The 72,089-nt window shown below is 35.4% G+C and overlaps 4 protein-coding genes across 5 annotated transcripts; 2 read left to right on the top strand and 2 right to left on the bottom strand.

Moving 5' to 3' along the window:
* Window positions 1-3,327: 3,327 nt before the first annotated feature.
* LOC132629908 (heat stress transcription factor A-3) lies at window positions 3,328-5,681 on the bottom strand. Its single transcript, XM_060345322.1, has 2 exons — window positions 5,127-5,681; window positions 3,328-4,357 (listed from the first exon to the last, which is right to left on the bottom strand). The coding sequence occupies exons 1-2, from the start codon at window positions 5,616-5,618 to the stop codon at window positions 3,422-3,424; spliced, it is 1,428 nt and encodes a 475-aa protein (XP_060201305.1). The 5' UTR covers window positions 5,619-5,681; the 3' UTR covers window positions 3,328-3,421.
* A 29,876-nt stretch (window positions 5,682-35,557) lies between these two features.
* LOC132634390 (uncharacterized) lies at window positions 35,558-36,076 on the top strand. Its single transcript, XM_060350648.1, has one exon. The coding sequence runs from the start codon at window positions 35,558-35,560 to the stop codon at window positions 36,074-36,076; it is 519 nt and encodes a 172-aa protein (XP_060206631.1).
* A 7,430-nt stretch (window positions 36,077-43,506) lies between these two features.
* LOC132629906 (polyadenylation and cleavage factor homolog 4-like) lies at window positions 43,507-51,755 on the top strand. 2 transcript variants are annotated; one of them, XM_060345317.1, is made up of 7 exons: window positions 43,507-44,317; window positions 46,060-46,161; window positions 46,544-46,798; window positions 47,482-47,601; window positions 47,705-48,109; window positions 48,523-50,393; window positions 50,994-51,755. In XM_060345317.1, exons 1-6 carry the CDS (start codon window positions 43,967-43,969, stop codon window positions 50,380-50,382), a joined length of 3,093 nt encoding a protein of 1,030 aa, XP_060201300.1. In that variant the 5' UTR covers window positions 43,507-43,966; the 3' UTR covers window positions 50,383-50,393; window positions 50,994-51,755. The 2 variants fall into 2 exon arrangements, with proteins under 2 accessions (XP_060201300.1, XP_060201301.1); XM_060345318.1 differs by having other exon boundaries at window positions 43,508-44,317; window positions 47,482-47,598.
* Window positions 51,756-58,936: 7,181 nt separating this feature from the next.
* Window positions 58,937-60,180, bottom strand: LOC132633650 (putative phytosulfokines 6). Its single transcript, XM_060350180.1, has 3 exons — window positions 59,988-60,180; window positions 59,804-59,874; window positions 58,937-59,247 (listed from the first exon to the last, which is right to left on the bottom strand). The coding sequence occupies exons 1-3, from the start codon at window positions 60,082-60,084 to the stop codon at window positions 59,137-59,139; spliced, it is 279 nt and encodes a 92-aa protein (XP_060206163.1). The 5' UTR covers window positions 60,085-60,180; the 3' UTR covers window positions 58,937-59,136.
* Window positions 60,181-72,089: the final 11,909 nt, after the last annotated feature.

Raw genomic sequence — 72,089 nt, 5'->3', positions numbered from 1 at the left:
ATTGACTCGACCACTTCATCATTTTCCTAGAAGAATCAACCACTTAATATCTTTACAAGGTACCAAAGAAGACCGAAAACTACTAAGAAAAATCTTTCTTCTAATGTTATTTACAACACAAAAAATAAATAAACAGTATTTACATTTACATCCCTAACAACATTGTCACCATTACAAATCATTACAACAGAAACAATAACTACCCCTCAGTCTCGAACATGTAGGAGTCTGTTAAACTATTACAACAAAATTAAAGAAAACTAAGAAAAAACAAAAATACATGAAAATCTCCAAACAACAATTACATACAAGGAAAAAAATCACAAAAAAAGAGGGAGAGAAACACAATAGCCACATTTTTATTTTATTTTTGGGCTATGTGTTAAAGTGATATGATACCCACATAAGTATTAAGCTGTCTGACAAAGCTGGAAAAATTGCTATGCTGGAAATTCCTTGGAAGAACCAATCTTGAAAACTCCACTGAATCCCGTACAACAAAGCTTTCTCCATTATTACCCCAATAAATAATAGAATCCAATAAAGGGTCATCAACTAAATCATAAGTCTTTGATAAAAATGGTGGAATTTGTGTTCCATGTAACAATTCCATAGGCTGTGGTACACCCAATCCTTCCCCACCTGAAAAAGGTTCAAAATTGATAAAAGGTGAAGATGAAATTGGTGAAAAAACAGCAAATTCAGGGTCCATTTCAGTAGTATTATGAGATTCTTGATTTTTATCTGATGGGTTCATATGATTTTTTGTTTTTTAAAGTAAAACACCAAGATTTGTAGTTTTATGTATCAAAGATGGAAATTTTCGAAAAGGGTGTGATATAAAATGGTGATTTTTCTAATTGTTCTCCAGACTCCCGCCCCATAAGGGTTTGAACTAACATTACTGCACCATGGATTTAATTCCCCATATTTGCTTTTGATCACCTCCTTCCATAGGGCTCGTCCTTCTTCATTGTATCTCCACAACCACTTCATTAGGAGGCTGTTGTTCTGCTTTCACTCGACTCATTTCCTCTGAGTCTCCCCTTATAATTAATCTCCAAGAGTTGCACTCCATTGCCTATTTTCAAGCACCTCATATAAGCATTATTGTTTAAATGGAGGTAACTTATCAAAATGATAGTGCCACAAAGCACGAATTCATCTTCCAGATGATTAGAAAGTCATCAGATCAGCCTGGCTGAATCTGACAATTGAGGGTGCTGGATTTTTTTCTTTCTTATATACTCCAACGACGGCTCGAAGTTATACCGGGCCATGTCAAAGAAATTCACACCCACCCACAATTCCTATAGCAGCACCTTAGGGAAAACAAACTTATTGACTCGACCAACACCGCTAGAGTCCCCCATCCCTCCCCCTCGTCTTTCTTATAATCCTTTATTAAACTACTTAGGACAGTATGAACACAGTCCCTAAAGAGTTTTTCAGTAGGTTATGGTTGGAAAATGGGGAGGAAGCCTGAAGGAGAGATGCTAATTCACCTCCCCATTCTCTCATTTCACTCAGAGAAAGAGAAATTTCAGCAACCAGCGGAGCTTGATGAGACAAAATACATAAAGCTAGTGCACTAACGTAAGTGTGAAATAATCTGAACATCCAATTCAGAACCTCAAGGGGTCGTTTGGTAGATGGTTAAAACATCCAATTCAGAACCTCAAGGGGTCGTTTGGTAGATGGTTAAAACATCCAATTCAGAAGAGCTAAGTTATTCATGTACTAAATCCTGCGTAAAGTAATACCATGTTTGGTAGCATTCTTTTGCTATGTATAAAATTTAACACACCTAATACGGTGTTTAGTTTGCAATTTAGAAACCCACATAACAAACACATGTATAAGTTATGAGGAAATGTATGTATTATTTTATGTAGGATAGAATATGGAAATACTAATACATGAATGATTAAATTCTGCATAAATAATACAATAGATTCCCTCATAACTGATCTTTGTATTACTAATACCTGCACAACTCTTAACTAGCTACCGAAGGGGTCATTTGGTGGCTGGTTAGAGTTATGCAGGTATTAGTAATACAGGGATTAGTTATGAGGGAATCTATGTATTGGGTTTAGTTAATCATGAAGCCTGAAGGAGATACGCTCATTCACCTCCCCATTTTCCCTCATTTCACTCAGAGAAAGAGAAACTTCAGCAACCAACAGAGCCTTGTGAGACAAAATACAGAAAGCTAATGCACTAATCTAAGAGTGAAATAATCTGAGCATCCAATTCAGAACCTTAAGGTAATGGTAGCAGTGTGCCAGACATTACATTACATAACCTTTTGGAAATTCTTACACAACCGACAAGAGATGAGCGCTCTAACACCCTCCTGCACGTGTAACCGAGTTCTGGTGTTTACATGTGGACTGATTATCTTTTTTAACTTTCCTTCAGGAGATTGAAGAGTAGACATGATATTGGGAGACAACAATCAAGCTCAACTGGCTGAAGAGTGGGCCTGGAACTGAGGAGAGTAGGCTCAACTGGCTAAGGAGTGGGCCTAGAGCAAATTTTATGGCTGGTTAAGCTGAACTGAGAGAGAAGAGGCTCATAGCGGTTCAATGGACTGAGTTGAGAGAAAGACAGCATTACAGTAGGTAGAGAGAAGATGATCGTACAAACGGGCTTGCCAAAGTTCAAGTTTGATACCATATTAAGAAAATGGACCTCGGGTATGACTCAACCCCAAAAGCTATCAGCTCATGAGATGAGAATTCCCCGAATACAAGGAGATCAATTAAGAATCACTACCGGCGTTGGACTTTTAACACCTCTCCCCCCTCCTGGCATGCCCGTGACTGGACATTTAAAGCGTGGACAAAATATAACATGGGGTCGAACATAGGATAAACCAAGAATTGAAATAGGTCCGACTCTAATACTATCTCCACATTGGTTGAAGAAATGGGTTGTGATCTTGGAAAATCCTCCCCCCCCCCCCCCCCCCCCCCCTTTTGAGATTAAATAAGGCCCAAGATAAGAATAAAAAATTGTACACCATGTACGCTTGTTATTCAGCTTCATGTCAAAGAATTATGGTGAAGTAACAATTCATCAAGCAATCATATCATAAGTCACCACAAGGTCTCCTTACCCGGAAAAACTTGAGTGAGCAATGTCATACCAGTCCCGAATTCTCAGAAGAAATCACATACTTCCCTCCAGCGCAGCAAACCTGCACATTTCACAACTTAAAAGAGTATATGTTAGCAGGAAATATCTGCAAATTATGCCATCAAATCTTCACAGTCAACACAATTAGCAGAGAAAATTGCAGACCAAGGACGGGGGAAAATAGAAGAAAAGAATCAGTCGAAAGTAATTATCAACTAAAAAATTTATAATTAATCATTCAGCATTATGTCCCATCAACTAAACTATGGCTAGTATCCTAAAAACTATCATTCTTGGGCTGGTTGGCTTGGTTCTGAGACTGACCAAAAGGAGACTCATCATCTGGCCACTTATCGACACCAGAACTTCCAGCTGCCTGCAAGGGATCTATATCCCACAAATCTGACAAACCAGAACTAACTCCGAAGTCCGGGACATAGTTACTATAACTACCCCATAACTCAGTGCCAATATTTTCCATGCTCCATAATTCCTCTTCTTTCACCATACTTTCAATACCTGAAATGTTCTTCTCCTTCCCCAACTCCTCTGGGAAAGCGACAAAGTACTCAGGCATGTCTTCTAATTGAGGACTAGCTACATTCTTCCCTTCAAAATGAGAGCCATCAGGGTTAACGTTTGAAGCTCCTTCTATAAACCGTTCTGGACTTTTGAGAAGTTCAAGTTCCATCATCAGTCCCTCAGCTTCCATTCCTACACCAGTTTCTGGAAGGTCTTGAAATTCAGGCCTGTACTTGACTATCTGCCCTTCCATGGAAGACCCGACTCTACCGGGATCATGTGGCTGATGTTTGACGAATTTCCTCGTTGTTCTTGGAGAAGTAATTTTTCCTTGCTCCTTCATTTGTTGAATGCGAGCCAAGAACGTGGGATTCTGAAACATCTTGGCCAAGAATGAAACCATCTGCTTCTGTCTTTGTTCTGCAGCCTGAAGCTTATCATTAACGGCTTCCATTTGTTGAACCGTCCCACGCTGCTGCTGCTGCAATTCAACTACTTCTTGCATCATCAAACTCTTCTCCTTCCTGAGTTTCTCAATCTCATCTACTGCAGCGGATGATCCAGAAGAACTAGAACTCCCAGCCTGATGTGTTGACTTTCGCCTTTGTATGTTCTTCAACAAATGTCTTTTTCCTCTCAAGAACCCTTCATTCGCAAACTCCCACCTGTCAGCTTCGATTTTGCGAAATCCCTGAACAACGTTAACCAAAAGTGATTCAAAATGAATTCGGAGATACCATGAATACGTCATATTTCATATAAAAATGAAACTTTTTACATAAAAACCAGATGCTAGCTGACAATTTTTCATGAGTTCCAAGAGCTGCATTTTACATAAAAACCAGATGCTAGCTGACAATTTTTCATGAGTTCCAGGAGCTGCATTTTACACTAGAAGTACACAATCAGCAGATCATTTGCAGTAAAACCATATATGCATTACAGAAAAGCTTAAACAAGTTATTTAATTCGGAACCTTAAAATTCTACCTGCAGAATTAGATGAACCTCCAGCAGAGAGATGCTTTATCAACAAGCCCAAATCACGAACAGCGCACCTCTTTATCATTTTCCTTAAGAATCAACCACTTATTATCTTTACAAGGTCCCAAAGAAAACCGAAAACTACTAAGAAAAATCGTTCCTCTAGTGTTATTTACAACACAAAAAAAAACACTATTTACATTTACATCCCTAACAACATTGTCACCATTACAAATCATTACAACAGAAACAATAACTACCCCTCAGTCTCAAACAAGTTGGAATCGCCTACACGAATACTGACCATGTTATTCTATTACAACATCAAACATAAAATAAAAACAAAAATACATGAAAATCTCCAAACAACAATTACATACAAGTAAAAAAAAATCACAAAAAAAAAAGAGGGAGAGATAAACACAATATCCACTTCTTCTTTTTTGTGGCTATGTGTTAAAGTGATATGATACCCACATAAGTATTAAGCTGTCTGACAAAGCTGGAAAAATTGCTATGCTTGAAATTCCTTGGAAGAACCAATCTTGAAAACTCCAATGGATCCCATACAACAAAGCTTTCTCCATTTTTACCCCAAGAAACAATAGAATCCAATAAAGGGTCATCAACTAAATCATAAGTCTTTGATAAAAATGGTGGAATTTGTGTCCCATGTAAACATTCCATAGGCTGTGGCACACTTAACTGTTCAAAAGATTCAAAATTGATCAAAGGAGAAGAAATTGGTGACATAACTGCAAATTCAGGTTCCATTTCAGTAGTATTATGAGATTCTTGGTTTTTATCTGATGGTTTCATGTTTTTTTTCAGTAGAATTTGCCAGGATGTGTAATGGTCAGTGAAGGGGGTTAAGGGAGGTATATATAGGTAACGCCGACATAGACACAGGAAAATATCTACTGAAAAGAACTGTGTTAAGTCGGTTGAGTTGTTTCCTTGAAGCTCCATTTTTTTTGTTTATTTTATTGTATGGTTGTCTGAAAATGGCAAAGATATATGAGGAACCGACCAGGTTATTTCTGGTTGTCTGAAAATGACAAAGATATATGAGGAACCAACCAGGTTGTTTCTGAGGGATTTAGCAGTGAGCAGAACAGGTGGGGTCCATTTGTTTTTAGTAAAGAAAATAACTAAAATAAGAAGATATTCTTTTTTTTTTTTTTAAGAAATTGAACTTTTTTGTGACAGTTTGAAACTTTGAATTAATATGCCGTAATACATAAACAAACTCTCAAACTTGACGTTAGCGGTCAAGTATGCCTTTTGGTAGCGTGCATTAGTAGGTACCTTAACTTGTCTTCACTTTGTCAGTTGAAGACTCCAACTTACAAATTGATCATTTAGACACTTTTAAACTTATGCATCACATCAGTATTTGTGTTTATATATTCAACTTTATACAAATTGAGTTGTCTATCCAAAGTTAAAGCATAATAGAATCTGTTTATGTATTATGCCAATTACTATTGAATTCAACTATGGTGATGAGTTGGTCCAATGGAAATGGAGATTTCTACTGTACAGATGAATATATAGCATGGAAGACCAAGGGCAATTTTGTAATTTGACAGGAATGGCTGGTTGGTAAATTTAACCTCTTGACCTGAATCCACATGTCTAGAAACATCGGGACCGTTCTTCATTCTCTCTTTTTCCTTTGTCACAAGATTACAGTAGCAGTTCTTCTCATCTGGTTATACAATTTCAGGTCATATTGTTTTGTCAAGAGTGCACCTCTTAGCTACTCTTCCAATTTTTTTTAAATCTGTTTTCTTTAATTGGTATTAACTTTTCAAGTGCTATACTTTAGTTGATGATTAAGTGGATTAGCCAAAAGAAAGTATTTGTTGAGTTGAGAATGAAGAACATATATATATATATATCCTACCAGTGATTAGGAGCCCGTTTGGATTGGCTTATAAGTTGCTTATAAGCTGTTTTTAGCTTTTTTGAGTGTTTGGCTGGCCAGCTTAAAGTCATTTTGTGCTTAAAATAAACTTCAAAAAATAATTAGGCCTATTTGACTTAATTTATCTAAAACAGCTTATAAGCCAAAAAAAAATAAGTTAGACTATTCAACTTATTTTTTTAACTTATAAGTTGTTTGGAGCTTATAGGCATAAGTCCATTCAAACAGGCTCTAGAAAGACAACGGAAGGATAATAATGACCAAGATAATCAAAAATGACAAAAGAGTTGGTCAGAAATCAAACTTGACTTTTTAAGTACAAAAGAAAAGCATCCTAAAAGAAAAAAAAATGAACATTATAAAGCTAAGTTCAATTTGGAAAGCATTTTCTATTTGGTTCTTTGAAACAGCAATAAGACAAGAGTTCTATTAATTTAAATAGAAGAGAGAAGAGATTTTATTAATTTAAGGGGTATTAGTTATTTGTGTATTAATTATTTCATTTTTTCTACTATGTATAAATAAAATAAAATAATATGCAAATTGACTCATAATTTATTTTGTTTCAGTTATGCGAGATTATAAACTGATAATACTTAGTGTACTATAAATTTTATACATAACAACTAAAATGCTACCTGTTTGAGAGTACTAGTTATGCTGATTCTAATACCTGAATAATTTACTTTCGAACCTACAACCAAACGACCCCTAAAGGTGTTTGTGGAGTGCCACTATTTGTTCTTCTTCCAACCCACTGTCTGGTGCTCGTATTAGGGCAATATGAATTTGCACCGAAAAATCTCATGGAATAAAATGTTCCTTACAAAGACGATTTCATAATGAGCTCGAGCTCTATTTTTTTTTATTAAGGATGAAAAAAGATACTTATTGTTACACTATAATCTGATTGGTGCCAATATTTGCCTTCTGCATTAAGTAACATTTGTTTCTGGAGGATTAATAATAGGACCAAGTTGTTTCTTGATGTTGTGGAGGAGGAAGAACAGGTAGGGTCCATTTATGCAAGAAAAGAACTAAAGAAGCAGATATTTTTGTGAAGAGTTTGAACCTATTTTGAGCAAGTGAATGATTACTGTTGAATTCAACAATGGCGGTGAGTTGGTCCACTGGAAATGGAGATACTGAAGGCAAGAGATTTATTAATGGAGTTTGTGTGGTGCAGTACTTGTCTTCTGCATTAAGTAACATTTATTGAGGATCTTATCTTATTATAAAGAAAATGACTAAAATAGTTATTTATGTTTGGGAGCAAGTTTAAAGTATTTCTTTAAATATATATTTTGAGCAATTTTAGTTTTTTAAATTTGTCGAGAATGAATATTTTTTGTATTCGTCAGATATTTCGTTTGTTAGATTTGACGGATATTATGAAAAAAGAAGATTTAGTGGGAACTTACATTTTGAAGTATAATTTGTCATTTTTATCTATTTTTGGAGTGTAATGGAGCTTTTTTGAGATGCTATTTTTTATAACTTTATTTATTTATAAATATTTGATATTTGATCGATAAGTATTCACTTTTGACAAATTTAATTCACTTTTGACAAATTTAAACAAGCAAAACTGCTCAAAATATATTTTAAGACTATATTAAAGGACCATTTTTATCATTTTCTTGGATCTTACATTGCCAACATAAGATGGTTCAGTGGCCAATGAAAATAGAGAGGAGTCCATTAACTTTGATGCACGTGCACTTTATAACATCTGACCTGCAAGCTGTGGCTTCATTTCATTGGTTGAATCAGATTCTTTCTTATTTTGGCTGCTTTAGGATGCAAATTCTCAATTTACGCGTTTCAATTTCTTTCTTATTTTTTTTTTTTTTAGGAAAATATATGTTTTGCCCATTAAACTTATCTTTTTTACATCTAAACATTACGAGGAATCTCTTATTTTTTCTATTTTTATTTATATTGAAAGTAATACCTCATTAAATACCGACGTAACAGATTAATAGACTGTTTGGTCAAATTTTTAATATTAGCTTAATTTAAAAATAATTTGTGTTTGGTAAATTAATTTAAAAAGCACATTTTAGCAATAATTAGTATCTGGCCAAGTTTTTAAACAGTGTTTCTAAGTGTATTTTTCTCAAAAGTACTTTTCAAAAAAGTATTTTTGGACAAAAACTATTTTTTTAGCTTCTGAAAAACTATTTTTGTTGCTCCTCAGAAGCACTTATTTTCTTCTAAAAGCTTGGTCAAATACCTCATAAAAGTTATTCATCCGTATAAAGTGTGTGGAAAGCAAAAACTCACAAAAAAAGAGGAGTTAAATCGGTAGTAGCTTCCAACCACTTCAACATAAGATATTGAACATTTCATGCATTCTTTGAACAATCTATGCAAATTATCTTCAATATTCTTTACCTTTTCACACAACTACCCTCCTGCTCTCTCTTTCTCTCTCTCTCTAGGAAAACTAGCGGTCTTCTCCCCATCCCCAACTACCTCACCTACCCCCACCCCTACCCCCCAACTCCGGCCACCCCCAACTCCGGCCACCCCAAACTACGGCCAGCAACCTCCCGGTGGCCTCTCCAGGTAAGTTTTCTCTTTCTCTCTCCTAGGGTTTGTGACAGCCCTATACCCACCCCCACCCCCACTCCTCTTCTTCTCTTATCTTCCTTTTCTTCTTTTCTCTTCTCTCCTCTCCTTCTCTCTGGTCCGACAGATTCAAGCTTCCCGCCGTGAACAGTGTTTCCGGCGTGAACAGTGTTTTCGGCGTGAACAGTGATTCCGGCGTCAGCAGGTTCTATCTAACTGGAGATGGTACCTCTGGTTTTTAAATTTTATTTGTTAATTCTCTGTACTTTATCCTTGATGCTAATTTGCATTCTTGCATTACTTGTTTCGTTCTTGTCGTAGTAGTTACACTTTCATCTAGATTAGTACTAACTTGTGTTTTAGTATTGATTACTGCTTGGTCGAGTAGTTTATACTTGCTTTACTGGCTTTGGTAGACGATGGTGGACTAGGGTCATGTTCTCGGATAGGGGTGAGGGTTAGAGGGGGTAGGTGGGTTAAGGGAGTCTCTAGTCTACGAGTAGGGTCTTGGAATATTGGGACTCTAACGGGGAAGTCCATCGAACTAGTTAAGATTCTTAAGAAGAGGAGGATTAATATAGCTTGTGTCCAGGAGACTAAATGGGTAGGATCCAGGGCTGAAGATGTGGATGAGTATAAGTTATGGTTCTCAGGTAGGTCGAGGGATAGGAATGGGGTAGGCATTTTAGTAGATAACGACTTACGAGAACAGACGGTAGGGGTTAAGAGAGTCAGCGATAGGTTGATGATGATTGATGATTAAGCTGGTTGTTGAAGGGTTTATTTTGCACATTATTAGTGCTTACGCGCCGCAAGTGGGCTTGGGCGAGGAGGAGAAAAGACATTTTTGGGAGGATTTGGACGAGATGATGGGAAGTATACCGTCCACTGAGAAGCTATTCATCGGAGGAGATTTCAATGGGCACATTGGGTCAATTTCAGGGAGATATGACGATGTGCATGGAGATTGGGGTTTCGGGGACAGGAACGGAGGAGGAGTTGCACTGTTGGATTTTGCAAAAGCCATTGGGCTGATGGTGGCCAATTCGAGTTTCCCGAAGAAGGAGGAGCACTTGGTAACCTTTCGTAGTTCGGTAGCTAAGACGCAGATAGACTTTTTACTCCTTAGGAAGGATGATAAAGGTCTTTGTAAAGACTGCAAGATGATCCCGAGTGAGAATCTAATGACTCAGCATAAGCTCTTGGTGATGGATTTGGAAATCAGGATGAGGAAGAGAAAGTGGGTCGTGGACGACAGGCCTAGGATCAAATGGGGGAGTTTGACCATGACGGGTGCCCTGGAGATGGGGGAGAAGCTGAGATCTATGGGAGCCTGGGAGAGTAGTGGGGAGGCGACCAATATGTGGGATAGGACGGCCAGTTGCATTAGGGAAGTAGCTAGAGATGTGCTGGGGGTCTCGAAGGGTAGCCGTGGTCGGCACCGAGGGGACTGGTGGTGGAATGGAGGAGTTCAAGAGAATGTGGAAGCAAAAAAGGTGGCGTATGCGAAGTTGGTAGACAGCAAGGATGATGAAGAGAGGAGAACGAATAGGGAATTGTATAAGATGGCGAGGAGGGAGGCAAAGTTAGCGGTTACGGCGGCAAAGACAGCAGCTTTTGAACGTCTGTATGCAGAACTAGAGGACAAAGGCGGGGATAAGAAGTTGTACAGACTAGCCAAGGCGAGGGAGATGAAGGCGCGTGACTTGGATCAGGTGAAGTGCATCAAGGACAAGGATGGTAGGGTACTAGTGGAGGACGCCCTCATTAGACGGAGATGGCAGTCATACTTCCACAAACTCTTGAACGATGAAGGGAACAGAGATATTGTGTTGGGAGATTTGGAGTACTCCGAAAGGTGTCGTGATTTTGGATATTGTAGGAATATAAAGGTTGAAGAAGTTAAGGGTGTTGTTCGTAGAATGAGTAGGGGAAGAGCGACCGGGCCCGATGAGATTCCGAGGGAATTTTGGAAGACTGCAGGCAGGGCAGGTTTAGAATGGTTGACGCGACTCTTTAATGTCATCTTTAAGACGACTAAGATGCCCGAAGAATGGCGATACAGTACAATGATTCCATTGTACAAGAACAAGGGCGACATTCAAAGTTGCAACAACTACAGAGGGATCAAGCTGCTAAGCCACACTATGAAAGTGTGGGAAAGGGTGGTGGAGATGAGGGTGAGGAGAGGCGTGTCTATCTCAGAGAACCAGTTCGGATTCATGTCGGGGCGCTCAACTATAGAAGCTATTAATCTTGTACAGAGACTGGTGGAGCAATATAGGGAGAGGAAAAGTGACTTGCACATGGTATTCATCGATCTAGAAAAAGCATACGACAAAGTGCCGAGAGAGGTTCTATGGAGATGCTTGGAGGCTAGAGGTGTACCTGTGGCATACATTAGGACGATCAAGGACATGTATGATGGGGCCAAGACTAGGGTAAGGACTTTGGGAGGAGACTTAGAGCACTTCCCAGTGGTGATGGGGCTGCATCAGGGATCAGCTCTTAGCCCATTTTTATTCTCCTTGGTGATCGATGGATTGACGCGGCAAATTCAAGGTGAGGTGTCATGGTGTGTTATTTGCGGATGACATAGTCCTGATTGACGAGTCTCGCAGCGGGGTTAACGCTAAGATGGAGGTTTGGAGACAAACTCTGGAGTCTAAAGGGTTCAAGTTGAGTAGGACCAAGACAGAGTACTTGGAGTGCAAGTTCAGTGATATAGTACATGAGGCTGACGTGGAAGTGAAGCTTGGCACCTAGGTCATACAGAAGAAAGTTAGTTTCAAGTATCTTGGGTCTATTATACAAAGAAATGGGGAGATTGATGATGGTGTCACCCATCGTATTGGTGCAGGATGGATGAAATGAAGGCTTGCCTCCGGAGTGTTGTGTGACAAGAAGGTGCCACCGAAACTTAAAGGTAAGTTCTACAAAGTGGTGCTTAGACCAGCTATGTTGTATGAGGCGGAGTGTTGGCCAGTCAAGAAATCTCATGTTCAGAAGATGAAAGTGGCGGAAATGCGAATGCTGCGATGGATGTGTGGGCACACTAGGAGTGATAGGATTAGGAATGAAGTCATCCGAGACAAGGTTGGAATAGCCTCAGTGGAAGACAAGATGCGGGAAGCGAGACTGAGATGGTTTGGGCATGTGATGCGGAGAGATGAAGATGCCCCGGTGCGGAGGTGCGAGAGGTTGGCCAGCGACGGTTTCAGAAGAGGTAGAGGTAGGCCGAAGAAGTATTGGGGGGAAGTGATTAGACAGGACATGTCGCATTTCCTGCTTACGGAGGACATGGCTTTAGACAGGAGGGTATGGATGACTCATATTAGGGTAGAAGGATAGTAGGTAGTCGCGTCTATCCTCCCTTAAGAGTAGTTATGTTGTTCTATAGTTTCTTGTCTCTTGATTTCTGCGAGTATCTGTTGGTTTATAATAACTTATTTACTTTCATTGTTTTCATTTTCATAGTTATCTATAGCAGTTAATTCTCCTTTTACCATGACTTTCTTTCTTTGTTATTCCTTGCTTTCATATTGTTTTCGATACGCTTGATCATATCTAATCTTTTGTCTTTTCCTCTCTTTGTCTCCTCTCTTGAGCCGAGGGTCTCTCGGAAATAGCCGCCCTACCTTTCAAGGTGGGGGTTAGATCTGCGTACTCTCTATCCTCCCCAGACCCCACATAGTGGGATTATACTGGGCTTGTTGTTGTTGTATTCTTTACCTTTTCATTGCAAGTCAAAAGACCAAGTTTTGAAAAGCAAAATCTTACCAGTTTTAATTTGAACCTGGGATAAAGGTGAATGCCGCAAAAGCAACCAAACAGATTATTATTGGGGAAATAATCCATATATAAAGTCCATGCATCTAGTTTGTCTTATGCAGCTCATTGTATCATCGATGTATAGATATTATATTTATTCTATATCGCTATATATAAACATTCATATACTCTCTCTCTCTCTCTCTCTCTCTCTCTCTCTCTCTATATATATATATATATATATATATATATATATATATATATATATATATATAATGTTGAGGATCTTATTATAAAGAAAATGACTAAAATAGTTCTTTATTTTTGGGAGTAAGTTTAAAGTTTTTTTCTTAAATATATTTTGAGCAATTTTAGTTTTTTAAATTTGTCAAGAATGAATTTTTTCTTATTCGTCACATATTTCGTTTGTTAGACTTGACGGATATTATGAAAAAAAAGATTTAGTGGGAACTTGCATTTTGAAGTATAAATTGTGATTTTTGTCTATTTTTGGAGCGTAATGCAACTTTTTTGAGATGCTATTTTTTTATAACTTTATTTTTATTTATTTTTTGTGTTTAGTGTAATTTTAAGTATTGTAATTTCTAAAATTTGATGAGATTTTTTTGTAAACCTCATTAAATACTTAATTGACAAGTATTCACTTTTGACAAATCTAAACGAGCAAAACTGCTCAAACTATATTTTAAGACTTTATTAAAGGACCATTTTTATCATTTTCTTGGATCTTACATTGCCAACATAAGATGGTTCTCAGTGGCCAATGAAAATAGAGAGGAGTCCATTAACTTCAATGCACGTGCACTTTATAACATCACCTGCAAGCTGTGGCTTCATTTCGTTGGTTGAATCAGATTCTTTCTTATTTTGGCTGCTTTAGGATGCAAATTCTCAATTTTACGTGTTTCAATTTCTTTCTATTTTCTTTTAGAAAAATATATATTCCCTCCGTTCACTTTTACTTATTCATTTTGGAGTTTTCACACTGTTTAACAAATAACAAATGAAGTGCATAATTTATCAATGTACCCATATTAATTGGTGTATATTTTTTATTAAATTTAAAAAATGTTTTGAAGTAAGTAATTAATACCATAGGTAAAACAGAAAAAAATAAATTGTCTTCTCTTAATATGTTAAAAATGACAAATAAAAGTGAAAATCTACATAAAGCAGGGATCAGTGTGGGATGCTCAAAGCAAACAAGCATCCTGGATGATAAATAAGATCGTCAATACAAAAAAATACTTGGATGCTATCTCATGGGATGAAGAATTTTTGATGCAACAGACCAAGTTTTCTATAAAAAAAGTGTACACTTTGATGGGGGGTCAGTTCCCTAAAGTTGACTGGAGGAGACTCACGTGCAACAACCTCAGCTGCCCAAAATGGACTTTCATTTTGCAGTTGGCGTTAATGGAAAGGCTGGCCACAAAGGACCGACTATTGAAATGGGGAATAATAGATTCAGCTACCTACCCTCTATGTGATAACATGGACGAGAGCCATAATCATTTATTTTTTGAGTGCTCCTATTCAATGAGAGTATGGACTAAACTCCTGAAATGGCAAAGCATAACTAGGACTGTAAGACGATGGCAAGAAGAGAAATCGTGGGCAACTAGCAACGCATCTGGTCGAAGTGTGCAGGCAGATATCTATAAGATGTGTCTATTTGGGGCTGTTTATCATATATGGCTCGAAAGAAATGTTCGGGTGTTCTCACAAGGACAGAAGGAAGACAAGGCTTTGGTCAAACAAATTATCCAGGAAGTTTTTGTTCGTGCATCCATGAATAGGAAGATTGCTGCCAAGTTAGCCCAAATGAATTACTATCCTTGAAAGTAGCTATGTATAGGAGGATAGAGTGTACTGGTTGAATGAGATAGATTTGAGACTAGTAGTTCAATTTGTCTGGGAGTTTGTACTGAATTGTTCACTTGGTAAATAATACATTTAGTTTAGTTACCAAAAAAAAGTGAAAATCTATTTTTAACATGCATCATAAGTAAAAGTGAACGGAGGAAGTTCATGTTTTGCCAATTAAACTTATTTTTCTATTTCTAGTCTAGTAGAATGTGGAAGAGTGAAGCTCTTAGACGACAAAGGCAATATTGTCTTTTTACTCAGTCATAAAGTGCTTTACAGGTTGCTATAGTGTAGCTGCTTAATAAAGTTTCACTTGATTTGACTATTATATCCTTTTACACTGAGAATTAATTGTATGGCTAAAAAAACGTCTGAAAAGGACACATGCTGTCCATTTTGTCAGCTTTGACAAGTAGAAGTATCTGGATTTTTTCTTTGCTACACATTTGGATCTCTTATACTAGAGAACATGAAAGAAATTATACTGACTTAATAAATGTCAGAAAATAATTATACAACTTTAGTATAATTATCTTAGTATTTTTAGCTTGAGCATACCTTTTAAGAAACTCAATCATCCCTAACAAGTAATATGCGTTTTTACGACATTTTCTATAATTAAATAATACATATTTAATACTATGATTTTTTGGTTACATAAAAACACACTTACTAAATAGGAAATTTTGAAAGAAAAAAATCAATACTTCATTCATTTATTATGTAAAACAGTATTTATTTTGTATTAAAGTATAAAAGCTACAAGCTTTGTAATGTTTATACTAGTAATTAATGGAAATGGTTAATTACCAAAAAAGAAAGTATAAAAGCAAAAATATCGTATAATATGAATTGGACAAGTATAAGAATGATCATATAACTTTAAAATGGAGTAATTTAGCATTGTTTTATCTAAAAAAAATTAAACAAATTTTACTATGATAAATGATTAGAAAATTTAATAAATAGTGCTTGAAAGATATTTAATGATTAGGAATGAAATTTAACTTCAAATGGCACTATTGATTCTATCAGGTAGTATCACATCACCACTTTGAATGCTAAACGGTAGGGAAAATGGCCAAAAATGCCTCTCAACCGTAGGAAATAAAATTACTTAATTGGCCCTCCGTTTGAATTTCATCCTAAATGTACCCTTCTTATTGCTGGACGTACTTAGATTTGTCCCTCAACTATGAGAAATAGAACACATTTACCCTCAATTTAAAGTTGGTCCTAAATATGCGCTTATCGTTGAAGAAATTGCTCAAATTTGCCTCTCAAGACTAACAAAATTTACCCTTTTTTTTTTTTTCAATCATCCCTTTTATTTTAGGGTTAAAGGTTTATTTGACTTATATTTTGTAAAACAATGAGAGGAAGAAAAAGGGATAGAATTTTTTTCCCAAAACATTCAATTCAACATATCACTACTTAGACTTTTCTCTTTCAGTTCCTTAAAGATCAATGTTTCTTTGTCTATGTAACTGTCATTTTATGCTTAAATTTACTTTAACAGAAATAAACTTAATATTCTTCTTTTTGATGACAACAATCACAATATCTTCGATCAATATTCCTTTTTTAAGTTTACATAATAACTCCTTCCAATTTCTTCATTTACTTTCAATTATTTTCACATATTTGATAATTTCACTTTGATATTACGTTCTCAAATATTATTTATTTTCTCTTGAAAAATAATTTTCTGAAATATGTGTTCTATATATTTGTTGCTAAACTTAAAAAGAGTAAAATTTCCTTTAATGGAGAAAAAACATAAATATGATGAGAAATTAGATATAACCTAATTCTTTTAACCATCTTGGATCTATATAAATTCTTTTTAACATTTTTTTACAAGAATATGATTGGGTTTACATAATTGTCTTTCAAAGTGACACTCCTTTTCAATAATAAAATATATTATTAATAGGGAAACCTAAAACATTAATATGAATGACTCTAATTTCAACCACATCAATTTTCGTTACTACATTCTCTCTTTTACATTAACTTTTCTTGTTAATAAATATACTAACAAATCATTTCCAAATGTGTCAATCCATAACAAATACAATCCAATATAAGAGAGAGCAAGATGCCACGCGCAAGTACGAAAGGAGACGAAATTATTCTTCATTCTCATATTTAAAGTTGAACTTTAAGAAAGAAATTCTATTTTTCCCACTTTGTAAATACCAAAACAAAAATAAAAGTTAATTGTTGGGCCCGTTATAGGGCCTTACATTATTAGGGGAAAGGGTCAAATATATCCCTCTATTTTAGTTTATTAGTTAACTTTGCTTCAGTTAGCTAAAGTAGTCAAATATACCCCTCATTTTACAAGTTGGGGCCAAATATACCCAACTGTTACCAAAGTTTCAAAAATACCCCTCATTTCTAACATATCTCCACATAAACAAGTCTAGTCATTGGAATTGGGTGACAATGGACGCCACATGGCATTTAACTTATACAATGTGGTGCCTACGTGGCAATTTTTTTTAAAAAAAATCTGGAAAATTGGATTTTTTTATTAAAAAATCTGGAAAATATTTTTTTTAAATCAGTTTGTCAGATATTAATCTAGATTTAAAAAAAAATCATTTTCCAAATTTTTTAAATAAAGTATCCAATTTTCGAGAATATATTTTAAAAAACACGTTTTATTAAAATAAAAAAGTTTCAGATTTTTAATAAAAGCCATTTTTATTCAGATTTGTTTTAAAAAAAAAATCAATTTTCTAGATTTTTTTTTTTAAAATTGTCACATACGCACCACATAGAATAAGTTAAACGCCGTGTAGCGTCCATGTCATCCAATTCCAATGACTAGACTTGCTTATGTGGGAATATGTTAGAAATAAAAGGTATTTTTGAAACTTTGCTAATGGTAGGGGTATATTTGGCCCAACTTGTCTTCTGCATTAAGTAACATTTGTTGAAGATCTTATAAAGAAAATGACTGAAATAGTTCTTTATTTTTGAGAGCAAGTTTAAAGTATTTCTTTAAATATATTTTGAGCAATTTTAGTTTTTTAAATTTGTCTAGAATGAATATTTTTTGCATTCGTCAAATATTTCGTTTGTTAGACTTGACTGATATTATGAAAAAGAAGATTTAGTGGGAACTTGCATTTTGAAGTATAAATTGTGATTTTTGTCTATTTTGAAGTCTGGTGCTCGTATTAGGGCAATATGAATTTGCACCGAAAAATCTCATGGAATAAAATGTTCCTTACAAAGACGATTTCATAATGAGCTCGAGCTCTATTTTTTTTTATTAAGGATGAAAAAAGATACTTATTGTTACACTATAATCTGATTGGTGCCAATATTTGCCTTCTGCATTAAGTAACATTTGTTTCTGGAGGATTAATAATAGGACCAAGTTGTTTCTTGATGTTGTGGAGGAGGAAGAACAGGTAGGGTCCATTTATGCAAGAAAAGAACTAAAGAAGCAGATATTTTTGTGAAGAGTTTGAACCTATTTTGAGCAAGTGAATGATTACTGTTGAATTCAACAATGGCGGTGAGTTGGTCCACTGGAAATGGAGATACTGAAGGCAAGAGATTTATTAATGGAGTTTGTGTGGTGCAGTACTTGTCTTCTGCATTAAGTAACATTTATTGAGGATCTTATCTTATTATAAAGAAAATGACTAAAATAGTTATTTATGTTTGGGAGCAAGTTTAAAGTATTTCTTTAAATATATATTTTGAGCAATTTTAGTTTTTTAAATTTGTCGAGAATGAATATTTTTTGTATTCGTCAGATATTTCGTTTGTTAGATTTGACGGATATTATGAAAAAAGAAGATTTAGTGGGAACTTACATTTTGAAGTATAATTTGTCATTTTTATCTATTTTTGGAGTGTAATGGAGCTTTTTTGAGATGCTATTTTTTATAACTTTATTTATTTATAAATATTTGATATTTGATCGATAAGTATTCACTTTTGACAAATTTAATTCACTTTTGACAAATTTAAACAAGCAAAACTGCTCAAAATATATTTTAAGACTATATTAAAGGACCATTTTTATCATTTTCTTGGATCTTACATTGCCAACATAAGATGGTTCAGTGGCCAATGAAAATAGAGAGGAGTCCATTAACTTTGATGCACGTGCACTTTATAACATCTGACCTGCAAGCTGTGGCTTCATTTCATTGGTTGAATCAGATTCTTTCTTATTTTGGCTGCTTTAGGATGCAAATTCTCAATTTACGCGTTTCAATTTCTTTCTTATTTTTTTTTTTTTTAGGAAAATATATGTTTTGCCCATTAAACTTATCTTTTTTACATCTAAACATTACGAGGAATCTCTTATTTTTTCTATTTTTATTTATATTGAAAGTAATACCTCATTAAATACCGACGTAACAGATTAATAGACTGTTTGGTCAAATTTTTAATATTAGCTTAATTTAAAAATAATTTGTGTTTGGTAAATTAATTTAAAAAGCACATTTTAGCAATAATTAGTATCTGGCCAAGTTTTTAAACAGTGTTTCTAAGTGTATTTTTCTCAAAAGTACTTTTCAAAAAAGTATTTTTGGACAAAAACTATTTTTTTAGCTTCTGAAAAACTATTTTTGTTGCTCCTCAGAAGCACTTATTTTCTTCTAAAAGCTTGGTCAAATACCTCATAAAAGTTATTCATCCGTATAAAGTGTGTGGAAAGCAAAAACTCACAAAAAAAGAGGAGTTAAATCGGTAGTAGCTTCCAACCACTTCAACATAAGATATTGAACATTTCATGCATTCTTTGAACAATCTATGCAAATTATCTTCAATATTCTTTACCTTTTCACACAACTACCCTCCTGCTCTCTCTTTCTCTCTCTCTCTAGGAAAACTAGCGGTCTTCTCCCCATCCCCAACTACCTCACCTACCCCCACCCCTACCCCCCAACTCCGGCCACCCCCAACTCCGGCCACCCCAAACTACGGCCAGCAACCTCCCGGTGGCCTCTCCAGGTAAGTTTTCTCTTTCTCTCTCCTAGGGTTTGTGACAGCCCTATACCCACCCCCCCCCCCACTCCTCTTCTTCTCTTATCTTCCTTTTCTTCTTTTCTCTTCTCTCCTCTCCTTCTCTCTGGTCCGACAGATTCAAGCTTCCCGCCGTGAACAGTGTTTCCGGCGTGAACATTGTTTTCGGCGTGAACAGTGATTCCGGCGTCAGCAGGTTCTATCTAACTGGAGATGGTACCTCTGGTTTTTAAATTTTATTTGTTAATTCTCTGTACTTTATCCTTGATGCTAATTTGCATTCTTGCATTACTTGTTTCGTTCTTGTCGTAGTAGTTACACTTTCATCTAGATTAGTACTAACTTGTGTTTTAGTATTGATTACTGCTTGGTCGAGTAGTTTATACTTGCTTTACTGGCTTTGGTAGACGATGGTGGACTAGGGTCATGTTCTCGGATAGGGGTGAGGGTTAGAGGGGGTAGGTGGGTTAAGGGAGTCTCTAGTCTACGAGTAGGGTCTTGGAATATTGGGACTCTAACGGGGAAGTCCATCGAACTAGTTAAGATTCTTAAGAAGAGGAGGATTAATATAGCTTGTGTCCAGGAGACTAAATGGGTAGGATCCAGGGCTGAAGATGTGGATGAGTATAAGTTATGGTTCTCAGGTAGGTCGAGGGATAGGAATGGGGTAGGCATTTTAGTAGATAACGACTTACGAGAACAGACGGTAGGGGTTAAGAGAGTCAGCGATAGGTTGATGATGATTGATGATTAAGCTGGTTGTTGAAGGGTTTATTTTGCACATTATTAGTGCTTACGCGCCGCAAGTGGGCTTGGGCGAGGAGGAGAAAAGACATTTTTGGGAGGATTTGGACGAGATGATGGGAAGTATACCGTCCACTGAGAAGCTATTCATCGGAGGAGATTTCAATGGGCACATTGGGTCAATTTCAGGGAGATATGACGATGTGCATGGAGATTGGGGTTTCGGGGACAGGAACGGAGGAGGAGTTGCACTGTTGGATTTTGCAAAAGCCATTGGGCTGATGGTGGCCAATTCGAGTTTCCCGAAGAAGGAGGAGCACTTGGTAACCTTTCGTAGTTCGGTAGCTAAGACGCAGATAGACTTTTTACTCCTTAGGAAGGATGATAAAGGTCTTTGTAAAGACTGCAAGATGATCCCGAGTGAGAATCTAATGACTCAGCATAAGCTCTTGGTGATGGATTTGGAAATCAGGATGAGGAAGAGAAAGTGGGTCGTGGACGACAGGCCTAGGATCAAATGGGGGAGTTTGACCATGACGGGTGCCCTGGAGATGGGGGAGAAGCTGAGATCTATGGGAGCCTGGGAGAGTAGTGGGGAGGCGACCAATATGTGGGATAGGACGGCCAGTTGCATTAGGGAAGTAGCTAGAGATGTGCTGGGGGTCTCGAAGGGTAGCCGTGGTCGGCACCGAGGGGACTGGTGGTGGAATGGAGGAGTTCAAGAGAATGTGGAAGCAAAAAAGGTGGCGTATGCGAAGTTGGTAGACAGCAAGGATGATGAAGAGAGGAGAACGAATAGGGAATTGTATAAGATGGCGAGGAGGGAGGCAAAGTTAGCGGTTACGGCGGCAAAGACAGCAGCTTTTGAACGTCTGTATGCAGAACTAGAGGACAAAGGCGGGGATAAGAAGTTGTACAGACTAGCCAAGGCGAGGGAGATGAAGGCGCGTGACTTGGATCAGGTGAAGTGCATCAAGGACAAGGATGGTAGGGTACTAGTGGAGGACGCCCTCATTAGACGGAGATGGCAGTCATACTTCCACAAACTCTTGAACGATGAAGGGAACAGAGATATTGTGTTGGGAGATTTGGAGTACTCCGAAAGGTGTCGTGATTTTGGATATTGTAGGAATATAAAGGTTGAAGAAGTTAAGGGTGTTGTTCGTAGAATGAGTAGGGGAAGAGCGACCGGGCCCGATGAGATTCCGAGGGAATTTTGGAAGACTGCAGGCAGGGCAGGTTTAGAATGGTTGACGCGACTCTTTAATGTCATCTTTAAGACGACTAAGATGCCCGAAGAATGGCGATACAGTACAATGATTCCATTGTACAAGAACAAGGGCGACATTCAAAGTTGCAACAACTACAGAGGGATCAAGCTGCTAAGCCACACTATGAAAGTGTGGGAAAGGGTGGTGGAGATGAGGGTGAGGAGAGGCGTGTCTATCTCAGAGAACCAGTTCGGATTCATGTCGGGGCGCTCAACTATAGAAGCTATTAATCTTGTACAGAGACTGGTGGAGCAATATAGGGAGAGGAAAAGTGACTTGCACATGGTATTCATCGATCTAGAAAAAGCATACGACAAAGTGCCGAGAGAGGTTCTATGGAGATGCTTGGAGGCTAGAGGTGTACCTGTGGCATACATTAGGACGATCAAGGACATGTATGATGGGGCCAAGACTAGGGTAAGGACTTTGGGAGGAGACTTAGAGCACTTCCCAGTGGTGATGGGGCTGCATCAGGGATCAGCTCTTAGCCCATTTTTATTCTCCTTGGTGATCGATGGATTGACGCGGCAAATTCAAGGTGAGGTGTCATGGTGTGTTATTTGCGGATGACATAGTCCTGATTGACGAGTCTCGCAGCGGGGTTAACGCTAAGATGGAGGTTTGGAGACAAACTCTGGAGTCTAAAGGGTTCAAGTTGAGTAGGACCAAGACAGAGTACTTGGAGTGCAAGTTCAGTGATATAGTACATGAGGCTGACGTGGAAGTGAAGCTTGGCACCTAGGTCATACAGAAGAAAGTTAGTTTCAAGTATCTTGGGTCTATTATACAAGGAAATGGGGAGATTGATGATGGTGTCACCCATCGTATTGGTGCAGGATGGATGAAATGAAGGCTTGCCTCCGGAGTGTTGTGTGACAAGAAGGTGCCACCGAAACTTAAAGGTAAGTTCTACAAAGTGGTGCTTAGACCAGCTATGTTGTATGAGGCGGAGTGTTGGCCAGTCAAGAAATCTCATGTTCAGAAGATGAAAGTGGCGGAAATGCGAATGCTGCGATGGATGTGTGGGCACACTAGGAGTGATAGGATTAGGAATGAAGTCATCCGAGACAAGGTTGGAATAGCCTCAGTGGAAGACAAGATGCGGGAAGCGAGACTGAGATGGTTTGGGCATGTGATGCGGAGAGATGAAGATGCCCCGGTGCGGAGGTGCGAGAGGTTGGCCAGCGACGGTTTCAGAAGAGGTAGAGGTAGGCCGAAGAAGTATTGGGGGGAAGTGATTAGACAGGACATGTCGCATTTCCTGCTTACGGAGGACATGGCTTTAGACAGGAGGGTATGGATGACTCATATTAGGGTAGAAGGATAGTAGGTAGTCGCGTCTATCCTCCCTTAAGAGTAGTTATGTTGTTCTATAGTTTCTTGTCTCTTGATTTCTGCGAGTATCTGTTGGTTTATAATAACTTATTTACTTTCATTGTTTTCATTTTCATAGTTATCTATAGCAGTTAATTCTCCTTTTACCATGACTTTCTTTCTTTGTTATTCCTTGCTTTCATATTGTTTTCGATACGCTTGATCATATCTAATCTTTTGTCTTTTCCTCTCTTTGTCTCCTCTCTTGAGCCGAGGGTCTCTCGGAAATAGCCGCCCTACCTTTCAAGGTGGGGGTTAGATCTGCGTACACTCTATCCTCCCCAGACCCCACATAGTGGGATTATACTGGGCTTGTTGTTGTTGTATTCTTTACCTTTTCATTGCAAGTCAAAAGACCAAGTTTTGAAAAGCAAAATCTTACCAGTTTTAATTTGAACCTGGGATAAAGGTGAATGCCGCAAAAGCAACCAAACAGATTATTATTGGGGAAATAATCCATATATAAAGTCCATGCATCTAGTTTGTCTTATGCAGCTCATTGTATCATCGATGTATAGATATTATATTTATTCTATATCGCTATATATAAACATTCATATACTCTCTCTCTCTCTCTCTCTCTCTCTCTCTCTCTATATATATATATATATATATATATATATATATATATATATATATATATAATGTTGAGGATCTTATTATAAAGAAAATGACTAAAATAGTTCTTTATTTTTGGGAGTAAGTTTAAAGTTTTTTTCTTAAATATATTTTGAGCAATTTTAGTTTTTTAAATTTGTCAAGAATGAATTTTTTCTTATTCGTCACATATTTCGTTTGTTAGACTTGACGGATATTATGAAAAAAAAGATTTAGTGGGAACTTGCATTTTGAAGTATAAATTGTGATTTTTGTCTATTTTTGGAGCGTAATGCAACTTTTTTGAGATGCTATTTTTTTATAACTTTATTTTTATTTATTTTTTGTGTTTAGTGTAATTTTAAGTATTGTAATTTCTAAAATTTGATGAGATTTTTTTGTAAACCTCATTAAATACTTAATTGACAAGTATTCACTTTTGACAAATCTAAACGAGCAAAACTGCTCAAACTATATTTTAAGACTTTATTAAAGGACCATTTTTATCATTTTCTTGGATCTTACATTGCCAACATAAGATGGTTCTCAGTGGCCAATGAAAATAGAGAGGAGTCCATTAACTTCAATGCACGTGCACTTTATAACATCACCTGCAAGCTGTGGCTTCATTTCGTTGGTTGAATCAGATTCTTTCTTATTTTGGCTGCTTTAGGATGCAAATTCTCAATTTTACGTGTTTCAATTTCTTTCTATTTTCTTTTAGAAAAATATATATTCCCTCCGTTCACTTTTACTTATTCATTTTGGAGTTTTCACACTGTTTAACAAATAACAAATGAAGTGCATAATTTATCAATGTACCCATATTAATTGGTGTATATTTTTTATTAAATTTAAAAAATGTTTTGAAGTAAGTAATTAATACCATAGGTAAAACAGAAAAAAATAAATTGTCTTCTCTTAATATGTTAAAAATGACAAATAAAAGTGAAAATCTACATAAAGCAGGGATCAGTGTGGGATGCTCAAAGCAAACAAGCATCCTGGATGATAAATAAGATCGTCAATACAAAAAAATACTTGGATGCTATCTCATGGGATGAAGAATTTTTGATGCAACAGACCAAGTTTTCTATAAAAAAAGTGTACACTTTGATGGGGGGTCAGTTCCCTAAAGTTGACTGGAGGAGACTCACGTGCAACAACCTCAGCTGCCCAAAATGGACTTTCATTTTGCAGTTGGCGTTAATGGAAAGGCTGGCCACAAAGGACCGACTATTGAAATGGGGAATAATAGATTCAGCTACCTACCCTCTATGTGATAACATGGACGAGAGCCATAATCATTTATTTTTTGAGTGCTCCTATTCAATGAGAGTATGGACTAAACTCCTGAAATGGCAAAGCATAACTAGGACTGTAAGACGATGGCAAGAAGAGAAATCGTGGGCAACTAGCAACGCATCTGGTCGAAGTGTGCAGGCAGATATCTATAAGATGTGTCTATTTGGGGCTGTTTATCATATATGGCTCGAAAGAAATGTTCGGGTGTTCTCACAAGGACAGAAGGAAGACAAGGCTTTGGTCAAACAAATTATCCAGGAAGTTTTTGTTCGTGCATCCATGAATAGGAAGATTGCTGCCAAGTTAGCCCAAATGAATTACTATCCTTGAAAGTAGCTATGTATAGGAGGATAGAGTGTACTGGTTGAATGAGATAGATTTGAGACTAGTAGTTCAATTTGTCTGGGAGTTTGTACTGAATTGTTCACTTGGTAAATAATACATTTAGTTTAGTTACCAAAAAAAAGTGAAAATCTATTTTTAACATGCATCATAAGTAAAAGTGAACGGAGGAAGTACATGTTTTGCCCATTAAACTTATTTTTCTATTTCTAGTCTAGTAGAATGTGGAAGAGTGAAGCTCTTAGACGACAAAGGCAATATTGTCTTTTTACTCAGTCATAAAGTGCTTTACAGGTTGCTATAGTGTAGCTGCTTAATAAAGTTTCACTTGATTTGACTATTATATCCTTTTACACTGAGAATTAATTGTATGGCTAAAAAAACGTCTGAAAAGGACACATGCTGTCCATTTTGTCAGCTTTGACAAGTAGAAGTATCTGGATTTTTTCTTTGCTACACATTTGGATCTCTTATACTAGAGAACATGAAAGAAATTATACTGACTTAATAAATGTCAGAAAATAATTATACAACTTTAGTATAATTATCTTAGTATTTTTAGCTTGAGCATACCTTTTAAGAAACTCAATCATCCCTAACAAGTAATATGCGTTTTTACGACATTTTCTATAATTAAATAATACATATTTAATACTATGATTTTTTGGTTACATAAAAACACACTTACTAAATAGGAAATTTTGAAAGAAAAAAATCAATACTTCATTCATTTATTATGTAAAACAGTATTTATTTTGTATTAAAGTATAAAAGCTACAAGCTTTGTAATGTTTATACTAGTAATTAATGGAAATGGTTAATTACCAAAAAAGAAAGTATAAAAGCAAAAATATCGTATAATATGAATTGGACAAGTATAAGAATGATCATATAACTTTAAAATGGAGTAATTTAGCATTGTTTTATCTAAAAAAAATTAAACAAATTTTACTATGATAAATGATTAGAAAATTTAATAAATAGTGCTTGAAAGATATTTAATGATTAGGAATGAAATTTAACTTCAAATGGCACTATTGATTCTATCAGGTAGTATCACATCACCACTTTGAATGCTAAACGGTAGGGAAAATGGCCAAAAATGCCTCTCAACCGTAGGAAATAAAATTACTTAATTGGCCCTCCGTTTGAATTTCATCCTAAATGTACCCTTCTTATTGCTGGACGTACTTAGATTTGTCCCTCAACTATGAGAAATAGAACACATTTACCCTCAATTTAAAGTTGGTCCTAAATATGCGCTTATCGTTGAAGAAATTGCTCAAATTTGCCTCTCAAGACTAACAAAATTTACCCTTTTTTTTTTTTTTCAATCATCCCTTTTATTTTAGGGTTAAAGGTTTATTTGACTTATATTTTGTAAAACAATGAGAGGAAGAAAAAGGGATAGAATTTTTTTCCCAAAACATTCAATTCAACATATCACTACTTAGACTTTTCTCTTTCAGTTCCTTAAAGATCAATGTTTCTTTGTCTATGTAACTGTCATTTTATGCTTAAATTTACTTTAACAGAAATAAACTTAATATTCTTCTTTTTGATGACAACAATCACAATATCTTCGATCAATATTCCTTTTTTAAGTTTACATAATAACTCCTTCCAATTTCTTCATTTACTTTCAATTATTTTCACATATTTGATAATTTCACTTTGATATTACGTTCTCAAATATTATTTATTTTCTCTTGAAAAATAATTTTCTGAAATATGTGTTCTATATATTTGTTGCTAAACTTAAAAAGAGTAAAATTTCCTTTAATGGAGAAAAAACATAAATATGATGAGAAATTAGATATAACCTAATTCTTTTAACCATCTTGGATCTATATAAATTCTTTTTAACATTTTTTTACAAGAATATGATTGGGTTTACATAATTGTCTTTCAAAGTGACACTCCTTTTCAATAATAAAATATATTATTAATAGGGAAACCTAAAACATTAATATGAATGACTCTAATTTCAACCACATCAATTTTCGTTACTACATTCTCTCTTTTACATTAACTTTTCTTGTTAATAAATATACTAACAAATCATTTCCAAATGTGTCAATCCATAACAAATACAATCCAATATAAGAGAGAGCAAGATGCCACGCGCAAGTACGAAAGGAGACGAAATTATTCTTCATTCTCATATTTAAAGTTGAACTTTAAGAAAGAAATTCTATTTTTCCCACTTTGTAAATACCAAAACAAAAATAAAAGTTAATTGTTGGGCCCGTTATAGGGCCTTACATTATTAGGGGAAAGGGTCAAATATATCCCTCTATTTTAGTTTATTAGTTAACTTTGCTTCAGTTAGCTAAAGTAGTCAAATATACCCCTCATTTTACAAGTTGGGGCCAAATATACCCAACTGTTACCAAAGTTTCAAAAATACCCCTCATTTCTAACATATCTCCACATAAACAAGTCTAGTCATTGGAATTGGGTGACAATGGACGCCACATGGCATTTAACTTATACAATGTGGTGCCTACGTGGCAATTTTTTTTAAAAAAAATCTGGAAAATTGGATTTTTTTATTAAAAAATCTGGAAAATATTTTTTTTAAATCAGTTTGTCAGATATTAATCTAGATTTAAAAAAAAATCATTTTCCAAATTTTTTAAATAAAGTATCCAATTTTCGAGAATATATTTTAAAAAACACGTTTTATTAAAATAAAAAAGTTTCAGATTTTTAATAAAAGCCATTTTTATTCAGATTTGTTTTAAAAAAAAAATCAATTTTCTAGATTTTTTTTTTTAAAATTGTCACATACGCACCACATAGAATAAGTTAAACGCCGTGTAGCGTCCATGTCATCCAATTCCAATGACTAGACTTGCTTATGTGGGAATATGTTAGAAATAAAAGGTATTTTTGAAACTTTGCTAATGGTAGGGGTATATTTGGCCCAACTTGTCTTCTGCATTAAGTAACATTTGTTGAAGATCTTATAAAGAAAATGACTGAAATAGTTCTTTATTTTTGAGAGCAAGTTTAAAGTATTTCTTTAAATATATTTTGAGCAATTTTAGTTTTTTAAATTTGTCTAGAATGAATATTTTTTGCATTCGTCAAATATTTCGTTTGTTAGACTTGACTGATATTATGAAAAAGAAGATTTAGTGGGAACTTGCATTTTGAAGTATAAATTGTGATTTTTGTCTATTTTGAAGTCTGGTGCTCGTATTAGGGCAATATGAATTTGCACCGAAAAATCTCATGGAATAAAATGTTCCTTACAAAGACGATTTCATAATGAGCTCGAGCTCTATTTTTTTTTATTAAGGATGAAAAAAGATACTTATTGTTACACTATAATCTGATTGGTGCCAATATTTGCCTTCTGCATTAAGTAACATTTGTTTCTGGAGGATTAATAATAGGACCAAGTTGTTTCTTGATGTTGTGGAGGAGGAAGAACAGGTAGGGTCCATTTATGCAAGAAAAGAACTAAAGAAGCAGATATTTTTGTGAAGAGTTTGAACCTATTTTGAGCAAGTGAATGATTACTGTTGAATTCAACAATGGCGGTGAGTTGGTCCACTGGAAATGGAGATACTGAAGGCAAGAGATTTATTAATGGAGTTTGTGTGGTGCAGTACTTGTCTTCTGCATTAAGTAACATTTATTGAGGATCTTATCTTATTATAAAGAAAATGACTAAAATAGTTATTTATGTTTGGGAGCAAGTTTAAAGTATTTCTTTAAATATATATTTTGAGCAATTTTAGTTTTTTAAATTTGTCGAGAATGAATATTTTTTGTATTCGTCAGATATTTCGTTTGTTAGATTTGACGGATATTATGAAAAAAGAAGATTTAGTGGGAACTTACATTTTGAAGTATAATTTGTCATTTTTATCTATTTTTGGAGTGTAATGGAGCTTTTTTGAGATGCTATTTTTTATAACTTTATTTATTTATAAATATTTGATATTTGATCGATAAGTATTCACTTTTGACAAATTTAATTCACTTTTGACAAATTTAAACAAGCAAAACTGCTCAAAATATATTTTAAGACTATATTAAAGGACCATTTTTATCATTTTCTTGGATCTTACATTGCCAACATAAGATGGTTCAGTGGCCAATGAAAATAGAGAGGAGTCCATTAACTTTGATGCACGTGCACTTTATAACATCTGACCTGCAAGCTGTGGCTTCATTTCATTGGTTGAATCAGATTCTTTCTTATTTTGGCTGCTTTAGGATGCAAATTCTCAATTTACGCGTTTCAATTTCTTTCTTATTTTTTTTTTTTTTAGGAAAATATATGTTTTGCCCATTAAACTTATCTTTTTTACATCTAAACATTACGAGGAATCTCTTATTTTTTCTATTTTTATTTATATTGAAAGTAATACCTCATTAAATACCGACGTAACAGATTAATAGACTGTTTGGTCAAATTTTTAATATTAGCTTAATTTAAAAATAATTTGTGTTTGGTAAATTAATTTAAAAAGCACATTTTAGCAATAATTAGTATCTGGCCAAGTTTTTAAACAGTGTTTCTAAGTGTATTTTTCTCAAAAGTACTTTTCAAAAAAGTATTTTTGGACAAAAACTATTTTTTTAGCTTCTGAAAAACTATTTTTGTTGCTCCTCAGAAGCACTTATTTTCTTCTAAAAGCTTGGTCAAATACCTCATAAAAGTTATTCATCCGTATAAAGTGTGTGGAAAGCAAAAACTCACAAAAAAAGAGGAGTTAAATCGGTAGTAGCTTCCAACCACTTCAACATAAGATATTGAACATTTCATGCATTCTTTGAACAATCTATGCAAATTATCTTCAATATTCTTTACCTTTTCACACAACTACCCTCCTGCTCTCTCTTTCTCTCTCTCTCTAGGAAAACTAGCGGTCTTCTCCCCATCCCCAACTACCTCACCTACCCCCACCCCTACCCCCCAACTCCGGCCACCCCCAACTCCGGCCACCCCAAACTACGGCCAGCAACCTCCCGGTGGCCTCTCCAGGTAAGTTTTCTCTTTCTCTCTCCTAGGGTTTGTGACAGCCCTATACCCACCCCCACCCCCACTCCTCTTCTTCTCTTATCTTCCTTTTCTTCTTTTCTCTTCTCTCCTCTCCTTCTCTCTGGTCCGACAGATTCAAGCTTCCCGCCGTGAACAGTGTTTCCGGCGTGAACAGTGTTTTCGGCGTGAACAGTGATTCCGGCGTCAGCAGGTTCTATCTAACTGGAGATGGTACCTCTGGTTTTTAAATTTTATTTGTTAATTCTCTGTACTTTATCCTTGATGCTAATTTGCATTCTTGCATTACTTGTTTCGTTCTTGTCGTAGTAGTTACACTTTCATCTAGATTAGTACTAACTTGTGTTTTAGTATTGATTACTGCTTGGTCGAGTAGTTTATACTTGCTTTACTGGCTTTGGTAGACGATGGTGGACTAGGGTCATGTTCTCGGATAGGGGTGAGGGTTAGAGGGGGTAGGTGGGTTAAGGGAGTCTCTAGTCTACGAGTAGGGTCTTGGAATATTGGGACTCTAACGGGGAAGTCCATCGAACTAGTTAAGATTCTTAAGAAGAGGAGGATTAATATAGCTTGTGTCCAGGAGACTAAATGGGTAGGATCCAGGGCTGAAGATGTGGATGAGTATAAGTTATGGTTCTCAGGTAGGTCGAGGGATAGGAATGGGGTAGGCATTTTAGTAGATAACGACTTACGAGAACAGACGGTAGGGGTTAAGAGAGTCAGCGATAGGTTGATGATGATTGATGATTAAGCTGGTTGTTGAAGGGTTTATTTTGCACATTATTAGTGCTTACGCGCCGCAAGTGGGCTTGGGCGAGGAGGAGAAAAGACATTTTTGGGAGGATTTGGACGAGATGATGGGAAGTATACCGTCCACTGAGAAGCTATTCATCGGAGGAGATTTCAATGGGCACATTGGGTCAATTTCAGGGAGATATGACGATGTGCATGGAGATTGGGGTTTCGGGGACAGGAACGGAGGAGGAGTTGCACTGTTGGATTTTGCAAAAGCCATTGGGCTGATGGTGGCCAATTCGAGTTTCCCGAAGAAGGAGGAGCACTTGGTAACCTTTCGTAGTTCGGTAGCTAAGACGCAGATAGACTTTTTACTCCTTAGGAAGGATGATAAAGGTCTTTGTAAAGACTGCAAGATGATCCCGAGTGAGAATCTAATGACTCAGCATAAGCTCTTGGTGATGGATTTGGAAATCAGGATGAGGAAGAGAAAGTGGGTCGTGGACGACAGGCCTAGGATCAAATGGGGGAGTTTGACCATGACGGGTGCCCTGGAGATGGGGGAGAAGCTGAGATCTATGGGAGCCTGGGAGAGTAGTGGGGAGGCGACCAATATGTGGGATAGGACGGCCAGTTGCATTAGGGAAGTAGCTAGAGATGTGCTGGGGGTCTCGAAGGGTAGCCGTGGTCGGCACCGAGGGGACTGGTGGTGGAATGGAGGAGTTCAAGAGAATGTGGAAGCAAAAAAGGTGGCGTATGCGAAGTTGGTAGACAGCAAGGATGATGAAGAGAGGAGAACGAATAGGGAATTGTATAAGATGGCGAGGAGGGAGGCAAAGTTAGCGGTTACGGCGGCAAAGACAGCAGCTTTTGAACGTCTGTATGCAGAACTAGAGGACAAAGGCGGGGATAAGAAGTTGTACAGACTAGCCAAGGCGAGGGAGATGAAGGCGCGTGACTTGGATCAGGTGAAGTGCATCAAGGACAAGGATGGTAGGGTACTAGTGGAGGACGCCCTCATTAGACGGAGATGGCAGTCATACTTCCACAAACTCTTGAACGATGAAGGGAACAGAGATATTGTGTTGGGAGATTTGGAGTACTCCGAAAGGTGTCGTGATTTTGGATATTGTAGGAATATAAAGGTTGAAGAAGTTAAGGGTGTTGTTCGTAGAATGAGTAGGGGAAGAGCGACCGGGCCCGATGAGATTCCGAGGGAATTTTGGAAGACTGCAGGCAGGGCAGGTTTAGAATGGTTGACGCGACTCTTTAATGTCATCTTTAAGACGACTAAGATGCCCGAAGAATGGCGATACAGTACAATGATTCCATTGTACAAGAACAAGGGCGACATTCAAAGTTGCAACAACTACAGAGGGATCAAGCTGCTAAGCCACACTATGAAAGTGTGGGAAAGGGTGGTGGAGATGAGGGTGAGGAGAGGCGTGTCTATCTCAGAGAACCAGTTCGGATTCATGTCGGGGCGCTCAACTATAGAAGCTATTAATCTTGTACAGAGACTGGTGGAGCAATATAGGGAGAGGAAAAGTGACTTGCACATGGTATTCATCGATCTAGAAAAAGCATACGACAAAGTGCCGAGAGAGGTTCTATGGAGATGCTTGGAGGCTAGAGGTGTACCTGTGGCATACATTAGGACGATCAAGGACATGTATGATGGGGCCAAGACTAGGGTAAGGACTTTGGGAGGAGACTTAGAGCACTTCCCAGTGGTGATGGGGCTGCATCAGGGATCAGCTCTTAGCCCATTTTTATTCTCCTTGGTGATCGATGGATTGACGCGGCAAATTCAAGGTGAGGTGTCATGGTGTGTTATTTGCGGATGACATAGTCCTGATTGACGAGTCTCGCAGCGGGGTTAACGCTAAGATGGAGGTTTGGAGACAAACTCTGGAGTCTAAAGGGTTCAAGTTGAGTAGGACCAAGACAGAGTACTTGGAGTGCAAGTTCAGTGATATAGTACATGAGGCTGACGTGGAAGTGAAGCTTGGCACCTAGGTCATACAGAAGAAAGTTAGTTTCAAGTATCTTGGGTCTATTATACAAAGAAATGGGGAGATTGATGATGGTGTCACCCATCGTATTGGTGCAGGATGGATGAAATGAAGGCTTGCCTCCGGAGTGTTGTGTGACAAGAAGGTGCCACCGAAACTTAAAGGTAAGTTCTACAAAGTGGTGCTTAGACCAGCTATGTTGTATGAGGCGGAGTGTTGGCCAGTCAAGAAATCTCATGTTCAGAAGATGAAAGTGGCGGAAATGCGAATGCTGCGATGGATGTGTGGGCACACTAGGAGTGATAGGATTAGGAATGAAGTCATCCGAGACAAGGTTGGAATAGCCTCAGTGGAAGACAAGATGCGGGAAGCGAGACTGAGATGGTTTGGGCATGTGATGCGGAGAGATGAAGATGCCCCGGTGCGGAGGTGCGAGAGGTTGGCCAGCGACGGTTTCAGAAGAGGTAGAGGTAGGCCGAAGAAGTATTGGGGGGAAGTGATTAGACAGGACATGTCGCATTTCCTGCTTACGGAGGACATGGCTTTAGACAGGAGGGTATGGATGACTCATATTAGGGTAGAAGGATAGTAGGTAGTCGCGTCTATCCTCCCTTAAGAGTAGTTATGTTGTTCTATAGTTTCTTGTCTCTTGATTTCTGCGAGTATCTGTTGGTTTATAATAACTTATTTACTTTCATTGTTTTCATTTTCATAGTTATCTATAGCAGTTAATTCTCCTTTTACCATGACTTTCTTTCTTTGTTATTCCTTGCTTTCATATTGTTTTCGATACGCTTGATCATATCTAATCTTTTGTCTTTTCCTCTCTTTGTCTCCTCTCTTGAGCCGAGGGTCTCTCGGAAATAGCCGCCCTACCTTTCAAGGTGGGGGTTAGATCTGCGTACACTCTATCCTCCCCAGACCCCACATAGTGGGATTATACTGGGCTTGTTGTTGTTGTATTCTTTACCTTTTCATTGCAAGTCAAAAGACCAAGTTTTGAAAAGCAAAATCTTACCAGTTTTAATTTGAACCTGGGATAAAGGTGAATGCCGCAAAAGCAACCAAACAGATTATTATTGGGGAAATAATCCATATATAAAGTCCATGCATCTAGTTTGTCTTATGCAGCTCATTGTATCATCGATGTATAGATATTATATTTATTCTATATCGCTATATATAAACATTCATATACTCTCTCTCTCTCTCTCTCTCTCTCTCTCTCTCTCTCTATATATATATATATATATATATATATATATATATAATGTTGAGGATCTTATTATAAAGAAAATGACTAAAATAGTTCTTTATTTTTGGGAGTAAGTTTAAAGTTTTTTTCTTAAATATATTTTGAGCAATTTTAGTTTTTTAAATTTGTCAAGAATGAATTTTTTCTTATTCGTCACATATTTCGTTTGTTAGACTTGACGGATATTATGAAAAAAAAGATTTAGTGGGAACTTGCATTTTGAAGTATAAATTGTGATTTTTGTCTATTTTTGGAGCGTAATGCAACTTTTTTGAGATGCTATTTTTTTATAACTTTATTTTTATTTATTTTTTGTGTTTAGTGTAATTTTAAGTATTGTAATTTCTAAAATTTGATGAGATTTTTTTGTAAACCTCATTAAATACTTAATTGACAAGTATTCACTTTTGACAAATCTAAACGAGCAAAACTGCTCAAACTATATTTTAAGACTTTATTAAAGGACCATTTTTATCATTTTCTTGGATCTTACATTGCCAACATAAGATGGTTCTCAGTGGCCAATGAAAATAGAGAGGAGTCCATTAACTTCAATGCACGTGCACTTTATAACATCACCTGCAAGCTGTGGCTTCATTTCGTTGGTTGAATCAGATTCTTTCTTATTTTGGCTGCTTTAGGATGCAAATTCTCAATTTTACGTGTTTCAATTTCTTTCTATTTTCTTTTAGAAAAATATATATTCCCTCCGTTCACTTTTACTTATTCATTTTGGAGTTTTCACACTGTTTAACAAATAACAAATGAAGTGCATAATTTATCAATGTACCCATATTAATTGGTGTATATTTTTTATTAAATTTAAAAAATGTTTTGAAGTAAGTAATTAATACCATAGGTAAAACAGAAAAAAATAAATTGTCTTCTCTTAATATGTTAAAAATGACAAATAAAAGTGAAAATCTACATAAAGCAGGGATCAGTGTGGGATGCTCAAAGCAAACAAGCATCCTGGATGATAAATAAGATCGTCAATACAAAAAAATACTTGGATGCTATCTCATGGGATGAAGAATTTTTGATGCAACAGACCAAGTTTTCTATAAAAAAAGTGTACACTTTGATGGGGGGTCAGTTCCCTAAAGTTGACTGGAGGAGACTCACGTGCAACAACCTCAGCTGCCCAAAATGGACTTTCATTTTGCAGTTGGCGTTAATGGAAAGGCTGGCCACAAAGGACCGACTATTGAAATGGGGAATAATAGATTCAGCTACCTACCCTCTATGTGATAACATGGACGAGAGCCATAATCATTTATTTTTTGAGTGCTCCTATTCAATGAGAGTATGGACTAAACTCCTGAAATGGCAAAGCATAACTAGGACTGTAAGACGATGGCAAGAAGAGAAATCGTGGGCAACTAGCAACGCATCTGGTCGAAGTGTGCAGGCAGATATCTATAAGATGTGTCTATTTGGGGCTGTTTATCATATATGGCTCGAAAGAAATGTTCGGGTGTTCTCACAAGGACAGAAGGAAGACAAGGCTTTGGTCAAACAAATTATCCAGGAAGTTTTTGTTCGTGCATCCATGAATAGGAAGATTGCTGCCAAGTTAGCCCAAATGAATTACTATCCTTGAAAGTAGCTATGTATAGGAGGATAGAGTGTACTGGTTGAATGAGATAGATTTGAGACTAGTAGTTCAATTTGTCTGGGAGTTTGTACTGAATTGTTCACTTGGTAAATAATACATTTAGTTTAGTTACCAAAAAAAAGTGAAAATCTATTTTTAACATGCATCATAAGTAAAAGTGAACGGAGGAAGTACATGTTTTGCCCATTAAACTTATTTTTCTATTTCTAGTCTAGTAGAATGTGGAAGAGTGAAGCTCTTAGACGACAAAGGCAATATTGTCTTTTTACTCAGTCATAAAGTGCTTTACAGGTTGCTATAGTGTAGCTGCTTAATAAAGTTTCACTTGATTTGACTATTATATCCTTTTACACTGAGAATTAATTGTATGGCTAAAAAAACGTCTGAAAAGGACACATGCTGTCCATTTTGTCAGCTTTGACAAGTAGAAGTATCTGGATTTTTTCTTTGCTACACATTTGGATCTCTTATACTAGAGAACATGAAAGAAATTATACTGACTTAATAAATGTCAGAAAATAATTATACAACTTTAGTATAATTATCTTAGTATTTTTAGCTTGAGCATACCTTTTAAGAAACTCAATCATCCCTAACAAGTAATATGCGTTTTTACGACATTTTCTATAATTAAATAATACATATTTAATACTATGATTTTTTGGTTACATAAAAACACACTTACTAAATAGGAAATTTTGAAAGAAAAAAATCAATACTTCATTCATTTATTATGTAAAACAGTATTTATTTTGTATTAAAGTATAAAAGCTACAAGCTTTGTAATGTTTATACTAGTAATTAATGGAAATGGTTAATTACCAAAAAAGAAAGTATAAAAGCAAAAATATCGTATAATATGAATTGGACAAGTATAAGAATGATCATATAACTTTAAAATGGAGTAATTTAGCATTGTTTTATCTAAAAAAAATTAAACAAATTTTACTATGATAAATGATTAGAAAATTTAATAAATAGTGCTTGAAAGATATTTAATGATTAGGAATGAAATTTAACTTCAAATGGCACTATTGATTCTATCAGGTAGTATCACATCACCACTTTGAATGCTAAACGGTAGGGAAAATGGCCAAAAATGTCTCTCAACCGTAGGAAATAAAATTACTTAATTGGCCCTCCGTTTGAATTTCATCCTAAATGTACCCTTCTTATTGCTGGACGTACTTAGATTTGTCCCTCAACTATGAGAAATAGAACACATTTACCCTCAATTTAAAGTTGGTCCTAAATATGCGCTTATCGTTGAAGAAATTGCTCAAATTTGCCTCTCAAGACTAACAAAATTTACCCTTTTTTTTTTTTTTCAATCATCCCTTTTATTTTAGGGTTAAAGGTTTATTTGACTTATATTTTGTAAAACAATGAGAGGAAGAAAAAGGGATAGAATTTTTTTCCCAAAACATTCAATTCAACATATCACTACTTAGACTTTTCTCTTTCAGTTCCTTAAAGATCAATGTTTCTTTGTCTATGTAACTGTCATTTTATGCTTAAATTTACTTTAACAGAAATAAACTTAATATTCTTCTTTTTGATGACAACAATCACAATATCTTCGATCAATATTCCTTTTTTAAGTTTACATAATAACTCCTTCCAATTTCTTCATTTACTTTCAATTATTTTCACATATTTGATAATTTCACTTTGATATTACGTTCTCAAATATTATTTATTTTCTCTTGAAAAATAATTTTCTGAAATATGTGTTCTATATATTTGTTGCTAAACTTAAAAAGAGTAAAATTTCCTTTAATGGAGAAAAAACATAAATATGATGAGAAATTAGATATAACCTAATTCTTTTAACCATCTTGGATCTATATAAATTCTTTTTAACATTTTTTTACAAGAATATGATTGGGTTTACATAATTGTCTTTCAAAGTGACACTCCTTTTCAATAATAAAATATATTATTAATAGGGAAACCTAAAACATTAATATGAATGACTCTAATTTCAACCACATCAATTTTCGTTACTACATTCTCTCTTTTACATTAACTTTTCTTGTTAATAAATATACTAACAAATCATTTCCAAATGTGTCAATCCATAACAAATACAATCCAATATAAGAGAGAGCAAGATGCCACGCGCAAGTACGAAAGGAGACGAAATTATTCTTCATTCTCATATTTAAAGTTGAACTTTAAGAAAGAAATTCTATTTTTCCCACTTTGTAAATACCAAAACAAAAATAAAAGTTAATTGTTGGGCCCGTTATAGGGCCTTACATTATTAGGGGAAAGGGTCAAATATATCCCTCTATTTTAGTTTATTAGTTAACTTTGCTTCAGTTAGCTAAAGTAGTCAAATATACCCCTCATTTTACAAGTTGGGGCCAAATATACCCAACTGTTACCAAAGTTTCAAAAATACCCCTCATTTCTAACATATCTCCACATAAACAAGTCTAGTCATTGGAATTGGGTGACAATGGACGCCACATGGCATTTAACTTATACAATGTGGTGCCTACGTGGCAATTTTTTTTAAAAAAAATCTGGAAAATTGGATTTTTTTATTAAAAAATCTGGAAAATATTTTTTTTAAATCAGTTTGTCAGATATTAATCTAGATTTAAAAAAAATCATTTTCCAAATTTTTTAAATAAAGTATCCAATTTTCGAGAATATATTTTAAAAAACACGTTTTATTAAAATAAAAAAGTTTCAGATTTTTAATAAAAGCCATTTTTATTCAGATTTGTTTTAAAAAAAAAATCAATTTTCTAGATTTTTTTTTTTAAATTGTCACATACGCACCACATAGAATAAGTTAAACGCCGTGTAGCGTCCATGTCATCCAATTCCAATGACTAGACTTGCTTATGTGGGAATATGTTAGAAATAAAAGGTATTTTTGAAACTTTGCTAATGGTAGGGGTATATTTGGCCCAACTTGTCTTCTGCATTAAGTAACATTTGTTGAAGATCTTATAAAGAAAATGACTGAAATAGTTCTTTATTTTTGAGAGCAAGTTTAAAGTATTTCTTTAAATATATTTTGAGCAATTTTAGTTTTTTAAATTTGTCTAGAATGAATATTTTTTGCATTCGTCAAATATTTCGTTTGTTAGACTTGACTGATATTATGAAAAAGAAGATTTAGTGGGAACTTGCATTTTGAAGTATAAATTGTGATTTTTGTCTATTTTTAGAGTGTAATGCAGCTTTTTTGATATGCTATTTTTTATAACTTTAGTTTTATTTATTTTTCGTGTCTAGTGTAATTTTTAGTATAGTAATTTCTAGAATTTGATGAGACTTTCTTATGAAGCTCATTAAGTATTTAATAATTGATTACAGTTTTGCTCATTAAACATTCACTTTTGACAAATTTAAACAAGCAAAACTGCTCAAAATATATTTAAGACTATATTAAAGGACCATTTTTATCATTTTGTCGGATCTTACATTGCCAACATAAGATGGTTCTCAGTGGCCAATGAAAATAGAGAGGAGTCCATTAACTTCAATGCACGTGCACTTTGTAACATCACCTGCAAGCTGTGGCTTCATTTCATTGGTTGAACCAGATTCTGTCTTGTTTTGGCTGCTTAGGATGCAAATTCTCAACTAAGAGCCCGTTTGGATTGACTTATAAGTTGCTTATAAGTTGTTTTCAGTTTTTTTGAGTGTTTGGCTGACCATCTTAAAGTCATTTTATGCTTAAAATAAACTTAAAAAAATAATTGGGCTCATTTGACTTAGCTTATCTAAAGTAGCTTATAAGCTGAAAATAACTTATAAGCAAAAAAAAAATAAGTTAGATTACTCCAACTTTTTTTTTTTTTAGCTTATAAGCTGTTTGCAGCTTATAGGCATAAGTTCATCCAAACAGGCTCTAAGAGGCCGTTTGGATTGGCTTATAAGCCGTTTTCAGCATTTTTGAGTGTTTGGCTGACCAGCTTAAAGTCATTTTGTGCTTAAAATAAGCTCAAAAAAATAATTGGGCCCATTTCACCTAGTTTATACATCTTGTAAGCTGCTTAAAATAAGCCCATCCAAACAAGCTCTAACTTGTTTCAATTTCTTTCTATTTTCTTTTAGAAACATACATACAGTCAAACCTCTCTGTAATTATCATTCGCTATAACAACATTTCACTATAACAGCCTGATTTTCTCCTGAAACGATTTTTCATGTTATATTTTACTTCTCTATAACAATATTCTGCCTATAACAGCAATGACATCCATTATAGCGGTACACTCTTTATAAAATTACCTCTCTATAACAACCATACTCAAATAGCGTGTAATAATATTTTGTAAGAAATATATTATGTGACAACAAATGCGTCGATAAAGAACCTCAACCTACTGCTACTTGGAGATAGAAGAGTCAACTGTTAAGCACTTAGACAGCTTTCAAGGAAAAGCTATTGAATCACATTTGGCTGAAAGTTTGGACAAAATTCTTCGTCAGTTCAAGCATTATATTATCACTAAGAGACTAGAATTTACGAAATAACCTAAATTGTAGAGTTCTTTAGTCAAACTTGAAATATTTAAATTCTCAATTAATTTAAAATGCATATGTTCCATAGATTTTAATTCCTTATCCGTGTGATACAACTAGTTATGGATTTAGTAGTAATTTATTAGTCTTTTCAATTTTTAATTTATGAGATATGAAAATCAATTGAGATTCTAAAATTACAAGTATATTGTTTTCGTTTATAACATAAAAAGTACAAAAAGTTAATTGTTTGCGTACTTTTATTTATAAAAGCTAAATGAGATCTAAATATCGAATGCCAGCATACATGCATAACAACACCTCACTATAGCAGCCATGAAATTTCTGGACAAACGTGCCACTATAGAGAGGTTTGACTGTACATGTTTTGCCCATTAAACTTATCTTTTTTACATCTAAACTTTACGAGGAACCTCTTATTTTTTCTATTTTTATTTTGAAAGTAATATCTCGTTAAATAACGACGTGGCAGATTAAAAGTTATCCATTCGTATAAAATGTGGGGAAAGCAAAAACACACAAAAAAAGGTGAAACAAAAAAGAGGAATTAAATCGGTACTAGCTTCCAACCACTTAAAACATAAGATATTGAACATTTCATGTATTCTTTGAACAATCTATGTAAATTATCTTCAATATTCTTTACCTTTTCATTGCAAGTCAAAAGACCAAGTTTCGAAAAGCAAAATCTTACTTTTTTATATCTAAACTTTATGAGAAACCTCTTATTTTTTCTATTTTCTATATTGAAAGTAATACCTTGTTAAATAACGATGTAGCAGATTAAAAGTTATTCATCCGTATAAAGTGTGTGGAAAGCAAAACCACACAAAAAAGGTGAAACAAAAAAGAGGAATTAAATCGGTACTAGCTTCCAACCACTTCAACATAAGATATTGAACATTTCATTTATTCTTTGAGCAATCTATGCAAATTATCTTCAATATTCTTTATCTTTTCGTTGCAAGTCAAATGACCAAGTTTTGAAAAGCAAAATCTTACCAATTTAATTTGAACCTAGGTTAAAGACGAATGTCGCAAAAGCAATCGAACAGATTATTATTGGGGAAATAATCTACATATAGAGTCCATGCATCTAGTTTGCAGTCGATGTAGCCCACTGTATCATCAATGTATAAATATTGTATCTGTTTTGTATATATATATATATATGTTTTGTATAAACTCACAAACCAACTCAAATTACAATGTATACATATTGTATATGTTCTGTAGAACCATGTATAAATAATGTATCCACACTGCTATACGAATTGAACCGTCTTCTTTTTCCCCTATCAAGATCTATAACCCAAAACCTTGAAAACTCATTCCATCTCCATGATTTCCTAAATATTTTCACTTTAAAGAACTTTACTTTGTAGGAAAAAATGGGCACATGATATAGAAATCAAGCAAATCATCAAAGAAGTTTCAAAAATGGTAAACTTCAACTTTTGAATTTGACATCAATGAAGTGTATTAGAACACAGAGAGAGACCAAGGAGATAAAGAGGGCAGAGACGGAGAGAAAGAGGATAGAGACGAGGTAATAAGCTACCTAAGTAATAACTAAGGAATTGGGTTAAATTTGGTAAACTTGATCACTTATGGGTATTGAGCCGTAATTATCTTATTATTATTGCAAAGAACCAACAAGCAGCCCAACTTAACTCTTTATTGAAAAAAGCCCATCAAGGCCCATTTCTCACAAATCAGCAAATGACGTGTGGCGTTCCCAAAAGAGTCCGGACTTGAACTTTTATTGCCACCTAATAAAATCTTTAAAAATGGCCTTAACTTAAAAAACTTTCTGGGAGGAACTTTTGTTGCCTATGAGGCATAAGTTCTAGCTTTTACCTATAAGTCAGAACTCGTGCTTAACTAAGCAGGTTCACTCTCTTGAAATACCTTGAACTATTGCTTTTTCCGAAAACTAATTTATGTTCGCAACTTATGTTTAATGGGCAATAATTACTTTTGCCTCAGTTGTCCATCAGGCATAAATTCTAGCTTTTGCTAGGCAGAACTTGTGATCAATTGAGCATGTTCACTGTCTTGAAATATCCTGAATATTTGTCTTATATGAAAAATTAATTAAGTCCATAACTTATGCTCGATGGACAACAAAAACTTTGCCTAGTGAATTTTCTGAAGCAAAGTCTATTTTCTAAATTTTTTGTTAAGTGAGACACAAAAAAAAAACAAAAAAACTACACCTTATGAAGGTCATTTGTGAACTTAACCCCATTAAACAGCCAAACTTAACTCTTTATGGGCTCCATAAAAAACATCAAGGCCCATATCTCAGCCCAACTTAAGTCTTTATCAGCTCTGGTCATTTGCACGATTGGGCCTCTTTAATTTTTGTCCCTCAAATTGGAGGTCTTTAATTTTTGTTCTTCGCTAAAAATTTCTTGGTTTCGGGTTCGAAACCCCCGGCTTAGTCAAAAATTTTAAAAAAATCTCAAGGTAGAGTTTGGATTCGCCCTTAGGCAGAGTTTCAAACTCTACCTTAAGACAGAGTTTTGCCTTCACGCAATTGTTTTTTTTTTTTTTTTTTAACTTAGTTGGAATTTTATAAACTTCTACCTCAAGGCGGAACTTTTGCCCGAATAGGCCTAATTTGGGCCAAACTTTTGTCTTGCGATTTTTTTTTTTTTAATATTTGACTACGCGGGGGTTGAAACTCAGAATTTATGGGTTTTACGTGAAGGACGAAAATTAAAGATTTAGGCACAAAAATTAGCACAAAAAAAAGGTACCATCCGCTCCATATAAAACCCATCAAAGCCCATATATCAGCCCTAACTTAACTCTTTTATGGGCTCCATAAAAGCCCAACAAAGGCCCATATCTCACTCCCTTGTCTCTTCCATATTCCTCCACCAGTCTTCTCTAATCCTCCCTAACCAATTTCTCAACACAGCTCAATATATATATAGATATCTCTCTTACAGCCCCCCACTGCCCCGACCTATATATTTATTTTTATTTTACTTCTCTGTATTACTAATTGGATTCACCTGTACATGTAAAGATCAGATTTAGTCCTTTTACTTCTCGTTATTGTTCAAAATAATTAGTACTTTTTTTTTTTGATTTGTTACCAATTTTGAATGTAACCCATGTTAAATAGTCCTAATTTAGGATTAGGGTTAGGTTTTTTTCTTTGATAAAGTGATGGATTGTCCTTGTTCTTGAAAATTACATGGGATTAGTAGTAATAAGTAGTATTAGTACTACTTTTTGTTGTTTTGATTTGCATTTTATTGCTTATTTTGAATGTAACCCATGTAAAATAGCTCAAATTTAGGGTTAGGGTTAGGGTTAGGGTTAGTGTGTTTCTTGGTTGATAAAGTAATGGAAATGGAGGGTTCAAGAAGGCCTTTTGATAGATCAAGATTGGAACCAGGACCTAAAAAACCAAGATTAATGGAACCCTCAATTGGAAACTCGAATGGGCGAAGCTTTGTTAATCAACGAGGGGCTGCGAATTCGAGGATTCGAGAGACGGAAAGCAATGATTCGATACGTGGGACTTACCAACAACAGGTGCAGCAGCATCAGGAGCTAGTGAGTCAGTATAAGACAGCGTTAGCTGAATTGACGTTTAATTCGAAGCCGATAATAACGAATTTGACTATTATTGCTGGTGAGAATTTGCAAGCTGCTAAGGCGATTGCTGCTACTATATGCAACAACATTATTGAGGTGATATTCATGTTTTAAATGCCTATTGTGTTGTCAATGTTGTTGTTGATTTCGTTTCGATTTAGTGTTTTAATTACTACTTGATTGTTGTACAGAAGAGAAGTATGATAAAGAAGGTAAAGTTATATTTTTGATTCATTAGATTAGTGAAGCGCGCTACAGCTGAAAATAGAGTATAAGATTTTGTAAAAGATTTCTTGGTTAGTAAGAAAGTTGGTGGATTTGGAAGAAATTTGGCCACTTTATGAAATTACGTATATAGTTGTATTGCTATGGCGATGGAGATGTCATGATTATAACTTTAAATGTTAGAATTGTCCATTGAAAGTTCTCCAAAAAGAATTGTGGAACACTTGCAACGTGCAGTCACATTTTCCGCAGCATTAATGAGAATGATTATGTGAGCCATTTGGGAAAAAAGTAAATACTTGTCTATTCAATTTATAGCTTTTCTTCTGGATGTATCTCATAAGCATCATATTGCTTCAATAAAGAAATGACTCGTGCAGTTGCTATTTTTGGCTGGTTAATGTCTGGCCAATACAGACTCATTTCACATTTCTTTTTAGGTTTTGGAACAGCTAACTCCAATTTTGCTATATTTTGAATGGCTAAGGGATGGTCCAATTCCTTTATTGCTAGGCAGTTTATTAACATGCATCTAACATATACTTGTGGTGATTGAATTTGTTGGGCACACGTCTATGGCATAATTCAGATACTCAGCATCGTCGAGGTTCACTATTATCCATTTGTTGTCAGATGAAGGATGTATCCTGTTATCTTATTTTATTCTCTGCAAAAATATTCTAGTCTTCAAGACATGTCAAGTTCAAGACGTGCTGTTACACTGAATCTTGCTTTCACAGTTGCACAATTTTTGAATGTTAGGATATACATCTTGAGCCTTTGCTTCTGGGATAATCAGACATCGAAGGTCTGGCAACCCCTAGATTATTCTTATCAAATAGCTTATCCGTATTCTGCATTTTTAACTAGTGGATGCCTGTGATTCACTTAAACAAATTGCAATTAATTCCAAAGTGATAGAGAAAGAATCACATACACACTATGTTATGTGAATCGTGATATTCATATCGGAAACCATTTAACTTATTTATGTCCAAATGAAAATCTGAACCAAGTTGCAGATGCTTTTGTTTAAATGGATAAAGGAAAGACCTCTCTTCAACTCTCTTTGATAGTTTTCCGTCCTTATATTTGAGTGTTTTTGTTATTTGTACAATATATAATTTTGCTGTGGTAAAGTGAAGGTTGTCAACGACATACTTGTTTTAGGATATCAGTTCATGCGATACAGGTATAGTTGATGTTTATTTTGTCAAATAATTTGCTTGTATAGAGAGAAGTTGATGAATGAGTGCAGTGCAAATAATTAACTGAACTGGTTTATTCTACATTTTGACATTGTTTACTAGCTTTGCCAAAGATGATTCTATGTTGATACTTCTACGACCCGGTTTACTATTCAGTTTGTCTGCTGAATATTTAAGTAAGTATTCCGAAGCTGCATTGCATGTGCTATCATGGTTTGCAAAGATGTCGGATATAATGGTGCATATAGTCTTTGCTTTGCTGCTTTGAGTAATGTTTCTATCTCTATTTTCTTGCCATTTAGATTTTTTTTTTTTTGGCTTTGTTCCAGTTGCATACAGTTTGCATCAAACAGTGTCTATGGCTCTTGCAAACACATTCTAATCTAGCCTGGAAATCATTTGCAGGTTCCTACTGAGCAAAAGCTTCCGTCTCTATATCTTTTGGACAGTATTGTGAAGAACATCGGGCGGGATTATATTAAGTATTTTGCCACCAGGCTACCTGAGGTCAGATTTGGATTTATATCAAGTTTGTTGTGATCATGATTCTTTGCATCCTTTGCATTTTCTCATGTGTTTCCTTTTCCTCAAAGAAAAAAGAAACTCTGTAACATACTTTGCTCAGCTGTTGTTACCATTGGCATCCTCCGGGTTCATTTGGAAGAGATCTTCACATTTTACTTAAAAAAAATTCTATAACAAAAACTCTGTTGTTTTCTGTCCCGTGAATGTGACATCCATTTGGGTGGATGATGATGTGGAACACTGAAATCCTATCTTACCTTGAGTAATCAATTTTAGTTGGGTTTACGTTTCTAGTTGATGGAGATAGCTGCATCATTGCAAGCTACAACAAACTTGATTGTTATTGGTCCTTTTTCCATGTTAGGTTTTCTGCAAAGCTTATAGACAGGTTGAACCTTCTACTCATCCTGGGATGCGGCATCTTTTTGGAACTTGGAAAGGAGTATTCCCCCCTCAACAACTCCAATTAATTGAGAGGGAGCTCGGGTTTACAACTGGTGTCAATGGCTCTTCATCAGGGACATCTAGGCCTGATCCACAGGCTCAAAGACCTGGACATAGCATTCATGTAAATCCCAAATATCTGGAGGCACGGCAACGCCTACAGCAATCAACCAGGGTAAGTGAGAGTCGCCATTTTGGTGCTGTCTTTTGAATCTATTTTCTTGAGCACCTTATATGGTGCTGCTACTAAGTCACATTTCCCCTTTTTTCATCATCTCAAATGCAGAGTTTATCCCAGTTCTTGCTCAGCTATTAGAGATTTTTCTAGCTGGAAAATTAAAGCATTATTGTTCTCTTAATACAAACACATATAGTACTGCCCTTTGTTTTAAGCTTAGCCGGGATTCGGGGATACTGCACATCTGGAATGGTCTCACTATTGGAGACTTCTCAGTAATGGGTGAATCTTCAATGTAATGGTTTATGATACAACCCGCCACGTCATCTTATTCTCAGGAATTAGTGTTTGTGCCTTGGCCTTTTTTTCCTGGTGATGTTCTTGGTCCTTCTCTTGAGCTGTCGTGAACTAATTCATCTAAAATCATTCTTCAGAGAAGGGATACTTGAATTTTCTTAGTTATAGTGAAACACGCCCCCTCATATTTCGGCTTGAATTTTGTTTTCTTGGGTCAATTGCGTGGAAATATTTTGTTGATGGGTGATGGTGAGACTTGAACCTTGAACTTAGACCTTTATTGAATTATGTGATAGAGAAGGAACACTTATATTTATTCATTGTCAATCATATCTTTCCTGCAAATGCTCTTATCTTTATCAATGTTCTTTGTTGTGATGAAGGCAAAAGGAGCAGTTAGTGACATCAACAGCACTCTTAATGTAAATGAGGACATAGAGAGACCAGAGAGAACGACCAGTATTAGTTCTGGAAGATCATGGATTGATCCCTCCACTAAGGTAGTAGTATGCGATATGTTTTTAACTATTATACATCTGCAGTTATGCATGCTTGATTTTTTATCAGGTTAAGGAATCTAAGCCATTTCATATTGCAATATTGCAGCGTGCTCAGAAAGAAAAGTTGAATGATCATGTTCCTGAGAAAACTATCAGTGCAGCATATGGAGATTCGGATTACGGTTCTGATCTCTCGAGACGTTCTGCCTTTGGAGTAGGAAGAGGAGGTGAAAGACTTAAAGAACAGGGGTTTGATAAACCTTGGTATGATTCTGGGACTGGTAAAATATTGAGCCAAAGAAGCGGCTTGGACATTAAACATGGTTTCCAAAGTATATCCCAGAAATCTGCAACCTCTGATGCACATCCACAACTGATACAGTCCTTACCAAATAGAACCAGTACTTTAACGGATAGGAGCTGGAAGAATTCTGAGGAAGAGGAGTACATGTGGGATGATGTAAATAGTGCAGCCAAAGACCGGTGGGCATCTGAGGATTCAGACAAATCTGTAAGAGAAAATGCTCAACCAATATTTATTCAAAGTATTCATACTGGATTTTCATTTCTGAAAGAATTTCCTTGCGCTTTGCCCACTGTAGTTCTAGCTCCGGACAGATAATTCACCTTAGTATGAAAATGCTGTAATAATCTTCTTGAAGTTAATAATGTCTAACCCATTAGCTTTCGTCCAATCTGTTTCTTTATGATAAGTTTAGAAAGAATAGGTTACTTACTAATATGCTTAAACTAGTTGAAGGCAATTCTTTGTTAAATTGATGATTTGCCAATGCTTTTGGCTCTTGTTGATTGAGCTAGTTCCTTATTTTCCTGTGGAAGCTAATTTCCGGTTGTTTTTGTGGTTGTAAAGTGTCCCTGTGCTGTTTTTAACAGACTAACCTTGTTAGTTTCCTGAATCTGCAGGACTTAGAAAATCAAGTAAGGAGACCACAAAGCGTAAGAGAGGTCGGGTTAAGGGCTGATAGTGAAGCCTCAGCTGATTCTCTTTCTGCCGAAGAGAGAGGCCAAGGTTCTTTTGGGAATCAAATGTCAGCAATGTGGTCTAGGGAATCACATGCTTTAGATGGAGCTAGGCATTCAGCTTCCGTTCTAGGTGCTCCAGTTCATCCAGAAGGCTATCAGACTTCTTTCAGTGGGTTGTCAAAAGCTTCAAATCCAATAGGTAGGGCATCTTACAAGTTACAGACAGGTTCTGTCCCTGTTGGAACGCCAAATTTTGTGCCGATGAATGCAACTCTGGAATCCAGGGGATCCATAGTGCAACAGAGAGAGACTTTCAGAGCTGCCTCTCCCTCTGCTCAGTCACCAATGCATCAGCGTCCTCCCTCCCCATCACTCATTGCAAGCAACACCAATCAAATAATGAACAGTCTCGGTGAGCAGTACCAGACGCAGACCACTTCTCGTTCTGATCCAAGAATATCCCAATTCCCAAGGAGGCCAAATCTAGATCCCCGTAACCAGTTTGCCCAGGAATCTCTGGCAATGCCATCTCGGAATACTGTTTCAGTTAATTCACCAAGACAACAGCCTCCAAGTTTGCAGAATTCGTCTGCCTTGGCCTCTTCTCATCAGTTGAGACATAATGTTCAGCGGGAAAGCCTGGAATCTGAATATTCTGGTCAAACCAAGAATTCAACAGTTCCTGTGATTCCAGGTTTTCCTGATCCCTCTAGCACTAGCAGTTTGTTGGCTGCTGTTTTGAAGAGTGGAGTTATTGGTAGTAAATCAAGTTCAGATACTACACCGGGTTCTCTTGATAAGGGTGCTCTGTCATCCCAAGCCAGTGCACAGCCTCCTCCTGCCCAATTTTCCCCATCTGGGCCCAGGATCCCTCCAGCCTCGGTCTCTAGTTTATCGTTGGACAGAAATGCTTCAAACCGTCCTAGTTATTCCCAGAAAAATGTAGAACAGCCACCATTGCCACCTCCAACTCTTGTAGGGACTGCATCATTGCAGCCTCTGAATGCACCAAATACTGCTGCTAATCCTTTATCAAGTATTTTGAGTACATTGGTGGCGAAGGGGTTAATATCTGCAGCAAAGGAGGAGTCCCCTACTTATACTCCTTCAGATACACCTCCTCAAACACAGAACCTTATTCTACGTGCGAGCACCATTTCAACTCCTGCTTTATCTGCTCCAACATCCTCATCCGTTCCTTCATCAGCTCCCATGGATAAGCTCTCTCTCTCAAAACCTTCTGCTAAAACTACTGAGGCCGTACTTCAGTCCATGAAAGAAGAGGCAAAAAGTCTAATTGGACTTGCATTTAAGCCAGATGTGATTCGGAAGTCCCATCCTGCTGTGATCAGTGAACTTCTTGATGACGTTCCATATCAGTGTGGCATATGCGGTTTTGGATTTAAACTCCAAGAGAAACTTGATAGACACTTGGAGTGGCATGCATCCAGAAATCCAGATGTCAAACTGTTGAATAATTCAAGAATGTGGTATTTGAATTCTGGGGAATGGGCTGCTAGATTTGGTGGCCTCCCTTGTGGTGATAAATCCAAAGGGACAGCTGGAGGTTCTAGTGAAACATCAGAATGTACTGAGGCCATGGTTCCTGCAGATGAAAGTCAGTGTGTGTGTGTTTTGTGTGGTGAGCTTTTTGAAGACTTTTACAGTGAAGAAAGTGACGAATGGATGTTCAAAGATGCCGTTTACATGAGTATTCCAAGTGAAAGTGGTAGTCAGGGTCCGATAGTCCACAAGAATTGTATTTCAGAAAGTTCTTGTCAAGAGTTGGGGCTTGCCTAGGATATAAATTGGTAAGTGATATGATGTTAAACTTGATTTTAGATGTTTTAAATACTTCACTAGATACTAATGATTGAAGAAAGTTTTTCATGTGCGCATGCTACTGTTAAATGGGTGTCATCTGTTTTTCATAGATAAGAATCTGCCATATCTTCTTATTGAAAAACAAATATGGGGTATTTTCCATTTAAATTATTCCCCAAAATCTGCGTTTACCTGAATTTGATTCTTCAAGTGTCTGAAAACTGATACGAGTTACTTTGCTTCTACTTTTTTCTTCCCATTTCCTTGTTGGCACCTCTTGTTAAAATATGGATTCAATTGTCTGACAGTGCGTTGCACTTGAGAATTAAACGGTTTTTGTGAGAGATAGCACTTTCTAAAGTTTTTGAAGTGCTTTTTGGAGGAAGCTTAGGTTTTGAAATGAGATCTAGAGATGCATTATTCTTTTTGATCTTCCTTGGGACTTGCCTCCTTGCTTGAATATTTCAGTCTTGCCATCGTTGATGGTTTGTACATTGGTATTTATACATTCCTTTCAGTTCCTTTATTTCATTAGTAGCCACTACTGACTTGTATTGTATCGTATTGTCCACGGTTTCATTTGTCAGGTGTTGGATGCTTGATGTTTGTTCTTGTTAAATCGAAGATAACCAGGTTCATTTTGAATTACTTGTAATGGTTGGTTATACATCTTCTTGTTAAGCCTCTTCTATGCTTTCGTTTGAAATGAATGATGAAATGAAAATTCTAGATGCTAGAACAGTTTGCGCATCACATATTCCATAATATTGGTTCTCTTACATTGTCCTCAGTGACATTTTCAGCTTCTGTTACTGATGCTAATGATAAAAAATTATCCAGCTGCATTTCTGTACAAGATCCAATTCAAACTTGCCAAAGCAAGCTACTGAGTGTGTGCGCATCAATTTGTTATCGTGAGGCTTTGTTTAGGTTTTGGCTAAAAAGCATTAGAAGTTGTTACAGATTATCTAGCCTCAGTAGCTTTGTCCCTTTTCAGTTCTCGGACACTTGGCTATTATTGCAATCATATTGTTGGTCTTAGATGAGGGATATTTCCAGATTTTGATACTAGGTTTATTGGGATGTAATTTCATTGCCTGATGTTTCTTGCAAGTCTATAGTTTTTCCATCTAGTAGAAAGTACGTGGTTCTTGAAGCTGTGGTCCGACCGTTCACTGTCGCTGCTCAATCTGATGAGGATCTTTACAGACACCAACTTATGTAGAATTGTTCATTGTGAACTTTTTTGTGTTTAGCACTATAATCCTCATAACTTTTTTGTGTTTAGCACCATAATCCTCATTGTACTTTCTCATACTGCATATTAAATATCGCGAATTTGGTGAATGTTTTTAGTGAGTGTTCTCTATAACCGGGCATAGGGATGCAAATATGCTTGCTGTAACAGTATTTTCTTCTGTCCCCATCAGATGTTCTTGAGGCATTTTGCTATTATTTGCCGAGAATATGAGTGTTCGGCACTGTAACGTAATCCCAAACATTCAAATGCAAAATCCATCAAAGTGCAAATTATTGGATTAATAAGTTTCCTGCTTGGAGACTTGAGAACCAAAACATTTCAGTTGCAGTTTTGTATTTTGTTACCAATTTTTTAGATTTATTAATAATTACATAATCCACATAACTCAGTGCGTGTTATCCACTTGTGCATTTCTCCAATGAGCAAAGTTCTTGGGTACTGCATTATCTGTTTCCAAGTGATTGTAAAGGAATGACACACGAAAAATGACACTAAATGTGATGAATTTTTCATTTTATCCTTAAGTGATGCTTAAAGTTACACAAATATTCAAAATGTTGATGTCCATCGCAGAGTAAACTGGTAACACATTACTGACAACCCCCCTAAGATAAATCATCGATTTGCAGGTCCCCTCATCTAAATCTACAGTAGAAGCCAACAAATTCATCCAACATTGTTCCTCCAATGATTGTAAGTACTTCGTGGCGAGCTTTAATATGATTTGTTACCAGTAAACATCTCTCGTAAAATATGAGCAATGTCAAACTCTTATAGACTCAGTTACTACGTAATGCTATGATATATTTAATTAAAATAAATTTTTGTGATAAAGTTTTAAACTCTGTCTTGCCAAACTACGGTCAGATTTCTTTATAACAATCATCTTTTATAATAATTCTTTTCTCTATAATAGCTAAGTTCTTTTTTAAATAGATTTTTAATGTTATGTTAAACGGAATTCGCGACTTTTCTAGCACAAAAAAAAAGTTGAACCAAACTAGTACAAAAAAAAAAAAAAAACACATTAATAGGTTTCACGCAAGAAATTCGTGCGTGAAGTAGCTCTTTTGTTTTGTTTTTTTTTTTTTTTTTTTTGGTGTTACCTTTCAAATCACATTTTTTCCATACTTTGGGCAAAGATTAGTCATGTTTCAAAATCCCAAAATATCAATATTTTATATAAAACTTAATATCTTTTTTTGCGTACAATAATGTCGGCTCATTACATCAAGTCCACCTAAACGTTTGGATCGTCGTTTTAGGGGTTCTAAAGTGCCCCGAAGTAAGTTTTTAAACTTGTCATATTTATAGGGTTTTGATTTAAGTGTTTTATTATATTTGAATGTACAAATATAAATATTTGATTTAATAATAATTCATCCAATACGAGAGGTTTATACTAATTAAAAAAGCAATTCATTCCATTTAATTACAATACTAATTCAAAGAAATACAATAATAATACAATCTTCAAGTTCTAGAGGCTCTATTACTTCGAGACGTGCTTGTACTACCACGGCCTTGTTGCCCACACGAACGCTTGTCATGGCCATATTGCTTACATGTAGAGCACTTGCGAGAATAAGTTCTTTCACTAACATCCATTTGATTGGGTCTACGATTCCGTGAGTTAATGCCAATTTCCTGATGTAATCCTTGTTAGCAACCATCGAAAACGGCTCGTTTGGCCAATAAGCTTCATTACCAAGTGGGAGGAATTGGCCGGAATATGCTCTAAGGTAACTGTGGACCTTGTATTCTCCCGCCACATAACTTGTTACCGTTTTTCTCATTCTCTCGAAGCACTTGACAGCATGAGAACACATCATGTGGTACGTTTGCCACTTACCGCAAGTGCATGTTCTTGTTGCCTCATAAACGGTATGCACGTTTCCACCCTTACCGTTGCGATAACCCGTCCTAACTTCATACACATGTTGAATTGGGTCATACTCGGTCATTTGGTGACGCTCACTTTTTTTTCCTATAATGCTCCATATTTTTGAAAGGCTTTGGCATCTATGTCCCGCCGTCGGCTAATATCGGTCTAGCCTGCCTTGTCCTAACAATAAATCGCTCCACAACCTGCTTGAAAGTCATTCTCACCATTGCGGTGACATGTAGTCCTCGAGTAGATTTTAGCAAGCCATTGAAAGACTCTGAGCTGTTTGTTGTGAGCATGCCCCATCTTTTGCCTCCATCAGCATGAAGCGTCCCTTTTTCAATTTCGAGCTTCATCAACCAAACATATGCGGGTTCACTCACTGCTCTGATCAGATCCATTTTTGCAGCCCATTTTCGTTGTTGATGCTCCATCGCAGCCCCCCACATCAATTTGTTTAGAGTGCCATTGTGAAACGTTGATTGCAAATTTGCCTTCAAGTGCCTTAAACAATAGCGATGGTAAACAAAGGGAGGCTGCCACCCCGGTAAATTAGCCATATTGTGCAATATGCCTTTATGACTATCAGACAACACGCATATGCCGGTACGATCCTTAATAACATGAGTTTTCAAATGGGTCAAAAAGATCCCCTATGTGTCGTTGCTCTCGTTAGCGGCAATTGCGAAAGCAAGAGGAAATATTGACCCATTGGCATCCATTCCTATTGCAATTAGGAGCTTGATGTCGTAGGCAACATATACATGCGTACCATCTATGGATATCACTAGTCGGCAGTGAGCAAAATCATCAATGCATGGTTTGAATGTCCAAAATACGAAGTTAAAGATTTTACCCTCTATAAGCCGCCACTCTACAACAGTACCATTATTAAAATGTTGTAGAGCTGCCATATACCTTGGCAGCGATTGAAAAAAAGTATGCCAATTTCCAAAGACCATCTCAAAAGCGCGTCTACGCCCGAGAAATCCCTTTCTGTTGCTTATAGTTTTGCTATATACGGTTTGAACGTTTCAAATACAATCTTTGATGGGGATCCTGCACAAGTTTAAACAAACAACATTTAGTAATGATCTTTTAATAGATATAAGACATATAATGTACTAGGTAGGATAAGTTACCTTGGCGTTTCAGCAACGTCTTTAAGTAATACTTGAGCAATCATGTTTGTATCTAAATTGTAATGATCTGCTCGATTTTCTTCCATATCATAAGTGTGTCTTTCGCGGAATTTTGTGATAGCCCACATACCATCAGGCTTAACAATTCCCCGAAGCAACCACTCACAACCTTGATACCGTCGTTTACAAACTAGTCTCCATATCTTTGTGTTTGACTGATCAACCTTAAACTCCCTCATGTCCTTAAAACAATAAATTTTGACAGCCCGTTGCAACGCCTTTTTGGATGCGAACAACATTCCCTTTGCAAGGTAGCATTGATCTTTGTTGAGATCCTTTGGTTCAATCCAGGTTTTTTGGCGACTATTATCATCTTCTCTTGTGAAGACAAATGCATCATCACGACCCTGCAGGCTGTCAAGATAAGGGATATTGTTAGAATGCCACTGAATTGGGCTTTCAGAAGTTGGGTTTTCAGCCATCGGTGGTGGTATGTGGTGGTGCATTGGTTCTTGTTGGTTTTGGCTTTGAGGAATATTGTTGGTCATACCAACTTGAACATCATCATAATCTTCATCATCGGTTACCTCTGCATTATTAGCTATTTCATCGTCATCACTTGATGATGACTCATAATAATTAGGAAAATCTTCATTATCAAGTGCATTCATCTTCCTACACGAAAAGTAACATATTTTAAATACCAACATCATATATATATATATATATATATATATATATATATATATATATATATATATATATATATATATATATATATATATATACATAAATAATTTAATATCAAGATGATGAACTTACTGTCGTTCATAAGCACTGTCATGGTGTGGAGAATGATCAACTCCACCGACCTGAGAGGATTGACCAACATCCATATTTGGTACCACTGACGAGTTTTGAGAATAGTTCTTATAAAGATTTGAAAACTGGTTATTTACCAATTCATACAACAAACACGTGCTACTACACATAATAATATGAAAAATCAATATTTACCAATTTTCATTGTAAGCTTGATTAAATTGCTGGCTTAGATTTTCCAGCGGCACTGGACCACTCAAAATGTCTCTATAAGAACTAAAGTCCCAATAAGTGTTACCATGAATAGGCTGGACTTGAGGGACTTCTTCTCGAGGTATCTTTTCAACATACATTTCAAGAACATTAATGAATACTAAATCACGATATTCTTCCGGCGATCCCAAATAATCACTCAAAGATTCATCATCGTTGATATTGTGCATGCCATAACGCACTACACCGTTTGATATTGTTTGTGGATATCTGCCAGTTATTGAGATTCCAAACTCAGTGGGTGTAGTTTTCATTCTTTTGTGCATGTAACTGACTAGTGTTTCATAATTTAAAGTTGTTGGAAATTTAACATGGGCTTTTGGTTTGATACTATAACGAATGGAGTAATTGTCCTCGACGATATCTCCATCCCAAAATAGTGAAACCTTAACAGTTGAAGCATTTTGAGACATTTTTTCTATGAAGTTTGATTTTTTTTGAATGACTTGTAAGACTTAGACTTTTGAAGTTGATGAGTTTTTCACTCGTCAAGCCTTCAAGTTAAATAGACCACTCAAAATTGTAATGCGTGGTGTGTTGTCAAATCAACACCTAGATTGCGCATTAAAGTGGTGCGCAGTACAAGTCGTGTTAAAACGGTCAAATAATGCAGCAATGTATTGTCAAATCAAGGCTTTATGTGTCATAGATTCCTGAAATTGTCATGCGTGTTGTTACATTGCGCATTAAAATGGTGCGCAATACAAGTCGTGTTAAAATGGTCAAATAATGCAGCAACGTATTGTCAAATCAAGGCTTTATGTGTCATAGATTCCTGAAATTGTCATGCGTGGTGTGTTGTCAAATCAATACTTACAATGCGCATTAAAATGGTGCGCAATACAAGTCGTGTTAAAACGGTCAAATAATGCAGCAACATATTGTCAAATCAAGGCTTTATGTGTCATAGATTCTTGAAATTGTCATGCGTGGTGTTACATTGCGCATTAAAATGGTGCGCAATACAAGTCGTGTTAAAACGGTCAAATAATGCATTGTCAAATCAAGGTGTTGGGGGAGGGAGGCCTTTTCATGCACAAAATTAGTGCGTGAAAGGATAAAAGCCTTTCGCGCACAGTTTCTGTGCGTGAAAGGTTAATTTTCTTGACACTTTAAGATGTTAGGCCTCCTGAATTCGTGCGTGAAAGGCCCAGGTTGCATTTTTGCAAGTTGGTCCTTTCACGCACGAAATTAGTGCGTGAAAGGCCCAAGTTGCATTTGTGCAGTTTGATCCTTTCACGCACGAAATTCGTGCGTGAAACCTATTAATATATTTTTTTTTGTACTAGTTTAGTTCAACTTTTTTTTTTTGTGCTAGAAAAGTCGCGGACTTAAACGATGTGTTTTCTTAACAAATCAAAAAATATTTAAACATACGACGTAGAAAGATTCGATTATTTGTCACGTAATTGAGACATGGATACAAAAATCCGCAAATAATGTGTGGAATAGATGGGAAAAACATGAAAAACATAATCAATAGGAATCATTCAATCATACAGCTGTTTCAAAAAGACAAGACACTAATACCAATGGCCACATACATATACTCTATCACTTGGGTTTGTACATTTGGACTTAAAGTGAGAAACGAGACGAAGTGCAATAATTGAAGGAATCAGCCAAAGGTCAACTGTGGGTCTAAGAGCCCGTTTGGATTGGCTTATTAGTTAGCTTATAAGCTGTTTTCAGCTTTTTTGAGTGTTTGGCTGGTCAACTTAAAGTCATTTTATGCTTAAAATAAGCTCAAAAAAATAATTGGACTCATTTGACTTAGTTTATCTAAAGCAGCTTATAAGCTGAAAACAGCTTATAAGCCAAAAAAAATAAGTTGGACTACCTCAACTTATTTTTTTCAACTTATAAGCTACAAACAGCTTTAAGCTGTAAGCCAATCCAAACGGGCTCTAAATTTTCTCTTAATTGGAATTTGAAATTGACCACTTTTCTGATGCTCCTGTCCCATTGTGAAGAATTGTGTTCTTTCTTTACATTTTTCAATAAGGTCGGTTGGCCATAATAGTTTAAATGAGATAAATTTATATGATTATTTAGATTAAATTTAATAATTTATACTTATTTAATGTCATTTTTATTTTTTTTCCTCAAAATTTATCTTAATTTAAAATTAAATAATAGAAGTTATGGTGATTTTTATATAAATATGACTAAATTTGGATCAAATTGGTGTGGTAATTTAGCAACTCTCTACATTTTTTATTAAAATTAAATCTAATAAGGGCCTTGGGAATTGAGCCTTGTTGTTAGTTAAAATATTCATTTTATAATTGTAATGTCCCAACTGATTGCATGACTAATTTTACGAGAATAGAAGAAATCATTTAATGTTATGGTTAGTTAAAATATTACAAGGTCTCTCTGTATATTTCACAACCTTTATATCGTATTGGAGATGATTTATTTTAGTGTATACTATTATTCTTGTTTATATCCAGTTGGAAGCTTAATAGTATCTGTTCTTTGTTCTAGGGGTGATTATGCGCTAAATGCTATTTTATCCGTTTTAATTTATACGATACAGTTTGATCATACGCAAAATTTTAAAATGATAGAAAATATTTAAAATTTATATTCGTAAACATGTCATGAGATTTCTGTGATTGTAAAAGCACGTTATTAAGATAATTAAATTTAATTATTTTCATCTATAGAAAAATGCAATTCTTTTTTAGACGAACCATCATATAAAATGAAATAAAGGAGTAGAATTTACTGGTTGACCTGAGAAATATATTGTCATAGTAACCTAAAGGTAATAAATATTGATACGTGATAATAAAAATATACTCCAAATTATCTGTGATGTTCATATTTTATTCTGAAGCCAGAAATTCCCATTATCCAAAGCTACATTAGCAAAGCTACCGATTTTTTTTTTTATTCTGAAGCCAGAAGCTATTACTATCAGTTTTCCAGAAGTTGAACCATTATATATGTTGAATAAAATAACTAAGAAGACAAACATATCCGAAATACAATTTCCAACTGTGTAATTTAAAGGTACATTTAATTAAAGACCTTAGTTTAATTTATCATAAGTTCAAAGTACTGCTCCTAGGGAGTATAATTAACTGAGAAATTTAATAAGCTCTAGGCTGTAGTAATAAATATCAAGACTTGCAAGAGTAATTAAACTTTTGACTATCTTTATAGCTCACAAAAACATAGTACTACTACTACAATCTTATGATACATTGAAATACAAGTTTAACAAATTAAAGTTCTTTTAGTAGTACTAATTAATCTTCCTGAAGAGAAGAAGAAAAAAAAAACAAGCTTTTATTTATTTCTTCTGCTTGTAGAATTACAAATTAAATCAAACTTCTTCAAGGCTTTGGCTTGTGTTGAGTATAAATATAATCCAAATGAGCCTCTGCAATCATTCTTCTCTTGAAACAAACTTCATCTTTTTCTTCACATTCTTCTATTCCCATGAGCTGTTCCAAAATATAAACAAAAAATAAGAATAGAAAGAAAAAGAAAAGCAGAAGAATAGAATTCAATACAAACTAGAATTCATGTGAACTTATATGAAATAATAATTATGTCTCAATTCCAAGTAAGTTGGAATCACGATATATGAAATAACAGAGCCAGAAATTATAAGAAGGTTATTTAAAAAGGGCAAAAATGTTTATGATTTCCAACTAATATTGGTTGAAAAAGCTTCCCACGGGCCAAATTCTGACGGTCTTCGTTGGACATTTCCGTAATAAATTCGCCTTCTTTTTGTAATCAATACTTAAAAGTTTTTAGTATATTAAAGGTATTCAATAGCTTATATATAAATAAATAAATAAAAAGCATTTTCACCACACTTCCACGGTATATATAGCTATTGGTCGAAAGGGATTCAATTATATTCCCTTCTTTACCTTTAAATTCTGCCACATATGAATTCTCAATGATCATGTCGTAATTCATATGACCATGTCGTATTTATTAAGGTCATACTTAGAGGGAAAAAGGAAAGAAAGAAAGAAAAGAACTTACATCATTCAAGTCTTCTACTTGTGAGGAGGAAATTGGATTGATAATACCATTAGATTCAATCTTCTTATTATCTGTGAAAAATAAATTAATTACTAATGAACAATTTATCTTTGGAAGCTCTATAGAAATTAAAGGACAACAAAGAGGGGGGAAAAAAAAAAGAAAAAAAAAGAACACTCAATACCTTGAAAATTAGTTGTAGGCATAAGACGTGCTGAAGTTGTGTAGGAAATTAGTAAAACCATAAGAGAAAAAAGAAATATAATATTTTTTTGCTCCATTTTGCCTTTGGTTAATTGGTTTTTCTTTTTATTGTGTGTCTGTGTGAGGGGGGAGAAGAGAGAGAGAGAGAGAGAGTTGAGGGATAGAAGAATAGAGCAGTTGAGAGTTGTATATATAGCAAGAATTTGGAGAGAATGCCAGCAAAATGGCAAGTCAAAAAACAAGTCACAATTAAGTTTACAAGCCCACTAATTAGAATTCACGTTGAAAATATGTGTGGTCGGTAAAACATACTATTCCACCGGTTTATAAAAGTGTCCACTTAGTCATTTGCACACTGTTTAAAAAAAATACTAATTTCTAATCAAAAATAGGTAATTTGACTAAACTATCCCTAATTAAATAGGTCTTGAGATTTGGTCATTAACACTTAATAAGGGTGAATCTGAAAAAATAAGGTTAATTCTTTCTTGATTTGGCAAGTGAACATTTTTTTTGAACAAAAAAATAAAGGCTAAATAGACACTCTTTTTGAACCGGAGGGAGTAATAACTTTGGTTCAAACTCTATGTGCACACTACACACATGTAAGAGATTCATTAAATATGTACACAACTTGAATTCAAAATCTAGTTAATAGCAATTGAGGTCATTTCAAGAACCCACAAAATTTAAATCTTAAGTCGTCTCTAGATTGACCCTGTACAACCTAAGCCCACGGCAAGTATGACATATCATCCGTTTTGGTCGAACAAGCCTCATGGATCTGTCACTCGGGCTATGCAATTATCGACCCCAAGAGCGTGTGTATAGTATCACGTATGTTGATACAAGCCGAGTTGTCTTCCTATCAATTGGTATCAGAGCTTGGAATAGATTTGTTTCCACAAATCTAGTCTTGGATTTTGATTCTACCAAAAAAAATAATCAAAATTCGTATAAACCCCAAAAATTTTGTGTTTGTTTTGTTGTTTTGTTGTTAGATTCTTGTTCCTTAGTACTTTAGGATTTCAAATCTTCAAGTTTCGTGTCATTAGAGTCTATATTGAGGAATCTACCATTGTTGAGTTGAAGTTTTTTTTGAAAAGTGAAGAACACTTTGGTGGTTTTGAAATTTTGGTGAAATTTAAGGTTGATAACCAATGGCTTTTGTTCTTATTGATTAAAGGAGTTCAAATTTGAAATTTGGGGGAGTTTTGAGGTGATTTGAAGGGTCTACCATTTTTGAATTTTGGAGCTTGAAAACTTGAAGAACAAGTTGATGGGTCTTGTTGATTAGGTGGTAATTGAAGGTTAAACCTATTGAGTTTTGTTCTCCACATCAAAGAGAACCTAAATCCGAAATTTGAGCTAATTTGGAGTTGATTTGGGTATAGTTGGATTTTTGAAATTGGTGGGTGTTCTTGAAGATATTCATACCTTTATAGGAAGAAGATGACCAAAAATCTTGTTTGATCCAAATTTTTTTAGGTCAAGTGTAAAAAGGTGTTTATTGGGCCCAAAAAAATAAAATAAAAAATACTAGGTTTTATGGGCCCAAGCCACCTCACCAAATCTGAAAATCCAACCAAAATTTGAGTTGATTTTTTTTTTTTTTACATAGCACGGGCGTGCTCTGCACGGCCATCGCACAGGTCCAAAAAAAAAAAATTCAAAAATTTCGATTCTCTGCAGAACGTGTGTTGCACAGATTCAGAGAGGGGTATTTTGTGCGATCCTTGTGCGACGCATGACCATCGCACGACTCTGAAAACTCCAAATTTTTTCTAAGTGTCAGATTCAGAGAGGGGTGATTTGTGCGACGGGTGTGCGATGCATAGCTAACGCACGACCTTCAGAAAGTTGTTCTAAGTGCTCGAAAACGGTTTGATTCCTTCCTAACTTCCCTTCTTTGATTCTTATAACTATTTAACAAATAGTAATCGGTCTTATTAGTTGCTAACTAGTTCTTGAGTCCGGATTCTTTCGTGCTAATTCTTTCAAGCTTTTCTCTTTTCACAACTTTGTCGTTAATTCTTGATTCAAGTCCGCTTGATTTAATTGAGTTGTCCGTTATTCTTGAGTCTACAAGAATCCATTCTGATCTCGAGTAGAAATTGTGCACCTTTCAAGCAACCGAATCCAATCGAGAATCAACATCGGCCAATCCATTTGAGTGGTAAAAGGCAAGAGTGTGTGAGTTCATTTGAGTGGTGCTACCCGAGCACAAACGAGTGTAAACACGAGTGTGGTGAGGTTTCTTTACTACTAACGTGTTTGCTAAGTGTTCTTTGTAGGTACTTCTCCATGGATTCCGATTCATGTGGTAGCGATTATGATTGTTATGACGATGATGGTTGTAGTTTCGAAGGAGAGGACTATAGGAGCTATCAAGGGTGTGACGATGGGCGATATGAAGAGGGTGGTACTCATGTAACTCATGAGGAAGATAGGGATGAAGAAGAACCTTGTTATGCTTCGTATGATGAAGGTAATGAAGGTGAAGGTTCTTGTGTTATACATCATGATGATGAAGACATCACGAGGTATGACTCTCCTTCACACGTGTCTTATAGGTCTTATGGGGAAAATCCTTATACAAATAGGACTCGTGGAGGGTATGTCTATGGAGGTAGTGGAAGTGCTAATGTTGATTATGGAAGGATTTCTAGTGGGTATGCATATGCTTCTCCCAACCATTCCTTCCATTGGTCAAAGGAGCTTACATGAACATCAAGGTAAGATCACTTATCCTTATACTCCTTCATCTTTGTGTGATTTTAATGTCAAGTCGAGTATGAAAGTTAGTGTACCTTGCAATGAGCCTATTGAATCTCTGCCATGTCTTGATAATGTCATTATTGAAAGTGTCCCTACACTAGTTGATCCTTTTGATGACTAAATTGATTCTTCTTGCAAGATCGATTTGTGTCCACCTAGTGTTGACACTTGTAAATTGAATGGTAGTACGTTGTCATGTGGTAATTCTGTCAGTAAATCTTGTGAGCTTGACGTGCTACCAACTAGTGTTGATATTTGTGTTGATCAACTTGCTTGTAATGATAACTCACTACTTGAGGAATCATGTGATGTGCTTAATGTACCTCTAGTTAGTGATGATGTTAATGTAGTTGGTCAATTGAACAAATGTGACATCTCATTTTCGTTTATTCCTTGTCAAAATGAGTCTCTTGATCTTGCTTTAGTGTCATGTGATGAGACTCCAATTTGTGGTGGTGATGTGTGTCATGTAAATAGTCATATGAGCGAAAATGCATTGAAAGATAACATTGGTTCTTTTGAGAGTGAGATGACATGCTTTGACTCCTCATTGTTTATGGATTACCCTCTTGTAAAGAATAATGTTTTATTTGAGGATGACATGACTATTGAGAGTGAAGTAACTAGTGGGATGTTTTGTAATGTTGAAAGTGTGGCCACTTTTGGTGACTACATGATATTTGAAAATTCACTATGGGATGATAACACTCTTCCCTATGATGGAGATCCTCCCTGGAGGAATTGCGATCCACTTATGGGGAGGGGAAGTGTTCAAAAGGAAGGTGAAACTTGTCTGCAAATTGCTAATTCTTCCTTGGGTGTTCCGAATAATAGTAGTATGATTGACCATGCTCTTGAGTTTAATAGTGAAACTACATTTGAAGACATCCTAGATGAAGTTGTTTTGCGTGACACCTTTCTTTACTATCTTTTTGCATATTATGACATTCATGTAATTGTTGGGAGTTCATTTGATGTTGGACGGGGTCCTTTTTGGGTACTGAGTTGTTCCCTTAAGCCTAATATGTGGGTATCTTTCCCTTTTGACCCCGGTGAAACCTTGGCTTTGTGTGAATGGTATCATGTTTCCATTGAGGATCGTTTGTGTGTTGTGCCAACTTGGTTTCTTGAAACCATTGGTCCTTTTAGCATATCCTCATTTCTTGATCTTTGGGATAGCCAAGTCCTTAGTGCTCTACTTGAGAGCTTATTCTTGTTGAACATTGTTGATACTTGGCTATATCACAAATTTGTGCTTACTTGGCATGGTGGTAGACTTGCCCACCCTAACACTAACCCTCGTCCTTTGAGGTCTTGGTCGTTGTTTGTCTCTTCTATGATTTTTCAAGGCCTAGATTCGAGAACGAATCCTTTCAAAAAGGGGAGAATGATACAAGCCGAATTGCCTCAAAGATGTTGTCATGGGTCGTCCCGGGAAGTCCAAGAGTGGATGATAGCATGAGAGGACGAATTGGAGATGGATGCACATTGAAGGGGCCAAACGAGCAAGGAAGGCTATGTTTGCAAGAGGCCACATTCGCAAATTCAAGGCCCTTGCCTCATTAATGACATTTATGTAATAATAGGGTCTTCTATTATTTAGTTAGTATAAATAGCTAGTCTTTTATTTCATTAGGGAGCTTTTGATGAATTGATGAATATATTGAGTTTTTAGGGTTATCTCTAGAGAGAGAAACTTTTGAGAGTCTTATGGATTTAAGCTCTTGTTGATTTGAGATTTGTTGAGAGGTTGGTTGCAAGGGAATCTGATTCCCTTGGGGTCTTCCTAAGAGTTTGATGCTTGTTAATGTTAATTAATTGAGGTCTTTAGGTTTAATATACCTTTAGGTTGCTTTTAATTCCATTTTCTTGTGTCAATTTAATCTATCCTTTACTTTTCTTGTTATTTTATTACTTCCGCGTATCCGTTCTTGTATCATATGTGAACCTGTATTATGTTTAATAAAGTTCTTCATATGCTTAATAAAGTTCTTCACTTTCCTTTTTATTCCGATGTGAGATCCGCCTAAAAAATCATGTGTGCCTCTTTTTCATCATAAGCTTGTTAGAGAAAAAGTCGGCAAATCCTTTTTCTTATTCGCCCTTTAGCATAGGCGTCACAAACTCACTAGGGGTCGTTTGGTTTGAAGAGAAGTTTTGATAGGATAAGTTATGTTGGGATTAATTAGACTGAGATTAGTTATGTTGGGATAAGTTATCTAGTATTATTTCTTATTGATTGTTTGATTTGTTGTATAAAAATTAACATGCATTGCATAATTTCTAAGAAAAAGTTGTTTGTTTACAAAAATACCCTCCACCTTATGTATTAGAAAAAAGGTTTAAAAGACCTCAGGGGTATCTTGTCATTTTTGTTGTTTTATTCTGGGATAACTAATCCTGAGATTGTTATTCCACCCTCTACCAGGGATAACTTATCCCAGAATTAGTAATCTAACAAGGGATATAGTAATACAAATTCTTTCCTATCCATCATACCAAACGACCCCTAAGAGTTAAAGCATTTTTGATTAAAAATATTTAACTACAATATTTTTAATTTGAGACTTTTGATTACGGACAAAAAGTATTTCAAACTATCCCACGTGGTGAGATATAAACCCGTCAACCGGTTAAACCGGAATCGGACCGGTTAAACCGGTCGAGTTTTTTTAAATGTAGCCATTGGGCTGCTAATTTGGACCGTTGGCAAACGGTCCCAAACCCATATTTTGCCCCCCCCCCCCCCCCCAACCCCAACCCCCAAAACTTTTTGTTTTAACACATTAACCCATCCCCCACCCCTATATAAATCCCTCTCCATTTCCATTTTAATCCACACCAATTCACTCTTCTCTTTCTCTCAAATCTCAATCTCTCAATTATAGTTACTTTGCAACAATTAGCCACTTTAAATTTCTCTCAAATAAATATTATAAAGTCTTATCATAGTTTTAATTATTAATTTTGCAATTATAATATTGTTGGTGGAGTTGGTGATTTTGCAACAATCCGAAGTAGCTTTGGTGGATTTGCACTTCTATCCGCCTTCACTTTGTTGGAAATTAGTCCGGCAATTTGGTACCTTCGTTCCAACTCTATCTTTATTTTTCGCAATTTAATTTACGCAATTTAATTTGTTGCAATTTATTTGAGTGTGATTTAAATTAATTCTATTTAATAATGGCGAAGAGATTTAGACGTGCCGGTAGTAGTGGTATTGGTAGGCGTGGGCTTAATGAGGAAACATTTGTGGAAGAAACACCTAATTTAGGTATTGATGTTGGTGGAAATAATCCACTTTTAGGTCATGAGGCAATGCAACAACATTATACCGACACTTTTAATGAAATTGATGATGATGAAACACAAGCCCCCGAAAATCACATAGGAGATACATGTCCTGCACAATCACATACACAAGACAAACCGCCTAGAACTCGTAAGCCAACCGCTAAAATTTGGAAATTTATGACTAAGGATAGGGAAAGACAAACAACTAAATGTACCCTATGTGGACAAGTATTTACTTTTAAGCAAGAAACTAGTAAGGATGGTGGAACAGATACACTAAATGCTCATATGAGAAAGAAACATATGAATGTTTGGGGAGAGCAAACGGGTTCAAATGTGGGGGGTATTCAAATGACGATAGACCCACGAACCGGTAAAATTTTTAAGTATGACAAGAAAAAAGAGTGTGTAGAAATAACTAATATGGTAGCTTATGATTGTTTACCATTTTCCTTTCCTTCGGGTTTGGGGTTTGTTACTTACATTCAACGTTGTTATAATCCGTTATTTGAGGGTATTCTTAGAAGTAATTGTAGAGCGAATGTTATAGATTTGTATAAAAAAATATAGATTTTATTTGCGCCATGTATTTAATTCTTTAAATTGTAATGTTTCTCTTACCGCTGATTTGGGTCTTAGTCTTAACAAGTTAGATTTTTTTGCTATTACATGTCATTGGGTTGATGATAATTGGGTTATGCAAAAAATAATTATAGCTTTTTTATATGATGAAGGGAAATGTCGTCACGATGGAAATTTTTTAGCGGATTCAATGTCTACTATTATGAGATTTTTTAACATTTATAGAAAAATACTTTGTATTGCTTTAGATAATGCTTCTAATAATACAAAGGCGATTGGTCTTTTAAAAAGAGAATTAAACCCTTCGCTAAAAAATATTTTTCATGTGAGAGGTAGTTGTCACATTTTAAACTTAATTGTTAAAGATGGTCTTGTGTGTTTTGACGATTCTATTCAAAAAGTTAGAGATGCAGTTGCGTTTCTTTTTTGTAATGCTAATAGGAGAAGACTTAGAGATTTTAAGAATTGTTGTGTGGAAAATAACCTTAGACCTAGAAAAATTCAAGTAGAAATTGAGACTAGGTGGAACTACACTTACATTATGCTACAACAAGCATATGAGTATAGGATTCTCATACAACAAGTTCACAACAAATATAATATTAATAATGATGATTGGTTAAATTTTACGCATTGGGAAGATGTTAAGGAATGTGTTGAACTCTTAGAAAAAATTTATAATGCAACTTGCTTTTTCTAAACAATTCTATCCCACGGTAACCGGAATTTTAGCCTACTTAGCGGAAATAGCTAGAGTTTTACAAGAGTATAAATATAAACCCGGTTACCAAGCGGCTATTTTTGATATGACAACAAAATTTAAGAAGTATTTTTTTTCCCCATCCCAACTTTATTTATATTGGGTTCTCTTTTAAATCCTTGTTTAAAAATGTCTTATACTAGAGCATTGGTTGGTCAAATTTATACATTTTTAGAAATTGAAGAGGGAGTTCAACCATCTTTAGCTGAAGCCGAACTCTCTATTGATGCCGAGTTTAGAAAAATTTTTACTCATTATTCTAATTTGGAAGAACATGCTACACCCGTTGCTCCACGCCCTACTACTTCTCAAAGTAGCAAAAAGGGCTTGTCGGGTTTGTCTCATTTAAAAGTTTTACATTCACATCCAACTCCTTCTTGTAATGCAAACTTTGATGAATATAACTTTTATTTGATGCAGCCAAATGTGGATATCAAGGAACTAGATGAATTGGACGTCTTAGCATGATGAAAGAAATACAAGGCAAGTCGTCCGATACTTTCAAGAATGGCTCGAAATATCCTTACGGTTCAAGTATCAACCGTGGCTTCAGAGAGTGCCTTTTGTTGCGTCCAAACGCACACGCAAGTGTACGTGGTCATACAAGTAATATAGTGATTTTAGAAATCGGATGTCGAACCCACAGGGAGTTATGATTAACCGTCAACTAAATTAAACTATCCAAATTATCTATACAAGAGATGAAATTCGAAGATTGTGATTATAAACTAATTGAAGATAAAAGAGACAATTTGTGAACTTCAACAAAGAAAGAGCGGATTTTTATATTATCAATGAGATGAATGTTCCAGGGTTGTGGTTGGTTCACCAATCCTGTTGAGTTTTCGAACTATTTCCCTTTAATCCGAATTGTCGGTGATTGCTGATTTACCGGATTACTAACTCTCGTAGTATTCTCCCGAACTACTACTCGCCTATTCAAAACAGTTCGCCGCCTATATTCCTATGGAATTGACTTGTTAAGAACGCAATTCGTTTATGGTATTTAATTGAACGCGGTGCCTAGGTATATTCCTATCCTAGCCACCAATGCTAGCCCAACTATAGGGATAATCAGATCACGCCCTCTTTAATCCTTCTCTAATCTAACAACATCTTTCCCAAGCATGTATATTAGATAGTCGATAGAACCTAACTGTTGGCCAAACAATCAAGCAATTATGAACATAATTAAAGAAGCAATAAAACTCAACAACTAGTATTAAGATAAGAAATAATCACCAACATCAATAATCATGGTTTACCACAACCCTAGAACGAGAAGTTTAGCTCCATATAGACATGGAGGAAAAATAACAATTCATTCAAAGAAAATATAAAAACTAGTAATAAGGAGAAGAAAAGATAAAACCCAATAATCTCCGGCCTCCACGGCGGCTCCTCTTCTCTCTAGTTCAAAAGTCGTCCATTCTAATGTAAAAACGGCTATTTATAAGCTATGACAAAATATGGCATAAGTGGGCCCAATCCCGATCTAAATAGGACAACTGACGCCGCTTGTGCTTTGGTCATGCGTCGCATGGCCATCGCATGACTATGTTTGTGCATCCGCTGTGCTCCGCACAGCCAAAGCATAACAGGTCTGAGAATCAAAAAGGGGTATTTTGTGCGCTGGGTGTTCGGCGCATGACCAACGCATGGTCTGTCTGAGATTCAGGAATGGTGTTTTTGTGCGCTGGATATGCGGCGCATGGCCAGCGCATGATACCCTTTAGTGGTCAGATTTTGCCTTCAAGTATTGGAACTTCCTCCGCAACGTTCAATCGACGTACACAGCCTTGGAATCACTCAAAATTGCCCGGAATACCCTTCTTTAGTCCTTGTTGTATCTATTCATATAAACATACCAACATAAGCTCATATACAACAATTCGCATTCAAAACTGCGATGAAAGTTCTAAGAAGTAAAGTGTAAATGACACTAAATCTAGATATTTGTGCCAAATATCACATTTAGCCAAGGAAGACAACAAATTGGAGACCATAGACACTCATTATCCGGCTTTAGCTTGCAAGTACTAGTGTGCATTCACGATTGGATTAGATCGGAGCGACGCAACCAAAACTTAGAAGCGAAGGAAGGCGAAGAGGAAGAGATTGAAAATTTGATAGCAAGTGGACCGGACCAATATGAAGACTTTGAAGATATCTCCATGACCGAATATGATATGGCGGATATTAGCCAAATGATTAACACTTTTTGATTTTATTATTCTACTATTTCTTTGCAACTCATGTATTATTTGCATGTTAAAAAAAACTACAACTTGCAAATAAATGTTATCCAAGAATGAATAAAATATATGGCTCATTGAGCTATGTTATCCAAGAATGAATAAAATATATGGCTCATTGAACTTTCTTCTATTTACTTGTGTTCATATTTTTACTTATATTAAGTTAGGAATATACCTAAAATATACTTATAATATACATCTACTTAAATTAAAAACTAGAAAGTTATATACTTGAAAAATAACTAAAATATACTAAGAATATACTTATAATATAAATATACTTAATTTATAAAATACGAATTTATAAACTTAGAAAAAAATTAAGCTATAAATAACTTAAGTTATAATATATAAGTATATATAGTATACATATAACTTAAACATATATATATAAGTTATAAGTCAATATAGTATACATATAACTTAAACATATATATATATATATATATATATATATAAGTTATATATAAGTTGTATAACCTAAGTATATTGATATATATAAGTATATTCTTAGTATATTTTAGGTATATGTAGTATAACTTAATATATATATATATATATATATATATATATATATATATATATATATATATATATATATATATATATATATATACGTATATGCTGTATTGTTGTTAGTCAGTAAATATATAAACCTTACTTATAAATAAATATAACATATGTAAATATACCTACAATATACTAATAAATACTATAATATATAATATACAAAAAATAAAAATAAAAAGAGGTTTTGACACTTTTGAACCGGACCGGTCCGGTTTCGATAATTTAACCTGTAAACCGGAACTGGTGGCCCGTTCCGGTTTTTAAAACGGAAACCGGCCGGTTTGTTAATCGGTTACCGGTCCGGTCCGGTTCAAACCGATTAACAGGTTTAGTGAGATATATGAAGGAAAGGAAAGGAAAAGAAAAGAACTTAAAACCACTCATGTTACTCATTACTTATCAGTTGCCATCTGTATTACATCAACTTGGATACATGATACGTATTCACCCTGAATTTATACATGTCAATATCTGCCACGTGTATATCTCGTAGAGTTTTTGTGAAATAATCCCAGTCCATAATAAGTAATTTTATAACCTTTTGAATTCGATTTAAAATAAGAGACTTTGATAAAAACGTAAGGAAGTTTTAATTTTCTTCTTTCAGAATTGTCCTTGTCTACTATGAACAAATTTCCAAAAGTCTTTTTATATATACTATATTCCTGTGAGTAAATTAGGATAATGTAGTTAAATAGCTCTTTTAATTAATATTATTAAGTAATTTTTAATGAGTGCACCAAAAACTTAAAAATCACTTACTGTGGACCAGAAGTAATATAAAAATTCAGACTGGTTTAGGACACTTTTACACTCTGTTTGGATGGTTGTTATATATTGTTTCATATATATCGTATTATATTGTACTATATCATGTTGTAATGTTTTAATAAATACAATATTTGGATAGATTGTATCGTTTCCCGTAATTACATACTGCCATACATCAGCAGATCGAAGGATAAACCTATAAGAAAAGTAGGTTATGCTACGCGGGGCTATTTTAAAAAAGGTAAGGTAAATGATAAAATAGAAATATTAAATAATAAGTAAAGATAAAATGAGAAAAAATAAGATAACGACATGATCATATCAAATTAGTCCTTACATAAAATGAGACTTTTCGCCGTTACATAACGATGAATTTAACAATACGATACGATAAATTTACTAACAACAATACAATATGTAATTAACAACCATCCAAGCAAGCTGTTAAGGTAAATATTCCTCAACCAATATTGTACTACGCGCACTCTAATATTAAAAAGTTTTCTTCTATTCCAAAATTCCATTTAAAAGATGTGTTCCAACCAAACTCTTTTTGTTTTTGGTTCCAACCAAACACATGAAGAAGATTTGCAAAATTTTTATAAGGCCAAACAAACAGCACCGTCATTCTTGTTTGATAGTAATAAGAGAATCATGTGAACACTTGCAGGGGCCATAGTAGCAATTCCAGATTGTCATTATCAGTGGTCCATATTATGGGTTTAATTTTAATAAACAAACAAAATATATTGGGTCTTTCTGCAACAAAAATGAAACATGAAACACCACTAGTAAAAGTAATTACAAAATAATGGTCAAATTTTCACTGTGGTAATTACAGAAAGTGAGTCAACTAGTCAAAGCTTTGGACTAAAGGCCATGGTCGGCCAACAGTTGTTTTCAACAAAACCAACTCATCTTGTTCGGGCGAATTCAAAATTTTAAGTTTATGATATTTGAGCTTATCACGGAACTTAAAGTTTGTCTCAAGTTGTACATAATATTGTAGCTCCATCCTTGCACTCAGTGACAGATGCAACGTTCATGCATCGGATTTGTTCGAACTCAG

Source organism: Lycium barbarum, chromosome 3 (genome assembly GCF_019175385.1).
Source record: "Lycium barbarum isolate Lr01 chromosome 3, ASM1917538v2, whole genome shotgun sequence".
NCBI classification, from domain to species: Eukaryota; Viridiplantae; Streptophyta; class Magnoliopsida; order Solanales; family Solanaceae; genus Lycium; species Lycium barbarum.
This window is presented reverse-complemented; position numbering and strand designations above follow the sequence as displayed.

Bases quoted from the DNA above. Each gene is read 5' to 3' on its own strand.
- LOC132629908 (XM_060345322.1), bottom strand. From the start codon at position 5,618: ATGGAGCTTCAAGGAAACAACTCAACCGACTTAACACAGTTCTTTTCA. The intron at 4,358-5,126 runs GTGGGTATCATA...AACGTTGTTCAG, and splicing joins TCAGACAGCTTAATACTTAT to GGATTTCGCAAAATCGAAGC.
- LOC132633650 (XM_060350180.1), bottom strand. From the start codon at position 60,084: ATGGAGCAAAAAAATATTATATTTCTTTTTTCTCTTATGGTTTTACTA. The intron at 59,875-59,987 runs GTATTGAGTGTT...TATTTTTCACAG, and splicing joins GCCTACAACTAATTTTCAAG to ATAATAAGAAGATTGAATCT. The intron at 59,248-59,803 runs GTAAGTTCTTTT...ATTTTGGAACAG, and splicing joins AAGTAGAAGACTTGAATGAT to CTCATGGGAATAGAAGAATG.
- LOC132634390 (XM_060350648.1), top strand. From the start codon at position 35,558: ATGGGGGGTCAGTTCCCTAAAGTTGACTGGAGGAGACTCACGTGCAAC.
- LOC132629906 (XM_060345317.1), top strand. From the start codon at position 43,967: ATGGAAATGGAGGGTTCAAGAAGGCCTTTTGATAGATCAAGATTGGAA. The intron at 44,318-46,059 runs GTGATATTCATG...AATCATTTGCAG, and splicing joins TATGCAACAACATTATTGAG to GTTCCTACTGAGCAAAAGCT. The intron at 46,799-47,481 runs GTAAGTGAGAGT...GTTGTGATGAAG, and splicing joins GCCTACAGCAATCAACCAGG to GCAAAAGGAGCAGTTAGTGA.